The 72089-nt window shown below is 45.3% G+C and overlaps 1 protein-coding gene across 6 annotated transcripts; it reads left to right on the top strand.

Annotated features, from left to right (window-relative positions):
* Positions 1-19356: 19356 nt before the first annotated feature.
* LOC147011393 (ubiquitin carboxyl-terminal hydrolase 1-like) lies at positions 19357-47900 on the top strand. 6 transcript variants are annotated; one of them, XM_085857707.1, is made up of 16 exons: positions 19851-20075; positions 20246-20346; positions 21362-21476; positions 21577-21681; positions 21938-22347; positions 22554-22972; positions 23195-23305; positions 23447-23645; positions 33810-34234; positions 35188-35262; positions 35651-35719; positions 35919-36092; positions 36223-37538; positions 37671-37818; positions 45247-45357; positions 45488-47900. In XM_085857707.1, exons 1-9 carry the CDS (start codon positions 20055-20057, stop codon positions 34171-34173), a joined length of 1845 nt encoding a protein of 614 aa, XP_085713833.1. In that variant the 5' UTR covers positions 19851-20054; the 3' UTR covers positions 34174-34234; positions 35188-35262; positions 35651-35719; positions 35919-36092; positions 36223-37538; positions 37671-37818; positions 45247-45357; positions 45488-47900. The 6 variants fall into 6 exon arrangements, with proteins under 6 accessions (XP_085713836.1, XP_085713833.1, XP_085713831.1 ...); XM_085857705.1 differs by adding an exon at positions 44625-45065 and having other exon boundaries at positions 35919-37538; XM_085857710.1 differs by lacking the exon at positions 19851-20075 and adding an exon at positions 19357-19541 and having other exon boundaries at positions 35919-37538.
* Positions 47901-72089: the final 24189 nt, after the last annotated feature.

Raw genomic sequence — 72089 nt, 5'->3', positions numbered from 1 at the left:
ACCGGACGGGTTCTCCACGCGATCGTGTGTGTTAAGCTCCAACGGGCAAAGCACATGTGTTCGCGTGGGGAACCCCTCGAGACGTGGGGCTTGTGTTTTTTTTTATGCGCACGGTGACGTCATGGCTGCACGTGTGGTTGGAATCCGGCAGGAGGGGTATCCCTGCCGGATGGTACCGTCCAAGGAGGGACGAGGAACACGTGCAGCTGCATGACGTCACGGGCAGGTGCAAAGTGCGCGAGCTCTGAGTTGCCGCGCTGGTGCTGCGCATGTAAAGGAAAAAAAAGGAAAAAACAAGCCTCACTTTCGGGTGCACAGGGTTCCCGGGCAAGGGGTGGAAGACCCCCTTGACCTGGGCACAGGATGGAAACTAGTTAGGGGGAAGGGTTAGCTTAGCTAGACCGACTTCATGGGGCAGGGGTAAGTCCTCATGGAGTCCGTGGAATGGATTAGTTAGAGGGATTTAGTGAGCTTTAGGTTGGGAAAGTGATTTTTGGGACATATGAGGACATGGACAGACTTGTGAATGTGTAGAGGGGACGTAGTTTAGCTACGTAGTGTTAAAAGGAACGTGCTATAGTGTAAGGGACGACGTGGGAGCACGAGTTAGTTAGGGGATGTAGTTAGAAGGATGGCAGAGTTCAGCGGTGAGTGTGTTGAAGAGTTGTTGGTGAATTATGAGGTGAAGACATGTTGAGTGAGTGAGGCCAGCGGGTCTGTGTGTGTGGAGTGAATGGGGAATGCATGGTGCGATGAGTGATTGGGGGGAGGAGTGACTCCCGCCCAAGGGACCCCGGGGTCAGTGTAGAGTGAGTTAGGGGGTTAGTTAAATTGAAAAATGGAGGTCGTTTTGTTGTTGGTGGGGAAGTAGGCTCGAAACCCGTTTGGAGGGGTGCAGGAGCCCTGTTGACGGGCTGGGAGCGTGGCTGCGAAAGGTGAGTATCGCTGAGTGGGTACCCCGGGCACCAGGCTAGTCCGCCGCGGTAGGCCATGGGCCCATGGGGGGCCGGGATAGAGTAGTGGGCACGGGTGCGCCTGCTTGGTGCGGGGGCCCGGGGCGCCATTAGCCGCGTGGGCAGTGTTGTGGGCAAGGGTGACCCTCGGAAAGGGGCCTGGGAAGCCAGCCTGCCACGTGTGCGTTTCAGGGGAGGTGCCATGGGGGGCACTCCCCGGTGTTCGGGAGCTGGTAGGCTCGGAGGCAGTGTAGTGCCCGGGGGTGCCATCGTCGGAGAATCGGCAGAGGGTCGTCCCTCTATCGGCAGAGGGCTGGGACACGTGCCAAAGGGAGCCACGTGTCCCAGCCAGGAGACCGTGTGAGGGCACGGAGAGAAAATTGGGGGGGCGAGGCCCGAAATTGTGAGGACACCAACACAGGCGACGGGAATCTGGGTTGTTAGAACCAATAGCTTAAGCGTGAGGCGCTTGTTGAAAGCCCCGGGGTAGTTTAACAGTTAATGGATAGGGCAGAATAGGAAGTGTACCCCTCCGCACCATCCATCCCCTCGCTGTCGTTGTGGGCCGCTGGACCCACTTTGGTTATAGATCGCTGAACTCTGGGGAGGCCATCCTGAGGCTTCGTTGGGCCTCGACACAGGACGTTAGCTCTCCCTTATTCCCCTCCGGGAAGGGAACGTAGGGGTTGGGAGTAGGCTAGGTGACAAGATAGGTTAGCCGAACAAAGACGATAAAGGGGGTTAGGGGACGATTTATATTGGGGAAGTAAAAATAAATAAATAAATAAATAAATAAGTGGGGGCTAAACTGGTTTTTCACAAATTAAGGGGGTGGGTATGTACAGTGACAGGCAAAGGCGATAGGTGGGAGGGAGACAGGTAGGTAGGTCCGAGCCCGCCTTCCAAGTGGCCAGCACCACCGCACTCCCTCCACCAACCTCCACGGAACGGCAAAGGCTGGCCAACTTCATCGGCAGCTGTTGTTTTGCTGCGAGGCCTGTGCCGGCTGGATCGTCTGCAGCTGCTGTGCTGCAAGGCCTGTGCCGGCTGGATCGTCTGCAGCTGCTGTGCTGCAAGGCCTGTGCCGGCCAGTTCATCTGCCGGCTGTGTTTGCCTGCAGCGGCCTTCTTCTGCGGGCTGTGTTTGCCTGCTGCCTTTGCCATGCCATGCCCACTGCCCCTGTTCACCAGCCCCGTTCAATTTTGCTTTGCCCCCCCCCCCCTGTTCATTTCCATGTGCGCCAGGATCAAGGCAACAGTTTGCAAGCTGCAAGAACTGCCCTGTTGGCAGCTACAACACGGGCCTGCAGTGGCGGCCCGTGCACCGTGTTTGTGTTCATCCATCCATTCGTTGTGTTCATTGCGTGTGCCACTTGAGCTGGCACAGAGACTGCATTTGTGCAGCCCATGCACCGTTGTGGTTCACTGCGTTCAGTTCAAACCATTCATCCATCCATTCGTTGTGTTCATTGCGTGTGCCACTTGAGCTGGCACGGAGACTGCGTTTGTGCAGCCCATGCACCGTTGTGGTTCACTGCGTTCAGTTCAAAAAGGAAGGCCTTGGACTGCGTGTGAGCAGCCAGCCACGTTCCCTGTCACCTGCATTGTTTTGAGCCAGAGACTGCATGCGAGCAGCCTGGCTCCCTGCTAACTGCTTTTCTTTTGCAGAGTTCATTGATCCTGGGCCATGGTTTAGTGTAAAATTTGTAAGTTAAGGTTAAGATGTACTGTAAATATGAGTGCGCCCCCGGCATGTCTGTCTTAGCGCCGGCAATTTTATTTAAGTCGTCCGTGTGAGTGAGTTTGTTTAGGTAGTTACGCAGCCCTCAGGTTATTTATTTTGGGGACACGAATACCATGAATGTCGCACTCAGGGATCCGTAGGTAAAATGTACTAGGGGAAAACTACACATGCTGGCACACGAAAATTTGACGACTCGGGACGAGTCTGTAAAAAGGGGAGGGGGTAGTGTTGTGGTTGACCAAATTCGCAAACCACCATTCAGGTCCCTTAGGTGAGGTATCTCGGTAAGTATATGTGTAGCTTGGCCCAAGCCCGTTGTCTAGAGAGAATAAATGTCATTCATGCGTGCTGCGACTCTTCAGGATAGCCATTTTTCTTTTACTATCTTTATTTTGGACCAACCGCCATTATTACCACCACCAACCACGTCTCAACAGTCATCACAACATCAACCACCCACCACAACGCCGCTTCACCACAACAGCCACGACCTTTACCGTCACACCTCGCAACCGTCGCATCGCCACCGTTCTTGCGCCGCTTGTGGGTACCGGTATTGGACTCGTGCAGGGCGCGCACCGAACAGCGTGTACAAAACATCACGGACTTTCCGCAGAAAAACGGATCAAAAACGACTCACGCCCACTTTTGTTCCGTCCAATCGGTGAGCGAGGGGCGATTTGGCCCCGCCTCCAGGGCGTTGAAGGGCGGTCGCTATATGCAAATTCATGGATCAAAAAGCATTCACGCCCACTTTTTCTCGGGCCAATGGGGAGCGAGGTGAAAGGTCGAAGGCAGGGGGTCAAAGGCGAAACCACGGGGCTTATATAAGCGGCTGCGTTCGTCAGAAAAGTGTCGTGGTGTGCGTTGGAAAGAGTGAGTTCGGAGTTCAAGAGAGTCGTCGGAAGTTGCGCGTTGGAACGAGCTGTGCGTTGGAACGAGTTGTCGGCGGAGCTGTGGAGAGCTGGCGGCGGCTAAGACGGACGAGGGGGTGCTCGCGTCGGTGCCGGGAGCTGAAGGCGGGAGGCCGACGGCGCGACCTGGTCGAGGTGGAGACGCTCGTCGCGGGACCCGAGACAGAGTAAAAATCCTCCTTACCCCGAGCATCAGCAACCCCCTCCTGTTTCCCCCCGCGCTGAGATAGTGCGACCAAGGGGGCCCCTTTTCCCACCCCCTACCAGACACTGTCCGCGAGGCCCGCGGAGTTGGGGCACCATTGCCACTTCGCGCCTCATCATCAGACGGGTAGGCCCGACCCGGTCTCGGCCCCAGGCCCGCCTCATCCTGGAGGGTGGTTCTCTTTGGGAATATGTGTTGTCGGCGCCGTCTGTGAAGTAAAATTGTATAAGTATTGCCGTGTGCTCGCGTAGTCGGTATTAGATCTGCATTGTCGCATTTGATTTTTGTGTAAAATTGCATTGTTTCTTCTTCTTTTCTATGTGCTTTTGGTGGAATTGTATATGTGTGCTTTCCGTTCATCGCGAATAAATGTGCTTTATGTTGAACTGTTTCCCGCTTCGCTTCGTCATTTCTTTCATTGAATCCTCATCTTGCTTCACGTAAAGGGTTGGTAGTGGGCTGAATACGCCCGATAATTAATCGAACCGTCGAGGCCGACGATAACACCGCTCGGTTATCCCGATAGTACGGAACGGGTCGGTTAAGTGGCCCGTGTCCGAAGTCGACCTGCGGCGAGGTGCGATCGCCCGGTCTACCCTCCGTGTGGGTACTTAGGTAGGTCGAATTTGGCGAGCAACCCTATCCCACGCGGGGGCCGATTGGCTCGATCGCGGTGAGACCGAAAGGCCCACCCGTGACTGGTTCCCGGCGTTAGTCCGAGAGGGTCACGACTGGATTGTCCGTCCGGTGGGCGACGTGCCGCGATTCGAGTTACGTGGCCGTTCGCACGCCGGCGGGCGCGAATCCGCGACAATATTGTGATAAAGATCTGCCTGATCAATAACAGATCTTCTTGCTTGTGAAAAGATAAATGCTTTGTCAGGCCAGGAGAGAATATTTGCTGGGGTGTTGTTACTTTCAAAGAAACCAGATGAGCAGGAAAAGTATATATAAAGTAAACCAAACTGCTTGCAGGCCAGAGTTTGACTGAGCTGGTATACTGTAGGTATTCTGTGCCTTTCTACTCTCGTGTACACTTTTGATGCGCATTAAAAGCTCTTCTCTACGACGATTGGTGTAGTCATTGCTTGATTGCAGACCCTGATCTCGACATTTTGGCGTAGTTGGCAAGGGGGTAAAAACAGAGCAAAAGAGGGGAACTTCTTGCTTGGTGAGACAAAAAGAGGACAGCAGCCGGCCGGCTTAAAGATAAGGTAAGAACTGTCTCTTTTTCTCGCACCGGGACATACAGGTTCGCTGCTCTTTGTGATCTGTACTTATCTTAAAAGAACGAGAAAAGAGGGAGCTTTGTGCACATCAAAAAGAAAGGTACCCCCGGGGGGTTAAGTGTTCGCAGGGGGGGTTGCAGGTGATGCTTACAGGCTCATCTCAGAAATCCCTGGAGAACAGTGTCTAAAGGGTAGATTGCAAGGTTCAAACCCTGGGAGGGTAATCTGCGAAATCTCCAAGAGACAAGGTATTTCTGTGGGAGATTGAGGACGTGGAAGGTGTGCAAGGGAGTGTGAGGGTTCGTGGAAAGGTGTGAAAGACACTCAACCCAACCCGAGACCACCCCAGGCAAAACACTGACCAGTCCAAGAATACTCTAGAAATGATTCAGGGAAAGTGGGAAAATAAAGCTGTAATGGAAATTATGGACCAAGGTAATGTGATCAATTAGAATCATGGTATGAATGAATATAAAAGTACCCATATGCATTCCTTGAATAAGATTCGTTAAGATATGCATTTGTGAATAAGCCCGAACCAAACTTGAAGCTTGTAAGATGTGTAGGGAAGAAGCATGACAAATAAATAATGTTGGAAAAACAAAAAAGAAGGGGGGTTATAATTGCACGAACTATGAGCATTGGTATTACCCTAAGTACAGAACTATTAAGCTGTGGACAGGCTGTGGGACAGGGCCCGGCAAGAGCACTAAAAGTAACAAATTATGATGGATTGAAGAAGGGGGAGGGATTAGAAAAGTACCCCCCACATTTTCAGCTCATGCACAAACAAATTGGATTGATTTGTCTAGTTAGAGGACAAGGGGGGGGGGCCCATTTAGGAGAATCAACATGCCAGTACTATGCTAGACATGGGGATGAAATGGTGACCATAAAAGGGCGAATTAATGGAACAACCATACCTGTAAAAATCGAAGTAAATAACCTGCTTGAACCTCAGGCACCCCTAAATGGTACATATTTTGTGTGTGGGTATAAGGCATACTCATGGCTACCAGTGGGATGGAGGGGATCATGTTTTTTGGGATTTATACTACCCAGGATTTGGATCACTGACCAATCACCCTTTGTACCACAGGTCAGATCGAAAAGAGCCATTTCAGAAGTTGAGAGGTTTTTCATGATTGCATTCCCCTTTTATGGAGCAGGCAAAAGTGCAAGGGAAATTATCAATTTGGCAGCATCTTTGGAAAAGCTTGCTAATACCACCAGCGAAGGATTTCACAAAACGAGTGCCGAGCTGGTAGCTATACGGACAACCGTGATGCAAAACCGCATTGCTCTGGATATGCTTTTAGCAGAAAAAGGAGGGACGTGTGCGGTTATAGGTGTGGAATGCTGCACATACATTCCAGATAATTCAGAAGAAATTGATAATTTGGCTGAAAAAATTAAAGCTGAAGGTGCAAAATATCATGATTTTAACAAGGGATGGTCAATGGGATCTTGGTTGAAGGGAATATTGGGGAGTTGGGGAGCCTGGATAATCCATTGGTTGTTTATAGGGCTCATGATCTTCATAGCAGCGATTGTTGTCATCACTTGTATTAAAAATCTAATCAGGGAATGTGTGAGACATTGTTCTTCTACAGCAAAGAAAACAACAAAACCGGAGACGGTCCTGGGGAAGCCTGCTGTGGTCAAACCGCTGCCAACACCTCCGCCGTCTCTACCCTCCCCGATAATTCACTCTGGTTTTCCTCCCCAACCCATAGACCCTGAAAAGTACTGTGAACTTAATGGGACTGTTGACCCACTGCTTACACTCACATTGGATGAGTGTCTCGACTTGCTCACACCGATGACGAAGATGGAAAGAAATGTTATCTAAACATTGCCTTGTTGGAAAATGTTGGGACTTTTCTTTAAAATTTTTCTTTCACTCTGGCTTGCAGTTTGTAAAAAAAAATTTTTTTGTTGGTTCATAAAGAACACAATATATAGATTCTTACTTGTTGTTTATAAAAAAATTATATTCTTGTTTGCTGATATTCTTTTTGTTGGTTCATAAAGAACACAATATATAGATTCTTACTTGTTGTTTATAAAAATTATATTCTTGTTTGCTGATATTCTTTTTGTTGGTTCATAAAGAACACGATAAATAGCAAAAAATATATTCTTACTGGTTGTTTATAAAAATTATATTCTTGTTTGCTGATTCTTAATTGTTTATAAAAATTATATTCTTGTTCATAAAGAACCATAGTTAGTTGAAAATATATGTATCTTTTTGTGTGTGTAAAATAATTTTTGTGTAAGTTGTTTTTGAAAGGTAATTTTTGCTTCCTCATGACCTATATTCAAGTCATAAGTGTTGAAATGTATATTCAAGTTATAATTGTTGAAATGTATCCACTAGTCTATAGAGGATTGGGGTACTGATGGGCCGGTCGGGATGGTGGAGGGGGGGCTTTTCTATGAAGCAAGAAAGTGCGGGCGGAGCTTTCGTGACGTAATGACCCACTTGGAGCTACTCATAAGAGTGGGCCACTTCTGGACGAGACTCCCTTTTACCACCTTGCCGCTCCATCAAGATCCCATCTCTAAAAATTTTTATAATTGTGGTGTTCCTTTTCCACTATGTTTCTAAGTAACAGAGGGGCAAATGTGGAGCTGTTGAACAGCTCCCAAGATGAAAGCAGCCATTTTAATAGGATTACCTCTTCTTAAAATTGAATGTAGCATTTAATTGAGGAAGCCAAAGCATTTAAGATGCTCTCAGTAAGCTACCATTTTTGATTGTTGGTAATCAAAGCAAGTCGTCTCTCTCTCTCTCTCTCTCTCTCTCTCTCTCTCTCTCTCTCTCTCTCTCTCTCTCTCTCTCTCTCTCTCTCTCTCTCTCTCTCTGTCTCTGTCTCTGTCTCTGTCTCTGTCTCTGTCTCTGTCTCTGTCTCTGTCTCTGTCTCTTTGTCGTGCAGCTTAACATCTGGCTTTCTTGTTGGCCCTTGTAACAACATTCTTTGAGCCTTGGGCTCAGAGAAGCCAAATTATAAATCAGCACTGTTTTGGTATAGTTCAAAGGGGAACATCTTGTAGCAGAATGAGACAATAATATATATTGTGATAAAGATCTGCCTGATCAATAACAGATCTTCTTGCTTGTGAAAAGATAAATGCTTTGTCAGGCCAGGAGAGAATATTTGCTGGGGTGTTGTTACTTTCAAAGAAACCAGATGAGCAGGAAAAGTATATATAAAGTAAACCAAACTGCTTGCAGGCCAGAGTTTGACTGAGCTGGTATACTGTAGGTATTCTGTGCCTTTCTACTCTCGTGTACACTTTTGATGCGCATTAAAAGCTCTTCTCTACGACAATTGGTGTAGTCATTGCTTGATTGCAGACCCTGATCTCGACATATATATATATATATATATATATATATATATATATATATATATATATATATATATATATATATGTATATATATGAACTTTCACATCAATCTGTTAAGCAGTTTCAGAGAAGAAGATTTTTAAAGGATCTGTTTTGTCAAAGTAATATGGCTGCCTGACCATATGACCTATGATGTCATAAATTTAAAACCAGACTCTAATTCCAGAGTTCATCACATGTGTGAAGTTTGCTTTTGATCAGATAAGGTTTGTTTTGCTATCCAATATGGCTGCCAGACCACGTGAACACTGAGATTTTAGCGATCATGCATATATCCCCAAGGGTAGTCGATGACAAAGTTAAAGTTTCACATCATTGGGTTCAGCGGTTTGAGAGAAGTAGATTTTTAAAGGTTTTCGCTAAAATCCAACATTGCTGCCAAACCATGTTAATGATGACATCAGAGTTATCAAGCTTTGTTCCACATGGTTAGTCAATAACACTTCAAAAAAATATATCTACCAAACCATGTCACTGATGATGTTTCCATTAAATTCACTCGTCACATTTCCTTGTAGATCACCCTCAGAAAGTTTTGTCTTGATTCGATAAAGCATTTGATGCGTCCAATTATGATGTCATCATGAAGGTACAGATGACATCATTTTATCAAATGTTATTTCCCATAGTGCATTCTGTTGTGGAGTTTTGTTGTTAACCGACTCGGTGTAAATCCTACGACTCAATTTGTAAGAAACAATTAATTCACTGTCCACAACGGAAAGTACATTTGATCAGATAACCTTTATTCTTAACATGGTTCCACGGAGTCTAAACCACTGAGATGGTATACATCCACAATGATTTGCACTAAGCTAAGATTACATTTCCTGGCATTTATATGCTTTAGTGGGAGTGGAGGGGGTTGATAAGCATCAGGAAAAATAACTCCAACAACAATACGTGTCCACTAAGTGAAAGAGAATGACATAATCATGGCAAAAGTTGCAGTGTTATCAACCAGGTCACTTTGTTTCATAGCAAGACATTCCTTTTATCAACATTTAGGTCAAAAGACTCTTGGGTAAAGGGAAACATAACTGACAGCCAATTCGACTTATAGCATAAAAATGAAATTTATAAAGCACCACCAACAAGATCATAATTGAGAGTACATTAATATAATTACTTTTCTTCCACAATTCCCCCCCCTTTTTCCTTATCAGGAAAATTTGAATAATTATATTACACATGATCACCATACCCCGTTCCTGGAGGAGAAAATAAATCCGTTACAGGAGGAGAAAAGATATCCGTTACACAAGTTCAATCAACAATGGCAGCAAGTGCTCATATCAGAAGAATGCTGGATAACGACCATTTCAATAGTGTCCCAGCCAGGTAAGTGAGTGTGTTTCCATTTAATTCATGGCCTGTTCATCAGCATGTGTCACAAATCAAAAAGACATGTGACCCGAAGTCAGAAGATAAGCAAGTCAGGGTGCAGATAGAGCAGTACCCAACGGGAAACACAGTCAAGGCACTATTTGAGCTGCAGAGAAGGTAGATCTTAGCAGGTACGAGCTTGGGCATGACACTGGGTTGAAGGAGATGAAAAGGACTCGAGAGGTGACCCAGAGATCCAGCCCCAGCAGAGTTTGGGGCCTCATAGCAGCAGTTTGTGCAATCAGGATGGATTCACGAAGTGAGCTGTGCATGTTGGATGCAGTCGCGATGGCTGCACGAGCCCCACCCGCACCATTGAACACATGTTGCAGATGACTCGCTGTGTGGACCTTCAGGGCCTTCATTGTGCATTGAAGCAACCACGTTCATGATGGCTGCCACATTGTGCAAGTTCACAATGTATTTGCAACGGCGACGTTAAGACTTTGCCTTGCTGTCGTTTGACTTGTCCAACCTTTTCTTCAGTGGGTTTTTCTTTTCTTTTTTCAACATTACTCATCTTATCTCCTCAGGAAGGGGGTAGTTTCATGATCACGTGTTGAATGCCCAATCACCCAAATCTGGGTTCTCCCCATCGTCCAATCTTTTGGTGGAAGTTCTTCCAAAGCTTCATTAGGCGAAATTGTACATTGCATGGTTCAACTGCTCTCAACACTCCGAAACAAACAAAATCAAGGTTAAGCCTCGTTTAAACACCAAATAGTGAACGTCATGGGCTCATGTATTTCAATAAGACTGACAAAGGTTCTTACAGAAGCATTTAACTTGCATTATATGTTATATCAATATTATATCCCTTTCCTTGTTTTTTCGCACCTAAATTATATGCTAAAATATCCAGAAATCTCAGTTGAATGTACACTCAAAAACATTCATCTCATTTGCTATTTCCATGTGGAAAGGGCAACAGTCTTTATCAGGTTCCAATTTGCAATCAATAATTCTTTTCACCATCCTTCAAAAAGAAAATCCTTTCTCGTCAAGAAAAATATTCCATCATCTGTACAATAATTATGAAAGTTATCTACTTCTTTCAAGTACCGAATCCAAAACGATTCGATTTTGCACAGTTACCATTTTAACATTTGCAATCATTTTAACATTCATATCTGCTAAACAATTCACAGTTTCATTCACAAGCAGTTCTGGAGCAACTACTATTATTTATTTATTTATTTCCACCTAACTTAGCACTTCTGTACTGATGAAAGATGGTCAAGTCAGTGTTAGAAATGCATCAACTTACTTAAGTAAACCTACAAGAAGTACCACTTAATCAAAAATCACGCACCTGTCGAATTAATCAGAAGACAGATAAGACAAGTAATATTTAAATTGGCTTGTAGCATCATTGCACTCTTTTCAATAATATAATTCTTATATTCTGACCGATTTAACATTCATTTCACATGGTCATGCCTTCGTACTCCACATAATTCTGGTTTATTCTTTGTTTGTCTTTCTACAAATTGAAGACGCATTTTACTTAAATTACAGTCAGGTCAGTACCAGCTCCTAATCAGTGAGAGCAATACAGTTACTATACATGGTACAATTCCTCATTCCATTTAATTGATTTCATAATTGCTGTTGGTCTCGCCACTCTTCTCGTCATTCTGCATTATGGTTATGTAAATACCATGCTGCTTTCCCTCATAACTTGATTTTCCCTTGCAGTTAACTTGTGATTCCTAAAATGTAATGTTGACCAATCTGTCGATCAATTAAATTACGTAGACCCTCCTTCAATACTATGCAAGTACCTCAACTTAATATATTATCTTGATTAAATTATCAGTAACTTTTTCCTATCCTCAATTAACAGATCAACAACGTCCATAGCTACAGTGATTGACGATATATCAATCAATCACTACAAGTTATCAATAACCTCACTGTGATATAACCAATCATTACTCTGTCACTTGAAGGCCCCAATACAATTAAATTAGGATTATGAGACTTGTATGATAAAAGGTTTCTCAATTTGTAATCTCAAAACAAAAGTTGATATAACCAAAAGAAACATGATGGTTCGTTCTCAATGAGTTCCATTTTTTTAATGAGCTTAGTCTGAAAGTAATTAAAACAGTTACCATACAGAACCTCCACTAGTTACCAACTATTCCCCACGTTTATGTATTTGACAACCGACCCGGTAAAAAGGTGTGTGAAAATCACTTTTCGGATTAATATCACATGCAAACATTATCACGTGTATCACTCGTTCATCACGACAACACAGGTCAAAGCGCATTGGTGTGCTGTTGCAAGGTGTCTGCAAAACAGTGTGCAAAACACACTGGTGTGCTCGGTTCTTATAATTCACAAAATAGATTCCCAAAATAATTCAAAGCTGGGTTGCACATTCTTACATTAATTCACAGGAGTAATTAAACAAGAAAGTCCATCATTGTAGTCACAGGCCGGCCATCCAGGAGTCTTTCTCGGGACTGCCAGCTCTGTGCACTTCCCATGCCACTTGGTTTTTTTTGACATCCCAGAAGTGTGATTTGTCGAGCTGCCGAATTTGACATTGCTCCCGGACCACACTTTGGCTGCTGAGCGTTCATTTGGAAACAAGAACTTTGACAACATTGTGAAAAGACACGAAAATTTTCCAAACAGTTTAAACAGCAGCTTATACAATTGAACTTGATTCCTGACAAATATAGGGTCACATAAAAAAATACATGATGTATTTATAAAAAATTATAATATTTGGAATATTCCAAATTCCAAAAAATTTATAAAATATTATATAAAAATACATTATTCATAAAATAAAGATGCTTTTGGTTTCTGCGCGAGTAAGCCGACCTTGGCTTGGCTTGGATCAAAAGAAGCACCAGCCGAGTAGCACCAGACCCGCCCATAATTTCCCCCCCCAAAAGCATTTATATTTTGCCAAGTGCGTAGCTTGCTAAACGTCTTTGTCTTGGTTCTTGGATGTAATGTCTCATAGTGAATTAATTCATCAAATCTTGCAGGAATTCCATCAACATTTTAAATCTCTGACATTGTCCATCTTATCCATTTCTCTCATCACCAAAACAGCAACATGCTGCAATATAACCAACACACATACACTAGCCATCTGATCACATTCTCTGACCTTTTAAATACAAATCCATTCCTTTATCAAAACAAATAAATACAGTTTAAACCTCTGTTTTTAAACAGGTGAACAAAAATTGTCAAATCATTTGTCATGAATTAATCGGACAAATAGAGGCACATATAAAGCCACCAGAGATGTTTTTTTTTTTTTTGCTTTCTGCTATTCGTGCCGGCAGCTGACCTTGGCAGACAAATGCGCCAAGGAGTGTTCATGTGATAAGGCTTGCACGACTGTGTGTTCAAAGAGCAACAGATAGCCAGTCCGCACTTGTCTACGGAGGACAGACGGAGAGCCATCAACATAACATTCACAGACTAATGAAGACAGCACGCCTAGTTTAACGTCATTGAGTTGAAAGCGATTCAGGAGGTTCGTGGGAAAGTTTTGGGCAGTTTTAAAAAAAAAAAAGGAAAAAGTTTTGTTGTGCCAAGGTCTCAGTTTGGGGAGCAGAGTCCAATTCTCTCTGCATACAAGTAATACAAGTAATGGCACCTCTCCATGTGGGACAGGTTCTTCTTTTCTTTTTTTCATATATTCACAGCACCATCCATGTTACTGAGAACATTTTTCATGTTGGTTTAGAATTTCGACACCACGTGATTCTTGTCCAAATCCTTGTGACATCCATCGTTATCATCGTGTAACACAAGATGGTGATGACTGTAACCTCGTCATCAAAACGGTCATGAATTATGTCATTCCTTAAATGCAGTTCCAATCCTATAAATGGGAGAAGAATAAACAATGAACACGTGAAACTGATTCATGAATATGAACACACAAGTGTCATAATGAGGACTATGTAGAATGAGACGTGGGGAGTGGAGAGGGGGTGGTGCCCCTGGGAAGCGGAGATGGTGGGTGAGGCAAGTGTTTGCAGTCATTCAGGGATGGATAGAAGCAGATAATGGAAATCAGACTGGGAGGAAGGGTTTTTGGAAGCAAGTATGTGGAAAGATTTTTCATTTGTAAATTGCGAGGGTGAGATGAACAAGAGGAAACAAAGTTTGTTTGTTTTTGTCGTTTTTATCGCCCGCTGCGTGGCGGAAGGGGGATATTGTTGTCACCCAAGTCGTCCAGTTGTCCATCTGGGCGTCAATATTTATAGCTGTGAGTGCGATAACTCATAAACTGTTTGCCATATTGATTTGAAATTTGGGTCACACATGTACCACCTGAAAAGGAAGAACCCTATTGATTTTGGGCGTGGCTGGATCCAAGATGCCCGACTGGGGCGGCCATCTTGAAAAAAATGTTTTTTGTAATTAATGGAAAACCGCTTTTCTGATTTCAATTATTTTTGGTTACTACGTTCCTCACCCCTGGGTAACTTTTTCGAGATGATGACCAAATGGTGTCTTGTTTCCAATTCACCTCCCTCATTATCTGGAATATGTATGACCTTTTTCATTCAATGGCAGGGGATTCCCCCATCTCTGATGGTATATTATTAATTTTTACTTAACAGAAAGAAAAGGAAGGAATTAAAACAAGGGGAGTGAATCTTGGAACAAAGTGGGTATAGGAAGCAGTTGTGGAAAAAAACCAAAAACATAAAGGCCCAAAACTATCCGAGCCTGATTTGCAGGATCGAAGTAAATAAAATGCCCATCAAATGGCTCCCTGAAATTTGGTAAAATGTTACATGTTTTTGCATCTTAAATTTACTTGTTCTGTTTGAAAAAATGCTTTTTTATGTTTTCATCACGTGTATGATAAAGGTCCAACAAAACAGGATTGTTTCTGTCACTGAAAATAATTTCTCGATTTGATGGGTTTTTTTAATCAGTGAAGTTATTTTGTCTCAATGAAAAATGAACATAGGTGTGTGTTTCAAATGAAGAAAAAATAAAAAATTCCTTTGTACTTTACATTACTCGCTTGATAAAGAGAAAAATAATGAACCCAAAACATGCAGTCATTTTTCAGATGGACCTGTGTCAAGGGAACAACAGCACGTACTGTCGATGATTGACATATCCTTTGGTTATTTGAAAACATCAAAAGTGATGTTGGGAAAATGGTCCGGAATCCGTGAAATGTTCTCGGGTTGCCAGCGAGCCTCACCCTGGGACCGGGCACCGGGGTAGGGCAACACCCAGCGGGACAGGGCTACACCCCAAAACCGGGCGAGATCTGCAGAACGGGTCCTGGGGCGTCGTGACTGTAACCAAGCTGGTGTGCTGGAGAAGATGCACCAATTACTCTGAGACCGTAATGTCTCTCTTACTGTATTATTTATTTTAGATGCATCGTCGAGGCTTGTCGAACAGCTCGTACTAGTACACTGAACAGGGCAGGATGAAGCAGGACAAAAGTAACAGTGGAGAGACGGGTAAAAAATTTTTTAGGGTAAATTCAAGCTGGCCACCAAACCATGTGACCTATCAATAAGAAATTAACAAACTTGTAAAAGGATGTCATGGGATTGGGAATGTGGGTGTAAAGTTTCGCCTCAATCTGTTCAGCCGTTCTGGAGATGTTTTTAATTATTTTTTTCAAAACAAGATGGCTGCCGAACCAAGTCACCTATGACGTCATAATACATTTTTTCTACGGTGAATTGTTTAGATGACGCTCAAGAAATTTCAGATTTTTCCCATGCAGCGCTCTACTTGAATTTTCACCGGCATACCGCTTGACCGATGACGTCACGAAAAATCACCCGTGTTCCCCATGGGGAGCTCAGTAAAATGTATGAAGCAAATTTTTTTTCCATTGCACGGTTTCAGAGATACAGAGGTCCAAAGTTTATTGGTTTTTTCAAGATGGTGCCCGTACCATGTGACGTATGACGTAATAATTATCAATTAAGTATGCTATCAAAAAAGATACATACTATGGTGAAAATTTCGTGTCGATCGGACTTACCGTTCCTGAGAAAATGATCTTTAAAGCGAAAAACCCGCAAATTGCCGGCGGAAAAATAAAAATAAAAAATAACTCGAAATGCCACTTTATAACTGCTGGCAGTGAGGACCGGGTACCCAGTCCATCCGCCTTTGACAAAACGTGAGACTTAAATCATAGTCACAATTTTCGCATTTAAAGGATAAGCAGTGCCAGAGAAAACATTATTTAATAGTGATACAAACACAGGCTGATTCGAGAGGGCGCGGAACAGACGAGTTACGAACCGGGCAGCACAAAGCATTCAATTTCGTTATTACTGGCTTCCAGATTCAAATAATTAAATAATTCTGGCTCCCAAACCGCGTGACCGATCAGGTTGAAATTTTAAACTTTTGTTTCGCATGTCACCTGAATTATAAATCTAAAGTTTCGCATATATAGAGGCAGCGGTTCCAGAGTAAACATTAATTAATATTTATCCTTCAATCCAAGATGGCGGCCAAACCATGTGACTTGTGATGTCATAATTTGCACCACGTGTGCAAACACGATGGTGGATGATAACTGCAATTTTTCGCTTCTCCAGGTGAAGCAGTTCCAGAGAAAACATTATTTAATATTTTTTTTAAAACCAACATGGATGCCAAACCCTGGGCCCGATCCCGTTGAAATTTCAAACCCTCATTCCGCATGATTGTTCCACCATAAAGGTGATGTTTCGCATTTATTGATGCAGTAGTTCCAGAGTAAACATTAATTAATATTTTTCCTTCAATCCACTATGGCTGCCAAACGTTGCGTCGTACCTCAAAAGGGGGTGAGAACTTTTTATTTGTCATGGAGAGGCGGTCATAGTGGTGGAGTTTCGCCTGGATCTGTTCAGCCGTTTCAGAGAAAAAGACGTTTAAAGATATTGTTTTTCAATCCAAGATGGCTGATGAACCATGTGACCTATGACATCAGAAATTTAAATTCTGCTTCCAACTGGGTATTGGAACACGTATGTGAAGTTTCGTGTTAATCGGTAAAGGTGCGTTTTTCTATCCAAGATGGCCGCCAAACCATGTGACGTGTGACATCATAATTTATACCATGCGTGCATACACGATGGTAGATGATAATTGCAAATTTTCGTTTCGTTAGGTAAAGTGGTTCCAGAGAAAACATTATTTAATATTTTTCTTAAATCCAAGATCTTAAATCCAAATCCAAGATAAGCCAAACCATGTGACTTATCAATTCGAAATTAACAAACTTATATCGACTTCCTGTCCCGAATATAGTTCTGAAATCTCCCCGTCATTGGACCAGCGCTTCTGGAGAAGAAGATGTTTGAAGGTTTTAGGGTTTTTTCAAGATGGCCGCCAAACCATGTGACCAATCAAGAAGAAATTAACAAACTTGAGAAAGGACCTCATGGCGAATATATCTGTGAAGTTTCGTCTTAATCTGTCTTGCCCTTCTGGAGAAGAAGATTTTTAAAATTTATTCATTTTCAATCCAAGATGGCTGCCGAACCTTGTGACCTATGATATCATAAATTTAAATTCTGCTTTCCATCGTCAACCCGAACAAGTGTATGAAGTTTTGTGTAAATCGGATAAGGTCTATTTTTCTATCCAAGATGGCCACCAAACCATGTGACTTCTGAGGTAAAAAAATTTTTTACCATGTATGCAGACTTGAGGGAGGTAGGCACTTGCAAATTTTCGCTTCAATGGCTTATGAAATTCCAGAGAAAACATTATTTAATATTTTTCTTAAATCCAACATGGCGGCCAAACCATGTGACCTATCACTTCAAATCAACAAACTTGCATCGCATGCATGTCACGAATATAGTTCTGAAATCTCGCCTTCATTGGACCAGCGCTTCTGGAGAAGAAGATGTTTGAAGGTTTTAAGGTTTTTTCAAGATGGCCGACAAACCATGTGACCTGTCAACAAGAAATTAACAAACTTGAGAAAGGACCTCTTGGGGAATGTACCTGTAAAGTCTCAACTCAATCTGTCCAGCCCTTCTGGAGAAGAAGATTTTTTTTAAAAAACACTAAAAAACAAGATGGCGGCCGAATTACGTCATCGATGACGTCAAAAAAAACATTTTTGACGATGAATTTTGGCGTAGATGACGCTCAAAATTTTTCAGATTTTTCCTATACGGCGTTCTACTTGACGAATTTTCACTGGTATATCGTTTCACCTATGACGTCACGAAAAATCACACGTGTTCACCACAGTGAGCTTAGTAAAATGTATCAAACGAAAATTTTTTCCATTGCACGGTTTCTGAGATACAGATGTCCAAAATTTATCGCTTTTTTCAAGATGGCGACCGCACCACGTGACCAATGACGTCATAATTATAACGTGGTTGTGCTATCAAAAAAGATACAAACTATGGTGAAAATTTCCTGTCGATCGGCCTTAGTGTCCCAGAGAAAATGATTTTTAAAGCGAAAAAGGGTGCAAAATGCCGGCGGAAAAATAATAATAATGCGTAATAATAATAAACAGAAGAAAAACAATAGGGTACCCTGTACTCACAGGGTACCCTAATAAATAAACAGAAGAAAAACAAAAGGTTACCCATTCCATTTGACTGGGTACCCTAATTACCCAGTCCATGAGACTGGGTACCCTAATTACCCAGTCCATGAGACTGGGTACCCTAATTACCCAGTCCATTAGACTGGGTACCCTAATTACCAAGTCCATTTGACTGGGTACCCTAATTACCCAGTCCATTTGACTGGGTACTCTAAGTACCCAGCCCATTAGACTGGGTACCCTAATTACCCAGTCCATTAGACTGGGTACCCTAATTACTCAGTCCATTAGATTGGGTACCCTAATTACCCAGTCCATTAGATTGGGTACCCTAATTACCCAGTCCATTAGATTGGGTACCCTAATTACCCAGTCCATTAGACTGGGTAACCTAATTACCCAGTCCATTTGACTGGGTACCCTAATTACCCAGTCCATTTGACTGGGTACCCTAATTACCCAGTCTATTAAACTGGGTACCCTAATAACACAACCGTAGTTATCTATCCACCCACACAAGCCCGTTCAATACCAATCTTGTATATCGCAATAACTACGGTAATGGGAGGATCTCGATATACAATTGATGACGTTACTGTTGTAGTTGTTGTTGTTTAACTGTGGGAAAGGGAAAGATCTCTGCTCTTCAGTTTGCAGTGTCGAGGATTTGTAATGACAAGCTTTACACACGTGACGGCGATAATTAGATCAGTGATGATCGTTTATTTATTTTATTATGATGTACGGTACTTGTACTTGTACTGTTAGCATTACGTGATGATTTTACCGTTTTTTTTTTAAACAGAATTCATGTTTTTTGAAAAAATAAAAAATCCTCTTTTTGTACTGATGAGCACAATAACATTCATAAACTCGAGAACATGAAAGTTTCCAGGTAATTAATTTAACAAACGTTGATAATTAGCCGCTGCGCTTTGCGTCTTCACTCAAAACCATTGTGCTATTGTTGCCATGGTAGCGACAACAAAGTCATTGTTCGGTTCGAGGACAGGAGCCTTTGCAAACGGTCGTGTTTTGTGTTGCTCGTCCGTCTCGTGGATAAACATATTCAGTTTTCTCTTATTATAATCGTTTAAACGTGTGGGACAGATTTCACTCGTTCGAAGGAACACGACGTGAGCATCATGGTGAGTTTGGAGATATATTACCGGATTTACAATGTACGATACCTTCATGATCCGCGGGTGTGTGCTCGTCTTACCGTAATGTGAACCGATGGTGACGTTAATCCGGCTGTCCTGTTTGCTTGCACGAAACACGTGATTCTTTTAACCCTGCCCGACCAGATTCCCACAATAAAAAAATACGTCACTCTGTGAATGAGACCAATGGATCGCCATGTTTTACGTTCCGATTTGTTTCCACTTTACATTCTGTAAGTTTTTCATCATTGACATCCGACAGATGAGCCAATGATTTTGAGCGGCCCTTGATTGATACCTTGTCGAAGTTTCGAATTGATCATTTAAACAGGACCCTCTGACACGTTTGGACGAATTCAACCGACAACAAGGTCGTTCGAAATTGACGTGTTTTGTTGTGGTACAGTCTTCAGCTGTAGGTAAATTTTTGTTCGTCCGGTTCAAGCCCCAACATGCCTCAGATCTAACAGCTGTGGTGCGGTTGGAGGTAAATCCAAGATGGCTGCACACATGAAGAAGGTATCACGTGACCGTGGTTCGCCCATTCGCACATCCCCGTCCTCCACCTCCTCCCCCTCCACGTATTTTGTGTTCGGACCGTTGAAAACCTCTTCATCAAACGATGAACGGAATAAAATGATCCCTTTGTGATATTTGCTGTTAATTGTAATAATTATGATTCCTCTCAGGGAGCTCGGTGTTCCAAGGTTTGGAGAAGTGAAACATCTGATTTAACACGACCTAAAGCTGTAGATGCTGATGATGTGGAAAACGAGGAATCATCGACGAGGTTTGTGGGGACACGTGGGGAAAAGGGAAGGCACGCCGAATGGGGAAAGTGTGTGTCGGTACAAAACAAATAACGACGTAATAAATAGATAGAGAGGACATGCAATCCTTTTACTGGTCCTTTAAAAGTGTTTGGAATCCGTGACACTCACCACACCCACTCTCTATGTTACACATCTAATTGTAATGAGATGTATAGAACAACAAGGGAAATGTTGGAAATTGATAATTAAATGTTAATAAATCAATTAAATAATATATTCTTATTGATCTCCAAGTTTAGTACAAAGTGAGTCCTGAAAACGATTGATGGGACAATGATGGACAAATGGACAATTATTTTACACATCAACATAAATCTGATCAACTCAACGCGAACATGTCTTATAATTGTGTTTACATTGTGTGTGTGTGTGTGTGTGTGTGTGTGTGTGTGTGTGTGTGTGTGTGTGTGTGTGTGTGTGTGTGTGTGCGTGTACAAGATTTAAGTATGTGGAAGGTGTGTGTATGCTTGTGTATTGAATGTTTGTGTGTGTATGTGTGATTTTGATGAACTCCAATGAGTTTAAAGCCATTCAAGATGTTCGTGGGAAGGCTTTGGATGGTTAAAATTGAAGAGGTTTCTTGTGCCGAGGGCTCAGGGTGGGGAGCGGACCCCATTTCCCTCTGTGTACGTATGTAATGTATGGAGTAGCACCTCTTCCTGTGGAATGGGTTCTTCGTTTCTTTGTATAATATATTAACAGCACCATACCTGGTCCCATGAACACCATTTTTCATGTTTCAGAATTTTGATCCCACTTGATTCTTGTCCAAATCGTTGTGACATCCATCATTATCATCGTGCAACATAAGATTGTGATGATTGTAACCTCATCATCAAAACGGTCATGAATTGTCATTCCTTAAATGCAGTTCCAATCCTATAAATGGGAGAATAATAAAAAAATGAACACGTGAAACTGATTCATGAATATGAACACACAAGTGTCATAATGTGACGATGATGATTGCAGGCCGCGAGAAGTCTCAGATGGAGACGAGAGCGGGGAGAATTTGATGAACGATGGTCCACAGTTCACCGGCCTTGTGAACCTGGGGAACACCTGTTTCCTTAATAGCATCTTGCAGGTGAGACTTCACCCTTTACAGGTATCGGACTGTCTTTTTTTAATGGCAATGAGCAAGGAATCAATGAAAATGACCAAATTGTTATTGTTGTTTATTTTAGGTTGTGTTTCATTGCCCCTTTCTGGGTTCTGACCTCAGAGAGATTGCCGACCTCTCGAGGAAGAACAGAGATGTCATTCTGAATAGGGTACCCGTGCGTGACCAGGTATGTATTGGCCACCAATGTGTTTTTCTCTTTCTTCCTTCCTCGTGACAACATATCGTTTTTCATCGTCCTGGAAATTAATCACAATTCATATTTCCATTGGACTATTCTTCATTGAAAGGATGGTCCTGTGTGAAGCCCTTGTTGGTTTTACCCTATTTGAAGGGTAAAGTTTCTCCATGATCTACATTTCATGTCTGCACCATTAACACTGTAATAAACGTTGTTCTTTGTTGTATATTTCTTTATATTTCAGGAAACTGCAGCACACCAGCTCGAGTTCATTCAGAGTCTCAGTAATGTCCTGCAAGACATGGCCAATCCACGTATCTTGGAAAGGTCTCCTGAAACAGATGAGACCCGCAGCAAAGACGACGCCAATCCACCGATCCCTCAAAGGGATCACATTGTCGTTTCGTCATTCATGCAGGAAAAGCAAAATATTGAACAGGCTGCCCATCAGACATCCCATGAAGATGCTGTGAATGATAAAGTGTTTGCCAGGATGTACCAGCAAAAGGAGTTATTTCGATATTTCCACAATATCTCGCTCTCTATGGAAGAAAGAGAGAGTGAAGGAACCGATTGTTTGCACGACGGCCGGTGTTATTCGAAAACGACATTGGAGTCTCCGATCGTATTACGTAAACTTATCGCTGCACTCAGGTGAGATGGGACACAATAGTGTGTCCATTGAAATTAAAGTCAGATATTTGACATGGTTGCTCGGAGAGAGGACATTTCTTCAAGTTAAATGCACGTAATTATCTCAGCTTAGATGTCATAAAGTGTGGTTCAGAGTATGAAACCAATTTATCTGACTTATCCCTGTTTGACAACACTGGCGGCTGTTGCTTTTTGCACATTTGCAGGAACTTGGACCCAATGTACAAGGGAATGGGACAGCAGGACCCCCAGGAGGTACTCCAGTTCATGTTTCACCAAGTAAAAGAGGTGTGCCACCTTATTCAAGCTGCTGATGTCATTATAGCAGCTCAGAAGAAGCAACCTGAACCATTGCCTCAAAATTCACAAGAAGACGTTCATGTTGGATGTGATACGCTTGAGGAAGGCCCGACTAACAAGCGTACAAAAAGCCGGTTTAAGAAATGGACATCGAAGGTCGCTCGAAGATTCCGGAAGTTGTGCTGCTCGTCATCGCATAGTGCAACGAAGGAATGTGAGCCCAAAAAGGAGGAAATCGAAGGAGGAACTGGTAACTCTGCACCCCACAGAGAAGAAAAGAAAAATATGGAAGAATCAAATGATGACCAGACCTTCAGGAAAAACGGTGAGGAAACCAGGAAAACTGAAAAGAAGGGAAATACCGGATGTAACGGATGATAAATGAATACACGAAACGATGATGAAAAGTGAGCCTCACTGATGGGCCTTATTTACATTAATCGTGATGTAACACAAGAAAAAAATTATGTACTTTTTTCATTTTGTTTTTTTTTTTGTTCCTCTTGTGATATTGATTGTGATTTCTCCTTTTCATCACCGTCTGCAGGTCATAATATGTTTTTGGGACAAACGGAGACAACCACCAATTGCTTGAGATGTGGGAATGTCACATCAAGGAACGAAGACTTTTTCAACCTCGGACTTAGTTTTCATCCCGGTTAGTTATGTTTTTCTCCCTCAAAAACTTTGTGTTTTTTCTTGAAATCCTTCCTTTGCTGATGTTGATTTTCTCAATGGTAATCAAATTCGAAACTCTTCCCGATGTCATCATCTCTCATCTCCCTCTGAACTCTTGCAGATATGTGGAGAAATAACAAGACCGAACCAGTTCCACTTGAGTATTTGTTTAACGTTTGGGCTCGAATGGAACACCTTGATGGGGATAACATGTATATGTGTTCTTCATGCAAGTTGAAGGTCATGGCAAGTTCCTCCACCTCAATCTCCACGCTCCCTTCAATGTTAGGGTTACACCTCAAGCAATTCAAAATGGACAGGTAATCCAGCAATCGCTTCACTCACCATCAAACTCCCATCATATTCAGTCTGTTCGTGCTCATCCTTGGTTAATGATGAGATCAGAGATGCTAATAAGTGATTAAATTAGGACATGGAGTACGTATATTGTATATCAGTTTCATTTTGTGTGTTAGCTGAAACCTTCGCATATCAACAAACAATTGTCAGTGACTTCCATTGGCCATTGATTGTTCTGATGGAAGGGATGTATGGGGACTCGGCAACATTATAGACTTGTGAGAGAGAGGTCTTTGATCGTGTATGTGCAGGCCGTCTTGTATCAAGCAATATACGTTACAACTTGTCACTCATGTCCCCTTTACAAGGAACTTTAACACAGGAGGAGGACATTCAGCCCATCAAGCCTGCACAACGGTTACCGACCTGTGGTGATTGTCCGTTCTCTATCCTTTCTCCATGTTCAGCATCAAGCAAGGAAGCAGCACGTACCATTTTCATAGTCTTTGGGATGATTCGGCCAGGGTTTGAACCACCGAGTTCCCAGACACAGAGCGAGTGCCCGAATCGTTTTGACCCAGAATCTGGTTGACGTAAAGTCACAACTCTTACCGATTTTGACAAAATACCTGACTTGCATTTCAATGGCCACATCATCAAGTTCCATCTCACCTGAGTGCACCAATAACTTTGGGTCATATGAGGGAACAATCTCAGGTCATTTTGGAATAACAGCACACCCATCATTTTGCAAACTTTCATGTCCTGCACATATTCCCTTTCATTCGGAGAGTCCGAGACATGGGCGGAATATTTCACAAATTCCAATTTCTGGTACAACCTTGCAGGCTCTTCATCATGCTCGATGACGCTCAGAATGAATAAGAATGGTGTTGAGAATGTCCTTGTTGTTGTTTGTTTTCCATCAAATTCTCTGAGCTCATCAGACAAGAAGTGAAACGAGAAAGTCCCTGAGTGGAGAAACTCAAGATGCAAAACGAATGAAAGTAATCATGAAAACATTGATAATACGGACATGAAGAAACGTTGCTGCAGTGGTGACAATATCAGAGAATCGAGCACGGTTTTTAAAAAATCCATTGATATTTAAATATCTATTAATAATGGTGGTGTAAGTAAGCTTCGTATCACAAGATTGGCCTCTATTAAAATATACTTTCCATGGTGTATTTCAATATATTCACAACATGGGAGAATGTGCTTTGGTAAAATGTCATCCTTCATTTAATCCACCAATATCTGTGAGTTGTACCTGTTTGTCCGAACAATCCGTCTTTCATGTATTTATCCAGGCACGGAAAAGCATCCAAGTTGAAAGTCTCCACATCCATTCCCGAGCACCTCTCGCTCAGAAGATGGTGTTCCCCCGAGTGCATCGCTGATGATGTAGACCCCCAGTACACACTCTTTGCTATCATTGCACATGCGGGTCATGGCCTCAACTGTGGACATTACACCACCTATATCAACACTGAGAAAACTACAGAGGCTGCCCATCGGGAAGAATGTCATGCATTTGACAGTCAGGACAAATGGGTCCATTTCAGTGATGAACATGTCACAGTCATGAAAAATGATGACATGCAGAAGATCCTTAGTTCATCAGGTGTGCATGATAAGACGCCATACCTGGTATTCTACAAGCGCACCAACTGATTCAAAGTGTTTTCCATGGGTCGATTGCCAATGGACAAGTTAATGGAGACAAGCCAAGAAGGTAACCTTTTTCTCTTTTTTTTGGATACTTTACATGATCGAGGCTCATGGAAGAGTGAAAGCAAAATGGAAGGGAACGAAATGGAAATGGGGAACATCAACAACAAAGTAAAAATGAGAGTGAGATCAAAGGGAGAAGGACACATGGGGGTGAATGAGCGGCACACAAGTTGAAACGCAGCAAGAAAAGGAAGGGGAAATGGGGGGGATGAAAGAGAAAAGGAACGAGAAGGGCACTCGGTAGATCCAGGCTGAACGGTTTGTGTTTTGTATTCCAATGATAGGCCGGCTCTGTCTCCGGACCTGCACCAAAATTGAATCTGCTTGTTCTTGTCACCGACCCGATCATCCACTTAGTTTTTTCTTAATCCATCCACAAGTTTTTTGAGATATTGTGCTCCAAATAGTTTTGGTCCCATCTCTCAATGGTGAAGAAGCACTGACATTCTCGAATCCGGATCTTCACCAATATCGAATCAATTCGTCCATGTCACACACCCAACCTGTCCACCAAGATTCGTCCGAATACATCCGTAACTTTTTAAGATGTCCTGCTCATTGACAAAAAAAGAGGGGGTGAAAACTTAACCGCCATCCACCTTCGGCGGCGGACATAACAAAACAACCGACAAAACAAAGGAAAAGGGGTGAGGGAGAGGGTGGGGGGATAGGAATCACAATACCTGGAAAAAGCAAGTGCTGGGGAATGGGGTAATTTGGGATGGAAGAGATCATGAGTATAGATGGTGGATGATCTGAGCGAGAGGGGAATAGCTGTCTTGAAGCCATGGAGGGAAGAATGGGACTGAACACAACGTATCTTTCTGGACGACCCCTGTCATGACTTTCTGTTATATTTTTGTCCCTGTGCTGCTGCTTGTGTTTTTGTTCAGTTTTCATTGTGAAACCGTACCATGTTGTTCTGTCTTGTCAAATTTCTCTCTCTGAGGGTTTGAATGATGGTGCACAGTTCATCGACCGAGTGAACCTGGGTAACAACTCCTTTCTCAACAGTATCGTGCAGGTGAAACTCTTCCCTTTAAAGGTACCGGATGTTTTTTAATGGCCATGAACAAGGAATCGATCAGAATGACCAAGTTGATATTTTGTATTTCACATTCTGTTTCGTTGCCCCTTTAGAAGTACTGACCTGAGAGAGGTCATTTCATTCTTGAGGAAGAACAGAGAAGTCATTCTGAACATAGTACCCTTGCACACCCAGGTATGTAGCCTGGTGTTAGCTTCATGGTTGAGGTGACTGGCTTAAGATCTTAAAGTCTTAAGTTTGAGCCTGTCAGCTCAGGTGGATTAACATCAGGTGGAGTTCACTCAGCTTGTCATCATTCTGAGATTGATGAAATGAGTACCAGTGTACTGGTGCAATCTCTTAAATATTTGTGCAATCTCTTCGCAGGATGACCGTGTCATTCCAAATACGACATTGGATTGGTGTCTCGTATTACGCAAACTTCTTTGCACTCAGGTGAGATGGCACATGATAGTGTGTCCATTGAAATTCAAGTCAGGTATTTGACATGATTGGTTGGAGAGAGGACTTTGCTTCAATCCAAATGCATGTAATTACCTTAGATGTCACAAAGTGTGGTTCATAGTATGAAACCAATTTATCTGACTTATCCCCTTTTGTCGATACTGACGGCTGTTGCATTGTGCACATTTGCAGAAAATTTTATCCGATGTACAAGGCAATGGTACAGTAAGACCCCCAGGATGTGCTCCAGCTTGAACTGTACCCAGGTGAAAGAGGTGCGCCACCGTGTTCAAGCTGCTGATTCTATCTTAGCAGTGGAGAAGTAAATTGAATCGATACTGAGAGATGGACAAGAAGACGAAAAAGGTGGGTGCGATATGCTTGAGGAAGGCCCGGCTAAAAAAAGCGTATAAAAAGTCGGTTTAAGAATTGGAATTCAAATGTCGCTCGAGGATTCCGGAAGTTGTGCTGCTTATCATCGCGTTATGCAACAATCTCAGGTCATTTTGGAATAACAGCACACCAATCATTTTGCAAACTTTCATGTCCTGAACATATTCCCTTTCATTCGGAGAGTCCGAGACATGGGCGGAATATTTCACAAATTCCTATTTCTGGTCCAACCTTGCAGGCTCTTCATCATGCTCGATGACGCTGAGAATGAAAAAGAATGGTGTTGAGAATGTTCTTGTTGTTTGTTTTCCATCAAATACTCTGAGCTCATCAGACAAGAAGTGAAACGAGAAAGTCCCTGAGTGGAGAAACTCAAGATGCAAAACGAATGAAAGTAATCATGAAAACATTGATAATACGGACATGAAGAAACGTTGGTGCAGTGGTAACAATATTCGAGAATCGAGCACGGTTTTTAAAAAACCATTGATATTTAAATATCAATTAATAATGGTGGTGTAAGTAAGCTTCGTATCACAAGATTGGCCTCTATTAAAATATACTTGCCAGGGTGTATTTCAATATATTGTGACGTCCACGGGACTTGAACAGTCCCGCCAACGTAGAATGAGCCGAAACGATGGAGGCGATTTATTTGTTTATAACCCAAACATGGCGGTTCTAATCGCTCTACCGCAAACGGGACGAGGAACGTGGCACGAGTCACTTTTCACTGAGTTGATGATGTTTATTCCTTTTTTTATTATTACTAGAAATAACAAGACTCGGCAAGAAGAGGGATCCGGGGCGATTCGACGGGATGGTGTGGGATCGGGCGTGGGGAAAAACACAGACAATTCCAATGAATATAGAGATCTCAAACCTCTAAGGCGCCAAGTTCACACACACACACACACACACACACACACACACACACACACACACACACACACACACACACACACACACACACACACACACACACACACACACACACACACACACACACACACAGTAGCTATTTCTGGTGGTCAGGCTGGACCGTGGTGTGGACGCAACTGTCCCTGGATCGGCGTCGGACGAGCCGGCCTTGCTCTCGTCAGGGGGGGCAGGAGAAACCGCGGTGCTGTCGACCTCCTGGTCCTGGCCCAAGTCCGCCCACAGCCGCCAGGGAACCAGCTCCGGTGCCAAGCCGCGAGCAGGAGAGGGAGGCAGGTCCACCCGCCGCCCGACCCCGCACTCCGAGTCAGCAGAACCCCAGAGCCAACCGAGGTGAGGCACGAGGCTCGGCAAGGCTCCTAGGCACGATCAAGAACACGATCGACTCAGCACAGCAACCAGGACGCTCTCTGCCGCCACAGCTTCCACACCAAAAAAACACGAGCGTTCTGGTTGTAATCTTCTTCTTCTTCCTTTTCAACCCCGAACAGAACCTTTTTATCCTTCATCCTCGTCACTCCCAATCGAGCCGTTTATTGGCCCACCGCCATCGCCTTCCGCCAATCGTGATCACGGGGCGGAGCCATCCGCTGCACTGTCCTGTGACGTCACGGCCAGTCTTCAGAGAATACCAAAAGTGGTTTACGCAGACACACTTACCCTATCCCGTGTCCCTATCTAATTACGTGACATTTATCATTTCCCCCTTGAAGAAATGAACATTTACTAGACAACTTATCACCACTGAATCACTACTTATTACATCGAGATCCTGGTAAACTCGAACAGCATGGCATACCTAATTAAACATCCTGATTACCCTTTGAATGCATACCCCTCCTCAAACGTAACACTGCCCCCTCCTCTGGTACCGCGGCTCCTGCAAGGTATATCACAGGCGCTACCGTACCAGCCTTAACACTTACTGACTCACACCTAATTAACCTAACGAAATAAAGTAGGAGGGGCAATGGGCAGCGAGTCGCAGCTAACTTACCTATCCTGCTTAATGTACTACCCCCTTATGGCCTTATCCTCGCCTAAACAATCATTCGTTTTTTGTTTTTTTATTTTTTATTTCATGAGAGCACTGAGCGAAGTTGCACTCCATCTTCTAGATCATCGCTCTTGCCCAGCACTCTTCCAGTGATCTGGGGAGGGGAAACAAAAGGTTCCACAAAAACACAACACTTATACTTTACATTCCTACTCTAAGCCTTAACGACACTATTCACAGGATATTTACACTTGACCGCCTCCCCCAGTGGATGCTAATAGACCCAGCGTCACCTGGGGAGCCAATTTTCAAATTTGCTTGCCCCAAAATTATGCGGACATCATGCCCTTGCTGCACCTGTCAAGTTGTGTGGGATCGGGTGGGACTCACACATCTTCACAACACTCACACTATGGTCATCATCACATTTCTAGGTCATGGTCTTCATTTTAATCATGCAGGCTGAATCCCTTCATGGCCGTGGGGTGGGTTACCACAAGATGATGGGGGCATCTCAGGTGCAACCATGCCCAGAGGTAAGCTTTAGTCCAACCCGGACGCTTCTCCGCCCCGCTCCCTTTGATTCCCTCCCCCCTAGTAGCCATCAGCTCTAATCCCGTACAACACTCTGGAAGGGGTCTCACTGGCTCCTCTGGCCTTCCTGGGTCGCCAAGGTCCTACCCGCCTTGGTCGCCCAACCAGACCCTCTCCCAGTTGCCTCCAGACACTGTCACCATTAGCCACCAGGTGGTGAATCTCCTTGAAGGGGGTCGCAATTCACGCTCACCGTGAGCTTCAGCAATCCCTGTGGACAAGCACATCATCCCCACCCACAAAACCCACATGACTCCCCCACCCCATCGGCCTTACATGTGACACCTGCATTTCTAACACTTTGCCGACCATGACCTTCCCTGTTACCACACCATGTCCAATAAAAAAAATCAATGTGTGCACCATACATTTTACTTCTTAACTTAAAACAACTCACACAGCACTTCTCACCCGATCCACGCACCAGCCATTGGACAGCCACTTGTGCCCGCTTTGTTACCAATTACCCACTGTCCCGATTGTCACTCTAAAACCCAGCAGAACTTACAAACCCATGCCAATTTTCCCACAATTCATTTTTTTCCACTAAAGGAGGCACTTCGCCACAATCTCACCTACCGTGCATGGCCCTATATGCTCAGCCCGATCTAGTCTCCCGGACCCCCGACAGTGATCTCCGGACCCGACCTATGAAAGGGCATCTCGGATAGACCTGGCGGTTCAGCAGGAGGATTCACCCTCTCCGAGTCTAAAAGTCTATTGGAGGGTCCCTCTATCGCCGGGTACCGGCAATATCGTTGCATGTGTCCTCTTCGCCCGCACCGGAAACAACTCCCCATAAAAGGCCCCCGTGAGTATCGGTGAAATGTCTCTTCCGGTTCCGGACCCCCTCGGCCATAATCAAATTGCTCTATTGGCTGGGCTGGACCCCGCCGCTTTGGCGCACTAACTGCCGGATTATCCTTTATCAAACTCGACAGTTTCTGGCAAATTTCCTGAAACATTTGGGTAATGCCAATTTCTCCCAGCCCCCCTCCCTGATCCTGGATCTCCGCCTGTCGGACCGTCACCGATGGCCTCTCGGGCACCCGACCCGGCCGCCTCCACGAGGCCAGCCTGGCTGCGCACTCAGCCGCTCGGTGAACAGTGGGTGGATCCTGTAGCTCCACTAGCGCTCGGACCTCAGGGTCCGGAAGAGCAGCTAAAAATTTCTCTTGTGCCAGTCTGTCTCATGCCTCCACTGTAAGGTCCCGATACGCGATCCTGACTGAATGTCCTGTGCCAGCTCCTGCACTGTCTCACCCGGCTTTAATCTGCGGTGCTGGAGCTGGGCCCGCACCAGATCACAGTTTGCCGCGAACCCAAACCGACGGCTCAACGCCTCGCAAATGTGGGAGCTGGTCAACATCCCCTCCACGATCACGTTTAACACATCTGCGGCTGGTCCCCGCAACATTGCCACCAAATTCCCTGTACGTTCCCGCTCATTCCACCCGTTTAGTCGGGAAATGCACTCAAATTGCGTCAGAAAAGCTTCAACGCTCCCTGACCCGTCGAAATTTACCAGGGGGATCACTTTTACGGTGGCCCGCTTCTCAGTTTCTCCCTTGTCCGAATCCAGCCCAGGGATCAAACACCCTTGTGGCTGCGTATCCAATTTCGGAGCCCACTGTGGCCAAAGATGTTTTGTGGTGAGGGTCTCATGGGTCAATTTTGCCTCCTGTTCCAAACGTTGAATGGACCGATTCACCTCTTCCCGTAGGATCTTCTGGGCCTGCACAACCTCCTCCAAGGCTCCATCGCGAGTTTGTAGCTGCTCCTCAACCAACCCGGACACTCTACTTACAAAAGACAGCTCTACCAGGCCTTTGTCCAAGACTTCATCTTGGCTCATAATTTTATCTTGTTCGTCCAAACGAGCCTCCAATCATTTTACCTCCTCCGCCAAATTCATCCCTTGCTTCCTCAGCTCTCCCCACTCTTCAACTTGCAGCTGCATACGAGCATCCACACAGGCACGATGACGTTCCAGGCTTTCATCCACTTTATCAACCCGAATGTTCGTTGCATCAATTTTATCTACCAATTTTTTCCGCATATTTTCCCCCTCCAATGTAATTTCTACCTTTGTTTCCTCCAATCTATCCTCGAATTTACTTTGTATTTCGCCCAATTTAACATCCACACACTCCTGCATCTCAGTTTTCATTTTCTCCATCTTTTCCCCCAATTCATCCCTCATTAAATCAATCCGTGCACCCAACTGTACCCCCATTACCCTCAATTGATCTGTCATTTCTGCCCTCCGTGCCGTCATTTCTGCCCTCTGTGTCACGAATTGATTTTCCATTTGTGCTGTCATTTCTGCCCTCTGTGTCACAAATTGATTTGCCATTTGTACCGTCATGTCCCCTATTAAACGTTCCAACAGTGTCTGGATCGTCATCGCACCGGTTTCCGGCACTGCTGGCCCCGTTACGGGCAATGAAGCACGGTCCACGCTCGGAATGGGGGAGGTTCCAACCCTACTCCTGTCTCTCCCCTCTTCCCCCGACTCGCTGCCAGACACGTGGCCTTCCTCCTCAAACATCTGCACATCCGCCATGGTGCAGAAGTCCCGTTTGCCGCCAATTAATTTAAATTTGAAAAATCCCGCCAAAATTTTCCCGCGCTCGCGCGCTTTTCTATAATAATTTTATATTTCAATTCGTGGCGAGATTTTAATCCTGGTATATAATTTAGAGGGGTTCGAACATCCAACACCCTGACACCAATGTGACGTCCACGGGACTTGAACAGTCCCGCCAACGTAGAATGAGCCGAAACGATGGAGGAGATTTATTTGTTTATAACCCAAACATGGCGGTTCTAATCGCTCTACCGCAAACGGGACGAGGAAGGTGGCACGAGTCACTTTTCACTGAGTTGATGATGTTTATTCCTTTTTTATTATTACTAGAAATAACAAGACTCGGCAAGAAGAGGGATCCGGGGCGATTCGACGGGATGGTGTGGGATCGGGCGTGGGGAAAAACACAGACAATTCCAATGAATATAGAGATCTCAAACCTCTAAGGCGCCAAGTACACACACACACACACACACACACACACACACACACACACACACACACACACACACACACACACACACACACACACACACAAAACGTAGCTATTTCTGGTGGTCAGGCTGGACCGTGGTGTGGACGCAACTGTCCCTGGATCGGCGGCGGACGAGCCGGCCTTGCTCTCGTCGGGGGGGGGGGGGGCAGGAGAAACCGCGGTGCTGTCGACCTCCTGGTCCTGGCCCAAGTCCGCCCACAGCCGCCAGGGAACCAGCTCCGGCGCCAAGCCGCGAGCAGGAGAGGGAGGCAGGTCCACCCGCCGCCCGACCCACACTCCGAGTCAGCAGAACCCCAGAGCCAACCGAGGTGAGGCACGAGGCTCGGCAAGGCTCCTAGGCACGATCAAGAACACGATCGACTCAGCACAGCAACCAGGACGCTCTCTGCCGCCACAGCTTCCACACCAAAAAAACACGAGCGTTCTGGTTGTAATCTTCTTCTTCTTCCTTTTCAACCCCGAACAGAACCCTTTTATCCTTTTTCCTCGTCACTCCCAATCGAGCCGTTTATTGGCCCACCGCCATCGCCTTCCGCCAATCGTGATCACGGGGCGGAGCCATCCGCTGCACTGTCCTGTGACGTCACGGCCAGTCTTCAGAGAATACCAAAAGGGGTTTACGCAGACACACTTACCCTATCCCGTGTCCCTATCTAATTACGTGACATTTATCATTTCCCCCTTGAAGAAATGAACATTTACTAGACAACTTATCACCACTGAATCGCTACTTATTACATCGAGATCCTGGTAAACTCGAACAGCATGGCATACCTAATTAAACATCCTAATTAACCTTTGAATGCATACCCCCCCACTCAAACGTAACAATATTCACAACATGGGAGAATGTGATTTGGTAAAATGTCATCCTTCATTTAATCCACCGATATCTGTGAGTTGTACCTGTTTGTCCGAACAATCCGTCTTTCATGTATTTATACAGGAACGGAAAAGCATCCAAGTTGAAAGTCTCCACATCCATTCCCGTGCACCTCTCAGTCAGAAGATGGTGTTCCTCCGAGTGCATCGCTGATGATGTAGACCCCCAGTGCACACTCTTTGCTATCATTGAACATGCGGGTCATGGCCTCAACTGTGGACATTACACCACCTTTTTCAACACTGAGAAAACTACAGAGGCTGCCCATCGGGAAGAATGTCATGCATTTCACAGTCAGGACAAATGGGTCCATTTCAGTGATGAACATGTCACAGTCATGAAAGATGATGACATGCAGAAGATCCTTAGTTCATCAGGTGTGCATGATAAGACGCCATACCTGGTATTCTACAAGCGCACCAAATGATTCAAAGTGTTTTCCATGAGTCGATTGCCAATGGACAAGTTAATGGAGACAAGCCAAGAAGGTAACCTTTTTCTCTTTTTTTTGTATACTTTACATGATCGAGGCTCATGGAAGAGCGAGAGCAAAAATGGAAGGGAACGAAATGGAAATGGGGAACATCAACAACAAAGTAAAAATGAGAGTGAGATCAAAGGGAGGAGGACACATGGGGGTGAATGAGCGGCACACAAGTTGAAACGCAGCAAGAAAAGAAAGGGGAAATGGGGGGGGGGGGAATGAAAGAGAAAAGGAACGAGAAGGGCACTCGGTAGATCCAGGCTGAACGGTTTGTGTTTTGTATTCCAATGATAGGCCGGTTCTGTCTCCGGATCTGCACCAAAATTGAATCTGCTTGTTCTTGTCACCGACCCGATCATCCACTTAGTTTTGTCATAATGCATCCACAAGTTTTTTGGGATATTGTGCTCCAAATAGTTTTGGTCCCATCTCTCAATGGTGAAGAAGCACTAAAATTCTCGAATCCCGATCTTCACCAATATCGATTCAATTCGTCCGTGTCACACACCCAACCTGTCCACCAAGATTCGTCCGAATACATCCGTAACTTTGTAAGATGTCCTGCTCATTGATAAACAAAGAGGGGGTGAAAACTTAACCGCCATCCACCTTCGGCGGCGGACATAACAAAACAACCGACAAAACAAAGCAAAAGGGGTGAGGGATATGGTGGGGGGATGGGAATCGCAATACCTGGAAAAAGCAAGTGCTGGGGAATGGGGTAATTTGGGATGGAAGAGATCATGAGTATAGATGGTGGATGATCTGAGCGAGAGGGGAATAGCTGTCTTGAACCCATGGAGGGAAGAATGGGACTGAACACAACGTATCTTTCTGGACGACGTCTGTCATGACTTTCTGTTATATTTTTGTCCCTGTGTTGCTGCTTGTTTTTGTTCAGTTTTCATTGTGAAACCGTACGTCGTTGTTCCGTCTTGTCAAATTTGTCTCTCTGAGGGTTTGAACGATGGTGCACAGTTCATCGACCGAGTGAAGCTTGGAAAAACCTCCTTGCTCAACAGTATCCTGCAGGTGAGACTCTTCCCTTTAAAGGTATCGGATGTTTTTTAATGGCCATGAACAAGGAATCGATCAGAATGACCAAGTTGATATTTTGTATTTCAAGTTCTGTTTCGTTGCCCCTATATAAGTTCTGACCTGAGAGAGGTTATTGAACTCTTGAGGAAGAACAGATAAGTCATTCTGAACATAGTACCCTTGCACACCCAGGTATGTAGCCTGGTGTTAGCTTCATGGTTGAGGTGACTGGCTTAAGATCTTAAAGTCTTAAGTTTGAGCCTGTCAGCCATTGAATTAACATCAGGTGGAGTTCACTCAGCTTGTCATCGTTCTGAGATTGATGAAATGAGTACCAGTGTACTGGTGCAATGTCTTAAATATTTGTGCAATCTCTTCGCAGGATGACCGTGTCATTCCAAATACGACATTGGATTGGTGCCTCGTATTACGCAAACTTCTTTGCACTCAGGTGAGATGGCACATGATAGTGTCCATTGAAATTCAAGTCAGGTATTTGACATGATTGGTTGGAGAGAGGACTTTGCTTCAAGCCAAATGCATGTAATTACCTTAGATGTCACAAAGTGTGGTTCATAGTATGAAACCAATTTATCTGACTTATCCCCTTTTGTCGATACTGACGGCTGTTGCATTGTGCACATTTGCAGAAAATTTCATCCGATGTACAAGGCAATGGTACAGCAAGACCCCCAGGATGTTCTCCAGCTTGAACTGCACCCAGGTGAAAGAGGTGCGCCACCTTGTTCAAGCTGCTGATTCTATCTTAGCAGTGGAGAAGTAACTTGAATCGATACCGAGAGATGGACAAGAAGATGTAAAAGGTGGGTGCGATATGCTTGAGGAAGGCCTGGCTAAAAAAAGCATATAAAAAGTCGGTTTAAGAATTGGAATTCAAATGTCGCTCGAGGATTCCGGAAGTTGTGCTGCTTCTCATCGCGTTATGCAACACAGGAATGCGAGTCCAAAAAGGAAGGAGTCAAAAGGGGAACTGATGACTAAAAATCCCACAGACAAAATAAAAATACTGAAGGATCAAATGATGACCAAACCTGCAGAAAAACGGTGAGCCAACAAGGAAAACTGAAAAGAAGCGAAACAACGGATGATAAATACGAGGTGTGTTCAAAACGTATCCAACCTTAATTTTTCGTGCGTAAACAAATAAGCTAGGGAGGCGTGGTTTGGTGCACGTATGTGGGCGATCCTAATCCATATGCGTGAATATTTTCCCGCCTGCAGAAGCTCTCAGTCGCCGACAGACCACCGATGAGTGAGGAAGTGTAAGTGAGCGCCGTCGGATTTTCGTTTTTGACAAAATGACGGAAAAACGTGAACAACGCTACTGCATCAAATTTTGTGCAAAGCTTGGCGATTCCCAAGTGAAAACTATCCGCAAGATTCAACAGGCCTTCGGGAACGAAGCAATGGGCACCCCACAGATAAAAGAGTGGTACAACCGCTTCAAAGATGTTCGCACATCAGTGGAAAGTAAAGCATGTTCTGGTAGGCCCTCAACATCCCGAAATGAGATCGTCATTGACCAAGTGAGGACCCTGCTGATGCAGGATCGTCGAATCACGATCAGCGAACTTGCAGACGAGGCGGCGTCAGCATTGGATCCGTTCATTCCTTTGTGACAGGATTTGGGCTTCAGGAGAATCTCAGCGAAGTTCGTGCCAAAGCTGCAAACGATCGAGCATAAACAACTCCGTTTGGAGATCGCACAAGACATGCTGGAGACTGTGAACAGTGATCCCAACTTCTTCAACACAGTGATCACTGGCGATGAGACCACAGTGAGCCATCATTTTGTCAAAAATGAAAATCCTACGGCGCTCACTTACACTTCCTCACTTATCGGCGGTCTGTCGGCGACTGACAGCTTCTGCAGGCGGGAAAATATTCACGCATATGAATTTGGATCGCCTACATCTGTGCACCAAACCACGCCTCCCTAGCTTCATTTGTTTACGCACGAAAAATTAAGGTTGGATACTTTTTGCACACCTCATATATACCTGAAATGATTGTGAAAATTGTGCCTCACTGATAGGCCTTATTTACATTTATAGTGATGTACTACTCTCAAACAATATGCACTTTTGTCCTTTGTTTGTTCCTGTTGTGATATTGATTGCGATTTCTCATTTTCACCACCATATGTACGTCATCAAACTGAGACAAACCACCTGTTGCTTGAGATGTGGGTGTGATGCATCATGGAAAGAAGACCCTTTCAACATTGGACTTCGTTTTCATCCCATTTGGTGATGTTTCTCTCGCTGAAAACCTTTGTGTTGTTTCCAGAGATTGCTGTTTTGCTGATGTTGATACATTTCTCAATGGTTTTTGAATGAGGAACTCTTCGTGATGATATCACCTCTCTTCTCCCTCTCAAGGATCGTCCACGAACAGTGAGAAATGGAATTCTTGACATAAACTTCAACTCCGCCACCGGAACCGGAAAAACATCAGCAGGGTTCAGTCCTGTCGAACTGGAAAAGGCAACACGCAGCGAGAGGCACCGAGGAATCGGGATGTCCTGAGGTATGATTATGTTCCCCAGATAATGTCAGTTACACCAGTGGCAGATTGGATTGAGAGATCTATCAAATTGCAGCAAACATGTAGTATGTTGGAGGTCCATATAATTTGGGATGGGGGAGAGGCACTGTGAGAAAGGACGGAGAAAGAGGGTCAGAGGTTAGGAGGCGTGTCGAGGGGGAGGGAGGCAGGACTATGTAGAATGAGACGTGGGGAGTGGAGAGGGGGCGGTGCCCCTGGGAAGCAGGGAGGTGGTGATGCACCGTGGGGGTGGTGCCCCTGGAAAGCGGAGATGGTGGGTGAGGCAAGTGTTTGCAGTCATTCAGGGAGATAGAGAAGCAGATAATGGAAAGCAGACTGGGAGGAAGGTTTTTGGAAGCAAGTACGTGGAAATATTTTTCATTTGTAAATTGCGAGGGTGGGATGAACAAGAGGAAACAAAGTTTGTTTGTTTTTGTCGTTTGTAAATTTTACTTAACAGAAAGAAAAGGAAGGAATTAAAACAAGGGTAGTACCACGTGTTAATACACTCCGTTTTACCAGTATTCATGCCGTGAACCAACATTAAGATCTCGCAGTTTCCGAACGTGCAATTAAGCCATTTGCAGTGTCAAACAAGCGCGCAGATCTGTGAACCTTTTGTCGTGTGTAGGTTTGCCGTGTTGATGAAACAAATATGAACACGAATGGTCATGCAGAAACAAACCTTGCAGATGAACAGTCAGCTTTGGGTGTAGAGCGTGTGAGCCCCGCAGGAATGCTCATGCAGTATGGATCTCACCCCGTCTCGAGCTGAACCGCAAGAAGGCGCGAGGTGGAGGGGACGGACAACCTTGGCGCATGTTGTGTGTTCCAAAGCTCTGTACGCTGCGAGAGCTGGCATACTAATCGAATCTCGCGAGAACTAATCCGTAACAGTCTCCAAACTGTCTTCCTGAGTTGGTATTAAACATTTTATTTTATGAATGTCTATTTCTCTTCATGCTTTAGTTGTTGCAGTATAATTTCTAACAAGACATTCATGTTAACAGATGTAGGATTATGACATCGTGCAGTAATCTTCAGTTCCTTATCCAGCACACAATCGCTTCTAATTCTGATGTTCACCAAGATCAAATTCACATACACCACCTTTCTATCTGGTATTAAAACACCCTTAATGACATTTGTTTTGCACTTTAAAGAGATCGTATTATAACGCCAAGGCTCTGTCATTCAATACAAGCCACAAACCCATTTATTTTGTTTACATGTCAAAAAAGCAATGGCGTGTGAGGAATCTGACGTGACTGTACATCCTCTGATAAATCAGTGATGTGAACTTTGCCTCATTCAGAGTCTTCACAGTGTACGGTGATGACCAATCCTTATCTCTACTTTCCGTGCTTCATAGTTCACAATACACAACAGAGCATGTTATATTCCAGTGAAATCTACTGGACCCGCACATGTTCCATTTTAACACTCACTTAATGTAAATAACTCAAATAATTAATACAACACTTGGTGTGACATACAAATCAGATATAAATACAAATATACAAGAGTTCTATCCTTTCAACTTATGACGAAAACAAATGAAGTTCTTTCAACTTGTGCTTTAAAAAAAACAATAAATTTCACGCTGAAGCTATTCAGCTCAATTTATCCCTCCAGGTTGGAACACCCAAATTATGTCCCAACCATAAAACTTACTATTTCCAATCATATCGGATATATATCGGATTTACAAATCCGTAACACCACCACACAATAACAATGCAACAGTTTCACAGCAAGCAAACTACCAAAGAGCACAATGAACAAACAGAAAAATCAAAAGAGGTAACTCGACAAACATTCGAAACACTTATTCATTCTCCCCCTTGGGGACTTGAACCTCTTAACGAGGGCATCCAACCCTCTCGCCGGGGACTTATAGCCCCCCTTCAAGGGCCTCCAACCCCTTTTCCAAAACCAGCAGGACCTCCAATCCTGTCCTGGAGGGATCCAACTTGTAGAATTTTTAAAGTGATTCTTCATCATTGAGAGATCGGGCCAAAAACGACATGTCGCATGACATCTCAAAAACGTTGTGAATGGATTAGGATGAAACTTGGTGGATATGTTGGGTGTGTGACAAGGATGAATTGATTCAATTTTATTGAAGATCCGGATCCGGATCCAATAATTTTTGGAGTGATTCTTCAAAATTGAGAGATCGGGCCAAAAATGATATAGGACTGTATAGTATGATATCAACAAATGCATTGGGTACAATATGTTCTTGTGGATCAGGCATTACGTGGTTGAGGTATGCGCTCTACCGAGTGCCCTACCAGTTCCGCATTGTATTCATAGACAGATAAATTATATAATTTGAAGAGGTTGTGTGAATGTCATGTTTATGCATGACAGGCATGATGGGCCACCACCATCATGACACAAGATTGGTAGTGTGGTACAAATAGATTTACGTAGATCTGTGGAAGCAATTAACGACTAAAATGACATCACATCAGAGTAGGTTTTTCAGTGATGAAATGGGAAAAAGTGATGACGTAATCTGAACGCAGCAGAAGTCACCTTTCAAATATGTTGGGGCGGAGTCGACGTACCTGTTAACGGAATCAACACGTTTTATGAAGACATCGTCCCGTATGTTCCAAGAAAAGATTGTTAGCCGTAATACAGGGAACATTGCCTCGTTTCCTTTCACAACATCGAATAATGAGCCGATCAAGATGAGGTCAGCATCGTGTGTGTGTGTGTGTGTGTGTGTGTGTGTGTGTGTGTGTGTGTGTGTGTGTGTGTGTGTGTGTGTGTGTGCGTGCGTGCGTGTACGTGTGTCCGTGGGCCCGTCTAATAAGTAGGAACTGCTGTTAAGTGTAAATGACTGTACATAACAAGTAGATGGTTGTAGTTCTTTTGTCGTGCTTTTGATGCTTGTATAATTGCATATGTGTTTCATTATAATAAATGTCCTTTTGTGAATGTAAACCTGCTCGTTGCGTCCATTCCCTCATTGACTGAACATTTCGTGTGTTGGGAGTTCGAAAGCCGTTGGTTTGCCGTAATAGGGGGACATTTGGACCGACGGTTCTCGGCGATTACGCCGCTCGGAATCGCGCACGGACAAGCTCGCCTCGGCGGTTTGTTCCGTACGAGTTCCGTCGAGGGTGGAATACCCTGGTAGTTGGATCACGTGGGTATTTAGGTAAATTGAAGATTGGCAATCGACCCTACCCCACGTGATCTTCCGATTGGCGTATTTCGGTTCTTGTACAACGACCCGTCGCTCGGAGTTATCCGGGCGGCGATCTATATTCCGGGCGATCGGTCGGGCTGACTCGACTTGTGGCTCCGATCAGAGCGGTCGGTTGGCGGCTGACGCCCGGCCCGTAACAGTATGATATTGTTACGGCTGTGGAAATTCGCAATACACCATAAAGGGTCCTCAGGTTAGATATATCGATAAGTTCATGTTTAGTTAGTCCACACCTGTTGTTTAGGGTAATGTGTGTGATTCATCTGGGCTGCGACACTTTGAGTTAGCCATTTTTCTCTCTCGTTATTTTGGACTATTAAGCCACCAACAACTCAAACACCACCACCTTCGACTCTTAACCTCCACAACTCCATCCCGAAAACATCGCTTCACCGCCATTCCCAAACGACGCCCGTTAACCACCAAAGCAAACCCCCCACCACCTTCGCCTTTCTCCTTCCACAACCATCAACCACACCACCAGTCAACACCGAATGTCTTGCTGTCCAGGGCCCGTTCGGTAATTGTTGCCGAACGCGTCAAGCCCCGCTGTGAATATCAAGCCCCCCTTTTAGGAGAGGAAAACGGATCAGGAAGGCTTCACGCCCCTTTTCTTCCACCCAATGACTGAGCATCGGGTGGCATGGCCCCACCTACGAACCCGCTACAAATGCATTCCTTTTAGGAGAGGAAAACGGATCAGGAGAGGCTCACGCCCCTTTTTCTCCGTCCAATGGGCGAGCGTCGGGCGGTGTGGCCCTGTCTCCAAGCGCGTTTTGATCCGCGAATCTGCATACAGGCTCCTCTCCCGGTCGATAAAGATGCGAGAACAACGCAGCTCCTGAGTGGAGAAAGGGGTGCAGAAAGTGGCGCAGAAAGTGGCGCTAGTCGGAAGTCGCGGAGTCTGAGAGGTTGTCGTTGCGGGGATCGGACGGCGAAGGGGACGGAACTCAGAGTGGAGGTCAAGGGACGAGTCGTGGAGTGGAGCAGGGACGCAGAAGAGGGCTCAGGGGCGAGAGTTCGCCGGAGTCGGTGCGGTCCTGGGACCCTGCTAGCGGAACGGGGCGTCCGCCATTCCCCTCTTCCGACCCGGAGCATCAACAATTCCCCCCCGCCCCCCATCCACGCTGAGATAGCGCCGGTAACCCCGTCCGTTCCCCAACCCAACCGTGGTGTCGACCGACCAACACGTGCCTGCGCAACGCACGCCTGGAGGAGCTCACCGACCATACCAGAGGCGCGGAGTCAGGCGCGTTACGCGGACATTGCGGCTAGACCGCCATCGCGCCACGAGGGCGCGGGTAAGACCCCTTCGGTCTCGTGGACCTGGCCGATCACCCAGGTCCCACGTTCATTTGGTCCACGGACCTGTCTGCCTCCTTGCCTGTGAAGGTGGCTTGTGGTTTCTTTGCTTTTTGTGTAAATGTATGTGTGGCGCCAGTCTTGTAAGTAAACTTGTATAAGTGTGCTGAAAATAATTGCCTTTTTTATTCGGTAGTAACTGCGTATTGTTCTTGCTTTGACTGTTATATGTACATTACTGTATGGCTGTGAATACGTGCTTCTCTGAGTGTGAATAAAAGTGCTTGTCAAATTGTTTCCCGTTTCGTTGCGTCCTTTCCTTCGGTTGAAAGTTCCATCTTGCATCACGTAAGGGATTGGGAGTGGGTGTAGACACCCAATAAATAATCTGAACCATCGAGGTCGACGATAACTCCGCTCGGTTATCCCTGCAGCACGGAACGAGCCGCTTAAGCGGTTCGTGTCCGGAGTCGACCTGCGGCGTGGTACAACTCCTCGGTACGCTACCAGCGCGGGTACTTAGGTATATCGACATTCGGCGATTGACACTATTTCGCGCGGGTAGAATGCGGACTGGGTTGTGGTGAGGTTAAACCCCCACCCGTGACTTGCTCCTGGCGGTAGTTCAAGGAGGGCACGACTGAATTGTCCTTTCCGGTGGGCGACGCGTTGCGATTTGAGTTATGTGGCCGATCGCACGCCGGGCGGGTGAAATTCCTAACAATATCAACAAATGCATTGAGTACAATGTGTTCTTGTGAATCAGGCATTACGTGGTTGAGGTATGCGCTCTACCGAGTGCCCTACCAGTTCCGCATTGTATTCGTAGACGGATAAATTATATAATTTAAAGAGGTTGTGTGAATGTCATGTTTATGCATGACAGGCATGATGGGCCACCAACATCATGACACAAGATGGGTCGTGTGGCACATATAGATTTACGTAGATCTGTGGAAGCAATTAACGACTAAAATGACATCACATCAGAGTAGGTTTTTCAGTGATGAAATGGGAAAAAGTGATGATGTAATTTGAACGCAGCAGAAGTCACCTTTCAAATTTGTTGGGGCGGAGTCAACGTACCTGTTAACGGAATCAACACGTTTTATGAAGACATCATCCCATATGTTCCAAGAAAATATTGTTCGCCGTAATACAGGGAACATTGCCTCGTTTCCTTTCACAACATCGAATAGAGCCGATCAAGATGAGGTCAGCATCGTTTGCGTGTGTGTGTGTGTGTGTGTGTGTGTGTGTGTGTGTGTGTGTGTGTGTGTGTGTGTGTGTGTGTGTGTGTGTGTGTGTGTGTGTGTGTGTGTGTGTGAGTGAGATTTTGATGGACTCCATTGTGTTTAAAGAGATTCAGGAGGTTCGTGGGAAAGTTTTGGGCAGTTGAAAAAAAAAGAATAAGTTTTGTTGTGCCAAGGGCTCAGTTTGGGGAGCGGAGACCAATTCTCTCTGCATACATGGAATACAAGGAATGGCACCTCTCCATGTGGGACGGGTTCTTCTTTGCTGTTTCATATATTCACAGCACCATCCATGTTCCTGAGAACATTTTTCATGTTGGTTTAGAATTTTGACACCACGAGATTCTTGTCCAAATCATTGTGACATCCATCGTTATCATCGTGTAACACAAGATGGTGATGATTGTAACCTCGTCATCAAAACGGTCATTAATTGTCATTCCTTAAATTCAGTTCCAATCCTATAAATCGGAGAATAATAAAAAATATTATTATTCAGAACGGAACTGTCTCCGAGAAAGGACAAGACTCGCAGCAATGGTGCAACCCCTCCAGGGGATCAAATTATCCTTCCATCATTCAGTCTGAAAAAGAAAAATGCTGAACAGGCTGCCCATACGACATCCCATGCAGAAACTGTGAATGACAAAGCGTTTGCCAGGAAAAGTAGTTATTTAGATATTTGTACAATCTCTCCGTCTCTGGAAGAAAGCGAGAGTGAAGAAATTGATTATTTGCAGGACGACCGATGTTATTCCAAAACGATTTTGGATTGTCCTCTCTTATAACATAAGCGTCTCGGTGGACTCACTTGAGATGGCATATGATCGTGTGTCCATTGAAATTCAACTCATACAGATTACATGGTTTGTCTGATAGAGGATTTTGCATGTAATTATCTTTGCTGAGATGTCAAAGTGTGTTTCAGATTATGAAACCAACATATCTCACGTATCCCCTTTTGTCGAAACTGACGGCTGTTACTGGTGCATTCTGCACATTCGCAGGAACGTGGATCCAATGTACAAGGGAATGATACAGCAGGACCCTCAGGAGGAGCTCCAATTTGTGTTGCACCAGGTAAAAGTGGTGTGCCACCTTGTTCATGTTACCGATGCCATCGTAGCAGCTGAGAATGAACATGAATCGTTGCCGAGTGATGCACAAGAAGTCGTGCAAACTGACCGTCATACGCTTGAGGAAGGCCCGACAAAAAAAGCGGACAAAAAGCCGGTTTAAGAATTGCTCATCGAAGGTAGCTCAAGGATTCCGGAAGTTGCACTGCTTGTCATCGCTTAGTGCAACATAGGAACGAGTCCAAAAATGAGGAAGTCAAAGGGAAAACTGATGTTTCCGATTGCCACAGAGAAAAGGAAAAGACGGAATGATCAAATGATGACCAGACCTGCAGGAGAAATGGTTAGCCAAGTAGGAAAACTGAAAAGAAGGTAAATACCGGATGTAACAGAAGATAAATGAATACACAGAATGATGAAGAAAATTGTGCCTCACTGAAATTATTTACATTTGGAGTGATGGACCACAAAAAAAAAAATTCTGCACTTTTCTCTTTTGCTTGTTCCTGTTGTGATATTCATTGTGATTTCTCCTTTTCATCACCGTCTGTAGGAAATCATATGTTTTTGGGACAGACGGAGACAACCACCTGTTGCTCGAGATGTGGGAATGTCGCATCACGAAAAGAAGACCTTTTCAACCTCGGACATAGTTTTCATCACGGTTGGTTCTGCTTTTCTCACTGAAAACCTCTGTGGTGTTTCTAGAAATTCCTCTTTCGCTTAGACGTCAAAGTGTGGTTCCTCCTGCACTTGTTAAGCTTCTTCTGCACTCTGCACTTCTTGTTTAACAGGACCAGGAGAAACAAGCATATTAACCAAGGGCGTGAAGATGTATCCAAACTGCAGGAAGAGGCTGAAGCGGTGATCCCTCTTCCTGAGCTGTCCCAGTATGTGGTCCAAGTGCTGGACCTGAGCACACAGTATGGAAGGGACAATTCCATCTCGTACATAATGCAAAACCTGGCGGGTTCACCAAACATATATCCCCTCGCTGGGGATTTCACGCACGCAGCCATGCTGTGGACATATGGGATGTGGTGTGACCACTCGGCCCGTTGGACACCCGGGCATTCTCCAAAGAATCCCCTTTGGATTCAAAACCGGGATTTCATGGAGTTTATTTTCGATGAGCCCATCTTCCCAACCAGGGTCTCGGTCTTGGAGACTTACCAACCTGGATACGGGGTGCGCATCCTGGCCAGGTGTTGTGATGATTGAGGAGGGCCTGGTGTGGACAGGTACCAATGACCCTTTTGGTGAAATATCCAATGAGTTTTGAAGTCATTGTGCTCATGAGTCCAAAAGGGATGAAATGATCAATTATTGTTTGCTTTAGGAGTGTTTCGCCTCCCACTGATCCTATATGAAAATAAGGGGATTTGTAATGCTCTGTTGTCATCTTTGTTATCCTCGCCAGAGGACAGGGTATGTTGCATTTGGGCTGTTTTGACCTCCGCCACCGAAGGTGGTCTATCTCTCTGTGTGCATGATATCTCAAAAAGTTGTGGATGTCTTTGAACGAAACTTGGTGGACACATTGGGTGTGTGCGGCAAGGACGAATTGATTCGATTTTGGTGAAGATCCGAATCAGGATCTGGAAACGAGAATTATTGAATTTTTAAAGTGTTTCTTCACCATTGAGAAATTGGGCCAAAAACGATATACAGCATGATATCACAAAAATGAATTGGGCCCGACATGTTCTCGTGGATCAGGTATTATGTGGTGGAGATATTACAGTTAGCAAGGAGTGAGAAAGAGTGAAGCCTGGGGAAAAGACGCTGGGGAAGCAGAGAGAGCCCGGGACGCTGGGGAAGCAGAGAGAGGTCCTGGGACGCTGGGGAAGCAGAGAGAGGGCACGCTGGGGAAGCAGAGAGAGGGCCCGGGATGCTGGGGAAGCAGAGAGAGGGCCCGGCACGCTGGGGAAGCACAGAGAGGGCCCGGGACGCTGGGGAAGCAGAGAGAGGGCCCGGGATGCTGGGGAAGTAGAGAGAGGACCCGGAACGCTGGGGAAGCAGAGAGACGGCCCGCGACGCTGGGGAAGCAGAGAGAGGGCCCGGGACGCTGGGGAAGCAGAGAGAGGGCCCGGGATGCAGGGGACGCAGAGAGAGGGCCCAGGACGCTGGGGAAGCAGAGAGAGGACCCGGGACGCTGGGGAAGCAGTGAGAGGGCCCGGGACGCTGGGGAAGCAGAGAGAGGGCCCGGGACGCTGGGAAAGCAGAGAGAGGGCCCGAGACGCTGGGGAAGCAGAGAGAGGGCTCAGGACGCAGGGGAAGCAGAGAGAGGGCCCGGGACGTTGGGGAAGCAGAGAGAGGGCCCGGGACGCTGGGGAAGCAGAGAGGGGGCCCGGGATGCTGGGGAAGCAGAGAGGGGGCCCGGGACGCTGGGGAAGCAGAGAGAGGGCCTGGGACGCTGGGGAAGTAGAGAGAGGACCCGGGACGCTGGGGAAGCAGAGAGACGGCCCGCGAAGCTGGGGAAGCAGAGAGAGGGCCCGGGATGCAGGGGACGCAGAGAGAGGGCCCGGGATGCAGGGGACGCAGAGAGAGGGCCCGGGACGCTGGGGAAGCAGAGAGAGGGCCCGGGATGCTGGGGAAGCAGAGAGAGGGCCCGGGACGCTGGGAAAGCAGAGAGAGGGCCCGGGACGCTGGGGAAGCAGAGAGAGGGCTCAGGACGCAGGGGAAGCAGAGAGAGGGCCCGGGACGTTGGGGAAACAGAGAGAGAGGGCCCGGGACGCTGGGGAAGCAGAGAGGGGGCCCGGGACGCTAGGGAAGCAGAGAGGGGGCCCGGGACGCTGGGGAAGCAGAGAGAGCCTGGAGTATGTGTAGGGAAACCCAGGTGTGAAGACGACGTGGGTGGAGGGTGCTGCCATGAGAAAATATATTATGGTCGTCGCACATAAAGCAAAAATGGGTTCGATTAAAGGATTCCAATGGCAGGGAGATGAAGACAGACATCAGAATTGGGATGGGAACGATGATTAAAGGCACAAAGAAAAACAGTGCGATTTCAACACGATAGTGGGTGAGGCACGTGTTTTGTCATCCAGGGATGGAGACAAGCAGATAATGGAAAACAGACTGGGAGAAAGGTTTTTGGAAGGAACTTTGTGGTAAGATTGAAGATTTAAAAATTGCTTGGGTGGGATGAAGAAGAAGAATGAAGAGAAGGAAATAAAGTTGTTGGTTTTTTTTGTCGTTTTTAATTTTTAATAATCAAAAGGAAGACGATGGAATTAAAACGATGATCGTGAATAATGGGACAAAGAGGATGGAGATACAGCAAGTGGGTCTCAGAAACAGTTCTGTAAAAACACAAACAAAAAAAAAAAAACACATGGGGCCGAAAACTATCCGAGCCTGAGATGCAGGATCAGATGAAATAGAATGACTAGGAAACGACTCCCTGTAATTTGGCAAAATGTTATTTTTTTTGTATCTTTTAAATTTTACTTGTTCTGTGTGATGAAATGTTTTTAATGTTTTCATCATCTGAATGATAAAGGTTCAACAAAATATGCTTATTGATGTCACTTATAATAGTTTCTATAATTTGATGGGATTTTAATATTTTTAATTTTTAAATCAGCGAAGTTATTTTGTCCCAATGAAAATTGTGCATAAGTGTGTTTCAAATAAAGCATATGTATATATCTCCTTCTTTTGTACTTTGCATCACTTGTCTTGATAAAGAAAAAAAAATGAACCCAAAACATGCAGTCATTTTACAGGTGAAACTATGTGAAAGCAACAAAAGTAAGTACTGTAGATGATTGATCTGGAAGGAGGGGTGGGGGGATCCAGGATTTCTGTGGAGTGGGTTGTGGGGGGGGGGGATCCAGGATTTCTGTGGAGTGGGTTGTGGGGGGGGGGGTGGGTGGGAACAGAATATCTGGGAATGCACCTTGTCACAAAAAGTGCACCTTTATGCATGCCACAGCTCCGATATATGTATACAGCTAATTTGACAATTGAAGCAACTCACTGTGCACAGTAATCTTGATAACTAAACTTAGGAACTGGCAAAAAAAGGTTTAAAGTGTCGATGGTTTATTATTGAGCATAATCTATGGGAAATCTCTGGGGAAGAGAATTTCAGACCTTGCACTTGATTCATTGAAACCAGTTTCAGTGTAATGCAGGTTCATTACATTGAGACACTGGTATTTAAATACTCATGTTCGTGAAACTTGAAGTACTCGGTGTCAACATTGTGCACACACCACCTGCTCAATGAGACACGTTACTTGGGCTCATTCTTCTTGGATGTTTTGCGGAAAACATATTCACAATTTCCTCTTTGTTGATTCAAAGTCATAGTGGAAATTTAAGAGAGCCAGCACGTTCATGTGGTCTTCACCAATAGTCGAACGGAGATACATCTTCAACAGACGTAACTCGCTGTTTGCTCTTTCGACCTCACACCAATTGTGCACAGAATCTTGAGCATCTTGTGTATGTTATCGTAGCCAGCAGCTCTGCTCATTGTTCTGAATGAGGATTTCGGACAACCTGGCACTCAGGTGCTCCTCCACTTCGCAACCCATATCTCAACCTCAGTCTGAACTTCCACCTCTCCTTCCAGATTCTTTTTATACATTCTGGAGAAATCTTTTATGCTCTCCTTCCAAATATTGACTGAGGATACCGCATCTGCTATGTGCGATGGAACATGGAGAGCGTTCATGGCAATGCTGATCAGACCTTCAAAGTGGTCGTGCAGTTATACGAGAAGATGATCCAGGAATGGTGTCACCTTGATGCCCTCAGAGTAAAACATTTTGCCGGCCACAGAACAGTACACACTTTGAGCGGTCTCAAAAGTTTATTTTTTATTTTTTCGAGTCTGCACCCGAAAAGTTTTGCTCACATTTTTCCGAACATCCTAAAGTATTCTGGTCAATCACGTTGATGAAGGATAGTGCAAGTTCCCGAGAGTTCATGTGACTGCTTTTTGTCAGAACTTTCCCTTTCCCAAAATAATCATCGAGTCGGTTTGCAGCAGGTACCACGACAGTGAGGGGACATGACACGAGGACACCAATTTCTTCCATGCTAAACAGAGTACAGTAGAGGCAAAATGCTCGAGAACAATCAGGTAAATAAGCCAACCCCTTGTATATGGTTAACCATTCTGTGAGGCATGTGCATGATCGTCACGTAGCATCTTTTTCTCTGTTCACCTGAGCAGGGAGCTTGAAACTGGCGCTTGGAATGAAATGTTGCTTTCGGAGAGCGAGTTTGATGTCATCCATGAGGTGATGAGTTTTTATAGGCCCAATGTCATTGGTCAAGGCAGCACTGGAGTGCTCACCCGTGCGGGCTGACAAAACGATCTCGGAATGGCCTATCGAATTGTGATCGGGAACATCAGAAATCATCGGACGTTTGTCGACGAAGGCCGTGCTTGGGGACTCACCAGTTAAACTCGGATCAAGTATAACGCTTGTCGGACTTTAGTCAGCCACAACGCTGGACAACTCACTACTCAAACCTGGGTCGTTAACAAGGCTTGCTGCATCACCACTTGTCCTTGGCATCAATTATCCTCCCATGCACTTCAAAACTTTGCCTGCAAACCGACATGTGGAAATGACCTCTGTAAAATGGCACTTATAACTTTACCGTGAAAAAAACAAGTCCACATCTGCAGTACAACAAAAAGTAAACGTCCAAATGTGTCCCATGAATGTCATCTCTGCTGTCACCGTGGTTTCTACCAAGTCCCTTGAACGAAGCAAACACAGGAGAGATGAAGGCAACTTTTTTTTTTCGATTTGCCAGAAATGGAGATTTCGGCACAATTTTACTGTTCCCAGCTCAGCGAGTGAAAGCATAAAAGGATATTCACCCCTTCAACCTCGTTATAAAAAAAATAAAATTGTACGTGATCGGAGGAAGTTGGAAAATTTTTTCCTTCCAAGTTCAGCGTCGTCAAAGTGAACATGAATTTACTGGAAGCTGAGTTAGTTGGTGTTATAAAACTTCTAGAAGGTGAAAGATATATATTTTTCATCATCTCTGTAGAATCTGGTGATAATTGAATTGTTCGAATTTATTTTTTTAATGATCCGCAAAATGGGAGGTTGGAGCTGGTGATGGAAATCAATCACATCCGGTAAAGGGGCATCTGATGAACAGCCCGTATTACGTGGTACAATCTGCCTTCTTGAAACACCACAAGAATTACTTTTATTTTCTCGTAAATACGGCATTAGAATGGAAGTTTAGAAAATTTGAATTGTTATTCATTGGTGTTTTATTAAAATTAAACATTTATAACGTGGATGAAGGTCTAAAGGGTCAGACGGTACATTCCAATAGAATGTCATGAATCGACGAATGTAATTAAATCAACACAAAAAGCACGACACACACTTCAACTTTTAATTACTGAAACAACATGACATGTTATTTCAATGGCTTACCTGTTGGCAACGTAGATAAAGGCTTAAACATGTGGTACTGACTGGATGACGACCATTATTTAAAGTTATGAAAGTTGTGATGACGTGGGATTTAACAGCTTCATTTTGAGTCCCCTCCTGATGGGTTCAATCTGTGATGAAAAATACCTTTTGTCCTGAAAGAATTAATGATTTACAAGCTCTGACATAATCAAATACTAATAAAACATTATTTAATTAGTCTCGATGGGATCCTTCCTTCAGTACTATTGTTACAGATATGGAAACCTTGTGCACACAAACAGCCAGAGTGCCCGTAGTTCAGTTATTTCAATAAGTATGTGTGCAGTTAGAATCCATCCCCTATGTCTAATGGGAATTTTGTGTGTGCGCTGTGAGTTATTTTGTAGTAAGGTTATTTAAATCTCCCGATCCCTCCACTTGCGGCCACAGTGTCTTTCAGCGCTTGCGCCCTCACCTCGCGGCTGTAGCATACGAGGCGAGGTCCTCGCATACTTGATTCAACTTCCTCAAATTGGTCTGCATTCCAACACCACGAGGCAAAATCGTTGTTTCTCTCGCAAGAGGGGTACAGACACGCATAGAGGGGGTGGGGTTTTCCCGGCTTGGCCATAACCCTGCCCAGAAAGGGCGGACCCATGGAGGTCCCTGAGCAATCAGGGCGATCAGCGCGTTAGCTCCACCAAGGCCCCGCCCCACCCAGAGCGGTCGATAAAGGACGACGCGACCCTCAGTGTGTGCGTGTGTGAAGAGTTCTTGTGCTGTTTGAGTTCGGAGAGTTCAGAGCTCAGCAAGTTATTGCGTGTCCTTGGGAGTTCTTTGAAGTTCTATGGAGGGAGCAGTTCTTGGAAGGCAGTTTGGGTGCGCTGTCGTCATTGCTGGCGCTCTCAAGCCTGGAGTCTCCACTGACCTTCTACAAGGAGCAACCCTGGATCCGCTATCCACCATCCAAGCTCCCACGGACCATGGGCCCCACACGTGCAGGTCGCGGGCCAAGCCGCACGAATGCGGTCAGGTACCCCGACAGAACTCTGACCCCCAGCTCGACTATCCCCTTGGCGACGAGGCTCAAATAAAGACCAATGGGGTACTTTTTATTTTGGGCGTGTGTCTGTATGTGGCGCCATCCTATAAGTAAAACTGTTTAAGTGTTTATGATCATTGTAAATACTTGCTTGCATATAGTCGTGAATAAGTCTACACTTCATCCCTTTCTTTTATTCCTGTAAATAAAATAATTGTTTCAATGTTCCAGTTCGTTTCTGTCATTTCTTTGATTGACCCAGCATGGTTCGGACTTGAGAATTAGTGAGGCCGTTCGGGCCGGTAAATTGTTCATTTGGACCGACGGATCTTGGTAATCCCTGCTCGGTTTACACCCGGATCGGCCTCGGTCGACGGCCCGTTCTGCCCGAGGTCCGTCGAGGGTGTGGTTTTCCCCGCTAGTTGGACGACGTGGGTATTTAGGTGTATTGAAATTAGGCAATTAACCCCACCCCACGCCATCGAAATATTGGCGACCACGGTCCGCTAAGGGACCCGTGACCTTTCGGACTTATCTGAGAGTCACGACCTAAATTCCGGGTGTTCGGTGGGAGACGGCTCTACTGCTCCGCCTGGTGGTCGTTTATCGCCACCGAACCCCGGTCCACAACACTATATCTGTGAACGAAGTTCTCCAGAGATGTTTTTTCTTGAAAAGTTAATGCAGTTGTTCTATTAACGAAAGTAATTAATATCGGTAATTGAAGTTATTAACATCACAAATTAATATTCTAATTGCATGATTATGAAGTATAAATCAAGTAATTAAAAGTATACACAATGGGCTTTGTTCACTGTAAGTTATGTTGAAATATGTCAGTATTAAGGAAGTTATTACACTTTGAAACACGAAACACCTGAATTTAGATCACAAGCCTTCCCATCGAACTCTGTGTTCAACACAAAGGCCCCAAAATCGACCGCTTTCTCACACTTAAAATACTGATAACTCCCTTCATATTAACAATAGAACAAGCATTAACACGTCATTTTAATGTTTTTTTCAATGATAAGATTACAGTTATAATGATCTCTGAAAAATTACTTCACGTTCCAACACCCATCCATCGACGAATCGCAAACAAACCTCGTATTTACCTCGACATATCTCATATTTACCTCAACATATCTCATGTTTACCTCAACATATCTCGTGTTTGCCTCAACATATCTCGTGTTTACCTCAACATATCTCGTGTTTACCTCAACATATCTCATATTTACCTCAACATATCTCATGTTTACCTCAACATATCTCGTGTTTGCCTCAACATATCTCGTATTTACCTCATTATATCTCGTATTTACCTCAACATATCTCATGTTTACCTCAATATATCTCATGTTTACCTCAACATACCTCATGTTTACCTCAACATATCTCATGTTTAGCTCATATCTCGTGTTTACCTCAACATATCTCGTATTTACCTCAACATATCTCGTATTTACCTCAACATATCTCGTATTTCCCTCAACATTTCTCGTGTTTACTTCAACATATCTCGTGTTTACCTCATTATATCTCGTGTTTACCTCATTATATCTCGTGTTTATCTCATTATATCTCGTATTTACCTCAACATATCTCGCATTTATCTCATTATATCTCGTATTTACCTGAACATATCTCGCATTTACCTCAACATATCTCGTGTTTAATTCAACATATCTCGTGTTTACCTCAACATATCTTGTATTTACGTCAGCATATCTCATGTTTACCTCAACATATCTCGTGTTTACCTCATTATATCTCGCATTTACCTCAACATATCTCATATTTACCTCAACATATCTCATGTTTACCTCAACATATCTCATGTTTACCTCAACATATCTCATGCTTACCTCAACATATCTCATGCTTACCTCATTATATCTCGTGCTTACCTCATTATATCTCGTATTTACCTCAACCTATCTCATGTTTACCTCAACATATCATGTTTACCTCAACATTTCTCATGTTTACCTCAACATATCTCGTATTTACCTCAACATATCTCGTATTTACCTCAACACATCTCGTATTTACCTCAACATATCTCGTATTTACCTCAACATATCTCGTATTTACCTCAACACATCTCGTATTTACCTCAAGATATCTCGTATTTACCTCAACATATCTCGCATTTACCTCAACATATCTCGTATTTACCTCAACATATCTCGTATTTACCTCAACATATCTCGTATTTACCTCAACACATCTCGTATTTACCTCAAGATATCTCGTATTTACCTCAACATATCTCGCATTTACCTCAACATATCTCATATTTACCTCAACATATCTCGTGTTTACTTCAACATATCTCGTATTTACGTCAGCATATCTCATGTTTACCTCAACATATCTCGTGTTTACCTCATTATATCTCGTATTTACCTCAACATATCTCATATTTACCTCAACATATCTCATGTTTACCTCAACATATCTCATATTTACCTCAATATATCTCATGTTTACCTCAACATATCTCATGTTTACCTCAACATATCTCGTGCTTACCTCAACATATCTCGTGCTTACCTCATTATATCTCGTGCTTACCTCATTATATCTCGTATTTACCTCAACCTATCTCATGTTTACCTCAACATATCATGTTTACCTCAACATATCATGTTTACCTCAACATTTCTCATGTTTACCTCAACATATCTCGTATTTACCTCAACACATCTCATATTTACCTCAACACATCTCGTATTTACCTCAACATATCTCGTGTTAACTTCAACATATCTCGTGTTAACTTCAACATATCTCGTGTTTACCTCAACATATCTCGTATTTACCTCAGCATATCTCATATTTACCTCAACATACCTCTTATTTACCTCAACGTATCTCGTATTTACCTCCACATATTGTTTACTTCAACATATATTGTTTACTTCAACATATCTCGTATTTACTTCAACGTATCTCGTATTTACCTCCACATATTGTTTACTTCAACATATATTGTTTACTTCAACATATCTCGTATTTACTTCAACATATCTGGTATTTACCTCAGCATCTCATATTTTACGGCAATTCGCTGTTTCAACCTGCAGCCCCAACTCTCTTCTTCTTCTTCTTCTTCTTTAAGCATTGATGTGGTGTGATTTATGATAAAAAAAAAAAATGGCGATGAGATGGTCTTGCTGACACTGATTAACAAGGACAAATATGTCCAAGAGCCGCGTCAGAAAGGTTTTGTCTTCACAAGAAGAACAACGCGGAGCTCTCTTGGAGCCAGCGTTCGCAATGCGACGAGGTTAAAAAGGAGCATTCTGATTGATCGTAAGGAACACGTGACGCGAGGTTAGCCGACCAATCACATCGCTCGTTGCAGCCGCTGATCTTCTGTGGTGACTGGAACGTCCAATCACACATTTAATTTCATGGAGTCTCCCGCCACGGCACCTCAAGGCTGTATTTTTCACATTTGATCCATCTTTAACCGAGTTTTCTGCAACCGTGGATTCTATTAACCTCTCGGTTACGGAAAATCTGGCGAGTTTTGAGTAAACAAGTTCGAATTGTGAACATACCCCGTGGAAGTTCATTCGTACAACTCTCAGGCGAACGACAACACACCGACCACAGGTAGTTTTGATATTTGTTAAGATTTTCATCGCATCAGAAAAAGAAACCAGAACTCCTCACAAGAGTGAGCCGAGTTTCATATCATCATTTGTGATTTAATTTTGCGTTGGGCATCGCCGAGCACATTTAATTACTTTTTTTCTAATAACAATTTTAAGAAAATGGGCCGAAAGGGACATTTCTCGGTCCAAAGGGCCAGAATCGCACTTTGGCTCAGTTTATGCCTGGAGAATGGTCTCCAGAATATACCTGAAATGAAAACGAGAGATGAACCTTCACAGTGTAGGCTTTATTCCATTTGATTGAAGCCGCTTCTACGGGCACATCAGTGAATACAGGTGCAGCTCGGAGTACACAAGCAGCAATGTATACATGTGCAATTAATCACCGCAAAATAAATCAGCATAAGCACGGAGTCCGATATACTCTCAATTCTAACCATTCAACGAGCACCAAGTGGACCGCCGCCATAAATGACAATTCCCCTGGGACAATCACCCCGTCCGTGCGGAGACTTGGCTTTATCTATCCCGTGCTCGAGCCGCGCGACATGTGATCACACGTCACGACCTTCAATTCACCACATTCTCCCCGTCTTTAAAATATAACTAGAGGTCCAACTAACACACCATGATTGCTTCAGCGCTACAGGAGTATACATTTCAAGCAACGCGAACTATTTAAACTACAGAAGCATACATGCCAAGCAGTGAGGATTATTTTGAGTTGTAGGAGCATGGTAATGAGCATCGATATATGATATAATGAGCATATAGGAGCATGAGCATCGAGGATGCCGATAATCCCCTTTACAGATCGAGTCGGCGAGGGGGTTTTATCCGTCGACCTCTCCGGGAGTAAATGGCGGTTTCACTTGAGGGAGGCTTCCGATCCTCTTGGTGAGCCTCGACTCGTGCCGGGGATGACTCCTCGATCGCTCTCGGATGGAACGCGGCAGCTCCGTCGCCACCGTTCCCGGGTGTAGTTCCTGGGGGGGAACACCTGGGGAGGGGATGTCAGAGGGAGGAGTGCCAGATGGTGGTGTACCTGCGGGAGGAGTACCTGAGGGAGCCAAATGGCGAACCGACACAGTGGTCTCCCTGCCATCCGGGAGTCTGACATGAGCATACTCTGGATTAGTATCGATGAGTTCGACCCCCTCCACCATGGGTTCATACTTGCTTTGTCGTACCGGGCGTTTCATGAACACTGTTCCGGGATGGGTTAGCCAGTTCGGCACCGATTGGCCGTCAACATAACGTCGCTGGTGAGTAAACATTCGTTCGTGAAGAGTTGCATTGGTGGACGTGCAGAGCAAAGAGCGTATGGAATTCAGAGCGTCGAGAAGGTAACCTCCCATTGCCCGGGGCCCAGTCCTCTTGATTTCAACGCCAGAGTTACGGCTTTCCAAATGACTCCGTTATACCGTTCCACCTGCCCATTACCCTGTGGGTTGTAACCCGTCGTTCGACTAGTTGCTATGCCGTGCTCTAATAGGAACTGTTTTAGCCCGGCCGACATGAAACACGGCCCTCTGTCTGAATGTATGTACGAAGGTTTCCCAAACATAGCGAAGAGGTCAGAGAGACATTTCACGACAGTGCCCGAGGTCATATCCGAGCACGGAAATGCGAAAGGGAACCTTGAATATTCATCAACAACAGTGAATATGTATCTGTTGTATGTCTCGGTCGGCAGGGGCCCTTTGAAGTCGATATTTAGTCTCTCGAAGGGAGAAGTGGCCTTGATCAATCTGCCAGATGCCGTGCCATAGAATCTGGGTTTTAGTTCAGCACAAACAGGGCATGAAGCATTCATTTGTTTAATATCTTCGATAGAATAGGGAAGGTTTTGTCTGCGCACGAAATGTGCCATTCTGGTTACCCCTGGGTGGCAAAGAGACACATGGAGGTCTTGCAAAGCCTGACTGATTGTCGCCGAACAGTAGACCCGAGAGAAGGTATCTGCAGCAGGGTTTTCCCTCCCGGGCCGGTAAACAATGTCGTAACTATAGCAAGCTAGGTCTATCCGCCATCTCATAATTTTTTCATTCTTAATTTTCCCGTTCTTTTTCCCATCAAACATGAATGCAACGAAACGCTGGTCCGTGACGAGCGTGAAGTGGTTTCCCAGTAAATAGTGTCTCCATTTACGTAGGGCTTCGACAATAGCGTACGCTTCCTTCTCTATTGCTGAGTGTCTCTGCTCGCTTCCAGAGAGAGTTCTCGAGAAGAACGCGACGGGTCGCCCAGACTGATTGAGCGTCGCAGCTATCGCGTGATCAGAAGCATCCGTTTCCACCACGAAGGGCACCGAGCTGTCGATCGATAATACCACGGAATTACTGATATCATCTTTGAGGCTGTGGAAAGCTTTTACAACAGCGGCATCTGGTGGGAAGTTTTTGCAATGCACTAGGGCAGGGGTCGGGAACGTTTTTGACTCAGAGAGCCATTAAAGCAAAATATTTGGAAATCTATTTCAGTGAGAGCCATATAATATATTTTAAGACTGAATTCAACTAAATGTGAGTATAATAAGCCTCTGAATTTATTCTTTTAAATAATGTTGTTATAATACTCACCATTAATGGGACTTATGGTGCTGCATGGATTTGCTGATGGCTTTGTAGTCTGGTTGGTACTTGGTGAGGTTAAGCTTCATGCAAGCGTTGAGGCTTTCATACGTTAGACGTGATCGTAGGTTGGACTTGATGTTTTTAAGATGTGAGAATGACTGCTCACATGCATACGTAGATCCAAACAAGGTCAATACAGCAATACTCACATGCTGCAGTGTGAGGTATGTGACAGGAAGCGCGTTCCAAGTTTTGATAATCAGCTCGTCTTCGGGTTGAAGTTTTTTCATTTCTGTCCACATGTGTTTGCTCGCCAACTCTGCTTTCTGTCGTGCGATTCTTTCCAAATCTTCATTCAGTGACTTGAACTTATTCACCCACATGTCTGAGGCCTTCAGGTCAGCCACTTCTGCTTCAAAATCTCTGACGGAGACACCAGGAATGTAACTCAGGTCGGCTGTGTTCAGTGAACACTCGTTTGGATGGGTGATGAACTTAAAAAGACGAGTGTGCTCACGAAATTCTCCAAAGCGTGCTTTGAATGACTGTAGGAGACTGGATGTGAAGCCAGCTAACTGGTGGAGATCAAAGTTTTGAGTGGGCTCACTTGCTGTGCATGCATCTTTAAATTGTCTCAGTTTTTCAAAATGTAGTAAACGACCTGTTTCAAGATCCATGATAACGAGCTCCAGCTTGTTTTCAAAAGCAAACGCGGCTTGTTGAAGGGATAACACTGTATTTCCAATGCCTTGCATTTTCACGTTGAGCTGGTTCAGATGTTCAGTCATATCCACGAGATAGTAAAACTTGAGGAGCCACTCAGTTTCGGCTAGCTCAGGATGCTCAATCCCTTTCATTTCAAGGAAAGTCCAGATTTCGTTCAGGCAAGCCGCAAAACGGCTAAGCACCTTCCCTCTTGACAACCAACGCACATTGCTGTGCAAAAGCAGACCGTGATAGTTATTTCCAACTTCATCCAGCAGTGTTTTAAACTGGCGAGCATTTAAGGCTTGGGCAACAATAAAGTTGATCACACGAATGACCAGCGACATCACTTCGCCAAGCTGCCCATCACACATCTGAGCACAAAGTGCCTCCTGGTGTAGAATGCAATGGAAACATAGGATGGGTCTATTTTCATGTTCACGGAGAAGCGCCACAAATCCTTTGTTTTTCCCCACCATACACGGAGCACCATCAGTACACACCGAGATAAGTTTATCCATTCGTAGATTTTTTTCTTGAGCGAACTCCATGAAAGACTTGAATAAATACTCACCTCTTGTGGACCCTTTTATTGGCAGAACAGCAAGACTTTCTTCGCGCAGTGTATCACCAGCAGCATATCTTGCAATCACACTGAACTGCGACAAATGGCTTACGTCTGTTGACTCATCCAAAGCCAGGGAAAAGAACGGCGCTGTATTTATGTCCTTCACTTGCGTTTCCTCCACTTGGTTTGCCATCATGATGGTACGATCATGAACAGTTCTTGCCTACAGAGGCATGTCTTGTATCCGTTTGATTATCTTGTCTTTGTTCGGAAGATCATCAAAAAGTTCATTGGCGACATCCAGCATGAACGTTTTTGCATACTCGCCATCTGTGAATGGTTTTCCGTTCCTCACAATTGCTAAAGATCCAGCAAAGCTGGCGGAATTATAGTCACCTTGCCGGGTCCACACGCGGAGTTGCTGCTGGCTGGCTTGCACCCTGCTCAGTAGCTCTTGGCACGCTTTCTTTCTGCGGTGTCCCACAGGGTATTTTGATGCAAAGGTAGCATGGCGCGTGTCGAAGTGCCGCTTTATATTCGACCGTTTCATCGATGCAATTTTGTCATTGCAAATTAGACACACCACAGAACCTGCTCTCTCCACAAAGGCGAATTCTTCGGCCCATTCGTCCTGAAATGTACGATACTCCTCATCTTTTTTTCTTTTCGCCATCTTCTTCGTCGAAGGGTTAGCTTTGAGCAAATGAGAGAGAGGGAGATGTTGACCCAAGTGAGTCTGGCTGGCCTGCGCACGGGCTGACATACTCGAGAGGTGCGGCGCGGCCGGCCGACTCTGGGATGCTGTCGCCTCAGCGGTGGCGCGTGATTGGTCGAGATTAATTCCGTGACGCATCTCGGCGGCGGCACGTCATTGGAGGAACCGAAATCACGAGTTGCCACAGCGGTGGCGCGTGATTGGTCGAGATGAATTCCGTGATGCGTCTCGGCGGCGGCACGTCATTGGAGGAACCGAAATCACGAGTCGCCTCAGCGGTGGCGCGTGATTGGTCGAGATGAATTCCGTGACGCGTCTCGGCGGCGGCACGTCATTGGAGGAACCGAAATCACTACTCGCGTCGGCCGCATGACTGGACGAAACAAAAACCGCTTCAGACAATTCGGAGGTGTTTTTTTTCTCTCCTTCTGCCAAGTTCAGCCCTGCACTTGAATGAAGCACGACACCATTCAAACTATAGGTAAAGCTTCTGCGAGAAATATTGGGCTTTCCAAGTTTCAAACTCCAATTTTATCTGCGAGCCAGATGCAATCATCAAAAGAGCCATACCTGGCTCGCGAGCCACACGTTCCCGACCCCTGCACTAGGGGATGTATTTTCTCGGAGTATTGGGAGATCCATCTCGCGTAGTAAGCGAACATGCCTATCACCCGGCGCATTGTCTGCAGGTCCTGAGGTGGGGGTAGCTCACGAAGTGGGCGCAATCGTTCAGGATCGGGCTTAATCGTGCCGTCGGCTATTGTGTAGCCGAGAAGATCAATTGACCTTGCCGAGAATACGCATTTCTCGTAGTTGAGGGTCAGATTATATTTTCTAGCAATGCTCAAGAATCTGTCCAGATTCATATCATGTTCCCCCCGATCCTTACCGCACACCGTGACATTGTCCACGTAAACAAAAGTGTCTTTGAGGTTTTCATCTGAGATGATGTCGTCCATAACTCGTTGGAAGCAAGCTACTCCATTCGTGACACCGAACGGAATCCTCCTGAATTGGTAGAGGCGTCTACCTGCCTGGAACGCGGTGTAATATAAGGTTTGTCTTCCTCTCGGATGGGAATTTGATGATAGGCGCTTCGCAAATCGATGGTGCTGAATATTTTATAATTGGCCACGCGTTCGACCATCTCGTCTATGCGCGGCAAAGGGTAGGCGTCGAGTTGGGTGAATCGATTGACCGTTTGAGAGTAATCGACAACCATTCGTTTCTTATGGTTCTGGTTGGCGGTGACCAACACCTGTGCGCGCCATGGCGAATCGCTCGGTTCTATAATTCCTTCTTCCAGTAATCGCTTGGTCTCTGAAGTGATGAAGTTCATATCAGCAGTGGTATATCGTCGCGATTTGATCGCTATCGGTTTACAGACCGACGACAAGTTAGCAAACAGCAGGGGGGCCGTTACCTCTGCGGTGGTCAGAGCATTTAAAATTAGACGAGGTTTGCTTCCTCCAAAGGGTATTTCGACGCTCGTGTGCTGCTTGAGGACATTATGACACAGAATTACGTCTGCGCATAAATCACGAAGCACCAGTACCCTTACATCCCGATGCGTGTACCCTTTTACGTCCAATTCAACATTGCAGTACCCTTGTACGCGGGACTGTAGTGATGTGGCGGCCATGCATACCATATTGTCTGTCGGGTGGATCTTCCATTTCCTGCCCTTCGCTAGTGAGCTGTTGACGAAACACTCAGAGCTACCGGTATCAATCAGAGCTTCAGCCATATGCCCGTTAATTCGTACGTTGATGATAGCCTTGGATAGATTCCCCGGTGAGGCTGCAGTTAGTTTCTTTTGTGAGTAGAGGGCCGCAGAAGTGGGTTTATTTCTCCTTAGAGTAGATTTACATACCCTGGCATAATGCCCTTTCTTGTCACAATTCATGCATGTGGCATCTCTGGCGGCGCATTTGTGGCAGGGGTGTCTTTTGTACCCACAAAAGAAGCATTTACCAACCGAAGTAGTTGCTGAGGAGTTTGACGAGGTCTGGGTATCCGATTCCTCGGGTTTTTCTCCATCCTCTGTGTCAGGGGTGCCCTGTGGGGTTCCTTGAGTTTCCACCGTAGCGGCGTTCATTAGCAGCATCGGTGTCCCAAATGACTCAGATTGCTGCTGAGCCGTATCCATCGCTCGAGCCTGGTCGGCTACCTTTTCAAGAGTGGGTTGCGCTTTCTCCAGTAAGCGTTGCCGTATGTGGGCTGACCTGAGCCCTTGGATGAATGCTTCTCTGGTCGCTTCATCTCGGTGTTCCTCGGCGGTTACGGCCCGGAAACTGCAGTCTTTTCCCAACTGCCTCAGTGCTTGCAGGAACTGATCGATGGTCTCCCCGGCTGCTTGCTTGCGTGTGTTGAGAAGATGTCGTATGTACACCTCGTTCTTGCGCTTCACGTAGAGCGCCCTCAGCTCGTCGATTGCTGCATCGTAGGTGTCACACTCCGAGAAGAGCCTGAATACACTGGGCGAGACATGATTCACAAGGGCGGCCAATTTGTCGGCTCCCTCTTTGATGATGGTCAGATAGTGTGAGAAGGAACGGAACCAATGCGACCATTTCATTTCCGAGTCAGTCGCGTTTGGGTCAGCGTCGAACCTCTCTGGTTTGTAGATCTTGTCCATCGTTGGTTGAGAGAGCCGAGAAAACCAAATAGAATAAATTGAAATGAAAGCGAGAGAAGAACCTTCAGAGTGTAGGCTTTATTCCATTTGATTGAAGCCGCTTCTACGGGCACATCAGGGAATACAGGTGCAGCTAGGAGTACACAAGCAGCAATGTATACATAAGCAATTAATCACCGCAAAATAAATCAGCATAAGCACGGAGTCCGATATACTTTCAATTCTCACCATTCAACGAGCACCAAGTGAACCGCCGCCGTAAATGACAATGCCCCTGGGACAATCACCCCGTCCGTGCGGAGACTTGGCTTTATCTATCTCGTGCTCGAGCCGCGCGACATGTGATCACACGTCACGACCTTCAATTCACCACAATACCTGTCAATTTTCATCGAATTCTGTTCACGAATAATGGAGAAATAGACGTTAAAATGGACTGTACACAAGAAAAGAGAGAACGCAAGCGGTGCTGAGACCCCGTGGGGTGGAAGATCCCATGGGATGGAAGATCCCGTGGGGTGGAAGACCCTGTGGGGTGGAAGATCCCGTGGGGTGGAAGATCCCATGGTGTGGAAGACCCCGTGGGTTGGAAGACCCCGTGGGGTGGAAGATCCCGTGGAGTGGAAGACCCCGTGGGGTGGAAGACCCACGGGGTAAAAACAAAACAACAAAGTTCTTGCGTTCTGAGAGGGTCGAGCCGTGACACCAGTCGCTTCTCCCTGGATCGGCGCATTAATATATATATTTTGGTTCTTTGAAAATATCAAAAGTGATGTTGGGAAAACGGTCTGGAGTCCGCTAAATGTTCTTGGGTTCCCAGAGAGCCTCACCCTGGGACCGGGACGGGGCTGTACCCCAAACCCTGGCGGGATCTGCGGAACGGGTCCTGGAGCATCGTGACTGTAGCCAGGTTGGTGTGCTGGGGAAGATACACCAATTACGTTGAAACTGTCGTGTCTCGATCACTGAAATTTTTTAATTTTACATGTATCGTAGAGGCTTGTTGAACAGCTTGTACTAATACACTGAACGGAGCAGGATGAAGCAGGACAAAAGGAACAGTACAGAGACGGAGGGGGGGGGGACATCAGCAGAGTTGAAGGCCAACGTGGAGTCAGACTTGGACAAACCACAAGTGAGGAAAAAGAGGAACAGATGAAGATGAGCAGTGAATCTGGATTTTGGGAGTTTCACAAGAAGGTGCTGATGGTGAATCATGTGTGCAGAAACCTGGGGAGGGGAGAGGGGGGGAAGCAGGGAAAGAGCAGAGGGTGTAAGACCAGAAAGGAGGCAGCAGAAGACAGAGACCACAAACCTTTCGACGATGGGAAACTAATGGCACCATCGACTCGGTTTCATCGTGGGAAATTCTAATAATCTTGAAAGCCTTGGTTTCCATGGCATCAATGTGAATAAGATGTGAAGAAGGGGAGCCAGCACAGTGGGTAAAGCAGTTCTCTTTCAAGCTGAAGATAAAGGCCTTGTAGGTGGACAAGAGTTCAGGTGTGCTAAGGAAGGAATTTGTATGATGCATAATGCCCAGTTGGTGGCTGGCTTTGGAGGTCAACTTTGAAAGATCATGGTTCATAATGAGACTCAGGAGTTTGAATAACCTTCTCAAGAGGATTGTTAAGAAAGTACATGGGGAGATTTACCAGATGGTCCTTTCCGAGAGAGATAGTGAGATTGTGATATTTGTGGGCGAGGGTTTGAGTGTGTGGGATGCGGGGAGTGGGGGGGGGGGGTCATGTGTGAGCTGATATCAATGAAAATCGTCAAGGAGCGATTCAAGTATAAATGAGAATCGTTAAGGAGTGATGCAAGTCGAAGTGAGGATTGCTACAAATAGGATAACGTTGTGATACCAGGGATAGAAACAAGACAGCAAGATGCACTTTCTATCCGAGGAATGGCTGCCAGGCTTTGAACAATAGGAAACAAACTCATTTCATCTGCAGTGTGAGGAGAGGGAATGGGAAGAAAGTGTGAATGGGAGGGAAGGCTGCAGAAGTGGAGGGAAGGTAGCGGAAGGGAAATGAAAGCAGTACACAGGCAAGGGAAGGAAGTGTGATGATGCTGCCTTCCCATCCCCTCACACTGCCTTCCCATTTCCTCCCATTTCCCTCATGCTGCATTCCTCCCCTCCTCTCATGCTGCCTTCTTCCCCTCCTCTGTTTTCCCTTGTGCCACCTTCCCCCCTCTTCCCTCCCCTCACATTACCTCCATCCCCTCCTCTCACACTGCCTTCTTCCCCTCCTCTCACACTGCTTTCCTTTCCCTTCCCTTCCCTCACGCTGCCTCCCCTCCCCTCACGCTGCCTTCCCACCCTCCACTCACGCTGCCTTCACTTCCCTTCACTCACGCTGCCTTCCCTTCCCTTCCGTCACACTGCCTTCCCTTCCCTTCCGTCACACTGCCTTCCCTCCCCTCTCGCAGCATTCCCTTCCCCCTCACAATATCCTCCTCCCAAACTACCTCTCCTCTCCACCCCCATGGACATCTACCAGTGATCTCCACGTGCTGTATTAATGTACTGTTTTTGTGTTTGTCAAAAGCCTGATATTAGTGTCTGGCTTGGGACCTTAAATTTATGAGTTCAAGCCCCTGTTCACTGTTGAATTAACACCAGGTGGTGTTGACTCTGCCTGTCATCTTTCTGAGTTGGGCTGATTGCATCAGACTTGCTATCGAGGATCAGAGTGACCCCAATTAGTGTGTAGGTGTGTTTTTATCTTTGCTGGTTGTTTTGGGGGGTGGGGGGGGGTGCAGTCTCCACTATTTACAGTCCTGTATTCCTGTCCACACATTTTCCAATGCTGTGAGGTGTTTTGAATGAAAAGCAGTATGTATGCTTTTGCTTCGTGCACATAAGCTGGGTTATTATTATTTTTGCCGATACGCTGCCCATAATTTGTCAGCACTCAAAAGATCATGTTGCATGATTGGAACAAGATCGCCTATCGAGCGGGTACACTGCTAATGAATTGAACATGTGGACTAATGATGGAATCCAATATTTATTTACAGCATTTGGTTTTCAGGAATTTTTAATTTTGAAGTGAAGTGTATTCAATGCTTTCAAAGTTAAAAATAGGTCCGTCTGTCCGAGAGCTCACCTGGAATCAGGAGCAACAGTCGCTCAAACACCCCCCCCCCAATCCCACCCCGCAGACCCCCTCAGACTGAATTTTTAGCTCATCTGGACTATAGTCAGCTCAGCTAATGCGTTCGAGCAGTGTCCGCAGGTGAGTCACTCAGTCAGTGACTGCATCAGTCAGTTAACACTTCAGTCATTATTGCTTGAGTATGCCCATGAAGAACCACGAACACGCCGACGAAAAACCACGAATATGCCAGGAAAAAATTGCAAAAACACTGGGAAAATTATGATAAACGAAGCACAGGCCGCAAATGTAAAAGCAGTTCAGAAAAACCGCATATACGCCCACAAAAAACTGCGAATACATCCATGAAAAACCATGAATACGCCGGTTAAAAACCGCGAATTGCATGTGAATACACCGGCGATAACATGTGAATAAAAATACCAGCCACCTGGGTTTAATTGATTGGGTTCTGAGTTGGAGTATTCCTTGGTGACCTTCCCGATGTCATCAGTGGAGCTGCCTGCCATGACCCCGATCTTCTTAATTGCCTGTCTACCACCTCTCGAACCATTTTCTCCAGGTTCGCCACAATCAGGGCAACCCCCTCCCTGGACCCAGCATTGTTTGCAGTGCCCACCTGCCTCACAGTCACTGGATGACGCTCACCCCCACACACCGGTGGCTTCTGTCTCCCAACGGGCTGCAGTGGCGGCCGTCTCGCTCATGCTGGCCGGGTGCCAAACACAGGTGTGCCCTGAGGTCAGGGTCTGGGTGGGCCTGGATAAAATGGTCCAGGGACAGGCTTTCCTTTGCAGACGCCCCCATGCCCGCATGCATGATACCTACCGCGTGCCGAATATCATATGCCAATTCCCCAATAGTCTCATTGAGCTTCTGTTTTCGTACCATGAGCTGAGCTTTAACAAGCTTGTGATGTTGTTCTACTCCATATCGGTATTTTAGAGCTACAATGAGGTTCGGCACTGACACCAAACCATCGGGTATGGTGCTTAGAATCTCTGCCACCGCACCGCACAATTCTGCCACCAGATGCACCCCACTTTCGTCTGTGTTCTACCCTTTGCCTTGAGCCATGCACTCAAACTGTGCCAAAAATGCCTCTTGCCATCATACAGGGCCAATGGCACCACTCGGTTTCCTGGAGTTTGGATGCCACACAGCAATCCTTATGGGGCCAATGCGTGGGAAAGCCCACCGAATCCCTACAGTGCTGCGAACATGGGGGGGCACACCCTCTGTCACTCAAGCTAATGGCTACCCCTGTCCGTGTCAGTGCAAGTCCATTGCTTTCGCACTCCATTCCACTTATTCCGAGCACGCACTCCATCAAACTCACTCTTGGCACACAATCCATGCCACTCATCACTCTAAGAAATCCCGGGTCCTCCTCCCCCCCCCCCCCAAGTTCAACACACACCTATTCGCACCATGCACCCGTGTCGGCTCCCACCTTCTTACCTTGACTGGACTCACCTCCTCCTGGTTTGCCTCGAGGTCTCATATACCCTCTCCACCTGTACCTGCAATGTGTTATCTTGATACTTAAGCCTTGTTTCAACATGTTCCATCAATTCTGCCTGAATTTGCTTTACTCCTTCCATCATCTCTACTTGTTCTTCCTTCACTTTATCTATCTCGCCTCTTATCTTTATGATCTCCCACTTGGCTCCCTCAAGTTCCTCTTCCAGATTTACCTTTGTGTCTTATATACTCTTTCATTCTCCGTTCCCTCATCACCATATGTTTCCTTTATCTGTCGTTCTTTTGTTTCTATCGTTTGTCCCATCTCCTCTGTTTTCTGGGTTACCTTGTCATGTCTCACCTTACATCCCTTCTTGATTGCTATCACTTCCCCCTTGGTTTCATTCTGGGCCTTTTTCAATTACTTTATCACCTCCGTATTACCTCCTATTTCGATTCTGTTGTTCCTGCCCTTCCTTAAGTCCTTTTATCTCCGTCTGTATTTTATCTGTCATTTTGATCTGACCCACCTTCATATCTTCCCAGACACCGTCCACACACCCCCTTGCTCCATTCACCTCATCCCATACAGCTTGGAATTTTAATGCCACATCATCACCCATTGCCTTCAACTTCGCCTGTCCTGCCACCATTTTTCTGCCCATCGCTTCCATGTCACATCTGAGGCCATCACCCATCGCCTTTGACTCCACCAGTCCGGAATCCATTTTTTTTTCCCATCGTTTCCAGCCCTAACTCCATCGGTACCATTATCTGTCTCATGAACAGCATCATCTCATCGTTGCCGGATTGCGATGGTGATGCTGATCCGATATCCTGCACCATGTTTTCCAGGGAATGGGGGTGGGTGTCTTCGAGTTATGTTGGTATTTCCATGGTGCCCCCTACTGCACCCTCTCCCTCAATGTTATTGTCATATACAATTCCCTGGACCATGGGTTCCTCCCCCATATCATCATCCTCATCAAAACCCATCTGGATGATCTGCTTGCCTTGGTCCGACATAGCTGCACAATTACTTTTTAACTAAAATTTGCACTCTAATCACGCTCTGTCACAATTTTGAATTTGCCCAATCCTGACGTCCGATGTTACTGAGTCAGGGGGTTAATAATATCCCACTCCTGACACCAAATTGTCATGGATCCGAGGTTTGAGGCTTACCATGAAGGGAAGCACTCGGGTCCCTGCCGAACTCCCGTTCCTGAGGCCGCCGGGCTCAGATAACTCTGCACCCCAGCAGATTGCTAGGTAACCATGAACACCGATTGGCACAGCCAATCCGGGCAGGGTTACACTGCTTTGCAGGACACCTTACCTGTGGACGGCCGGCTAGTTAGGGTCACGTGCCCTCAGCGCACACTCAGATTGCTGCCGAGCGTTACAATGAGTGTGTGCTGGCTAACAAAGCAAATTATTGGAGTACAACTATACTTGTATAGCAACTATACCCTAACTATACAACTCTACTCATCTAACTATACTTGTGCACTGACACTGTGTCGGAGCAATAAAGGAAAAGACAACCGAGACAGATTGGAAATGACAACACACAATTATTTATTACAAACACACAAGCAAGCAATCATTTAAAAGCAAGTATCGACGAGTTGAGCAAGAAAGCAAAAAGGCACATCAGAGCACATTTAACCACAACACATATTCTTCTTATTCAGTCTTACTTACACAAAAGACTTGGCCATCGTCCACTCAGGGGAGAAGAATAAAATAAGAACTTGAAAATAAAATAAATTTAAAGATTGGATAAAAGAAAAACAGTCTTTTCTTTTCTCCCTCACCTCACATAAATATACAAGAGAATGCAGATGGAAATGGATGGAGAAGATGGACAGTGGCCATGTGACATGATGGGGACATGCAGCCATGAGTTGCCCAGACCCAGTGGGCGAGTCCTCTCTGGCGTCCCAGATATGCAAGCTTGATGTGACGCACCCTCCTCTGCCTCAGCTTCTGGTGCCCAGAGTTCTCTCTGGCATCCCAGATATGCGAGTTATATCGGTGACTCGTCCTCTTCTGCCTCAGAGTCCTCCTCAGGCCCCCGTCGATGAGATGCTGCCGTTCACCCTCGTCGTCCTTCATGGCTGACAGGATTGAGAGGGCAGGATGACATTCGGGGAATAAGTGTTCTTTTCCACTCAGAAGCTTCACACCAACTACTCGCAAAACCTTTCTTTCTTTACCCTCACATGCTTTTGTTCCTTCCCTCACGAGCCTTCTCAGTCATTGAGTCTTCCACTCATGAGCTCTTTTCGTCCCAGCTCAAGCGAACCTGTCCTGTGCGCTTCTGCCTTTTGCTTCTCTCAGCCTTCTGCTCTCTGAGCCATCTGGTCAGGAACTATTTTCGTCCCTGCTCATGCGAGCTTGTCCCGTTTGCTTCTGCCTTTTGCTTCTTCTCTCAGACTTCCCCATCTGCTTTCTGCCTTCTCTTCTCCTTCACACCACTCTTTCTCTCCTCCTCCCACAAATCTCTTTCTCTCTCTCATTGGTCTGCAGCCGATGGGGGCTGGTCCACGGTGTCACCTGTGGAAAATGCCACGTCATTCTGAGGGAGCTTTCAATGCAGCCCCCCCTTCCGCCCCCCCATGTGCAAAACGCCCACTGTACAGAGTCATGAAAATGCATATGGGAATGGGCATAGTCCCATGCAGTGAAGATAATCTGATCGGCCGATGCGTTAACGACGACAGACGGGTTGAACACGCCCAATTAAGCAATGCGCCAATGGAGGGAACACAGTGAGGAATTTTGCTGGACCGAGGGACGACCGCACGGCCGCGGGGCCGAAGGCAAGACCATTGGGGTGAAGGAGGGAATCTTGAAATGATGTTGGGTGAAGGGGGATTATTGGTGGACTGTTGAAAAATAGCTGATAGTCGTTAAAAAAAAAACGATCGTTGAACAGAACAATGGTGTGAAAGAGGAAAGATTGAAAGTAACGGGGTGGGGGGGGGGGGGATGAACAGGAGATTGGGACCAGACTCTGCACAGAATGCTGTTGCTGCTTAAGCAGTCTCCTTGGCTATTGGGCCCAATCCTGAGACTAATCCTGTTGGTGCTTGAGACTATTGGGCCCGTCTCCTTGGCTATTGGTCGCCACTCCGACACAGTATACCAGGATGCTGGCACTCATTTTGCCGACCTCGGAGGGGGGGGGGAGACATTACACTGTAAAATGCAGCCTAGCCAATGCATGTCCACCATGAACAGCCCTTTTGACAAGGCACCAAGGACTATCGATACAAAGATTCATAAAATGTCTGATCCTCGGGTCACCTACATGTCCATATCATGTATCCTCCCTCTCCCCCTGAGGCAAGTTTTCCAAAACCATCACAGTATGTAAACAAATATACATAGATATGCATTCGCTCTATTATGTTAAATCAGTCTCCCATATTTATCGACTCTCGGGAGTCATCATCGGTACAAACAGCAAACATCGGTTGGACTTCCGGTTCCGGGTTTGGAGCGTCGAGAGGTCTCCTTAAGGGCTCTCTGCTGACGTTCTCAAAGTTAAGTTTCCGGTCGTTATTTGTCCCATTTTAACTGTTTAATCTTCTCACCTACATGAACTGTGTGTTCCTAGTTCGGTTTTGTTTCAAAAATCGTGCTATTTTGTGAGTTTTTGTTGACGTACTTACCGGGTGTTTGAGGCCTAGGCCTTGGCCTAGGCTTGAGGCCTACTGGTTCCCTTCGGTGTTCGATCGTTTTTTGTTTTTTTTTTCTCCCCATTACCTTCAATTTCTATCCTCCCCATTACCTTCAATTTCTATCCTCCCCATTACCTTCAATTTCTATCCTCCCCACTTTCCAACACCCCCCATTCTCCCAACTAATATCTCCATTTCTTATCTTAAAAGACAAACAAACAAAAAAAAAACAACAACAACAATACGCGAACCTTCTCCTTATTCTGCTTCTTCTTCTTCTTCCTCCTATTCTTCCTCATCCTCTTCTTCCTCGATTTTTTTCTACAACACTTCCATGACCAAATCTGTTTAAAACTCTCTCAAACATTAATAATAATAACAAAAACGATCTTATGCTTCATCTTCCTCTCTCACACATGTGGTCCTCTTTACTGTTTCATAATGCACTACTCTTCTGCTATTTTAACAGACTGCTCTCATTTCGACCTCTCTTTCATTCCTTGCCTAAAAAATCCAAATGTTACAGCGTTTCTTCTTTCCATTCTCTGAATTCGCCTTTATTGCATCCATCAAGAATTGTGTTAAATCGCATCTCTGACCTAAAACTTAAAAAAAAAACCCAGTTTGCGCTGAATGTTCGCTGTCCATCAACCATTCTTTTTTTCCAACTTCAGTGCCAACTCATCCCCCTCACCCCTCACTCTCACTCTCAAAGCAACCAACCCACTCTTCTCCCTCCAAGCCTCCCACTCACCTCTCTCTAAAATTCCCCCCTCACCTTTCTCCCACCTTTCATCCCCCTCACTCATCCTTCTCAAAGTTTCCCCCT

Source organism: Eptatretus burgeri, chromosome 15 (genome assembly GCF_056783735.1).
Source record: "Eptatretus burgeri isolate ZD-2024b chromosome 15, Ebu_testis_v1, whole genome shotgun sequence".
NCBI classification, from domain to species: domain Eukaryota; kingdom Metazoa; phylum Chordata; class Myxini; order Myxiniformes; family Myxinidae; genus Eptatretus; species Eptatretus burgeri.
This window is presented reverse-complemented; position numbering and strand designations above follow the sequence as displayed.

Excerpts from the sequence above, each read along its gene's own strand:
- LOC147011393 (XM_085857707.1), top strand. The coding sequence starts at position 20,055 with ATGGCTGCACACATGAAGAAG. Across the intron at positions 20,347-21,361 it reads AACGAGGAATCATCGACGAG|GCCGCGAGAAGTCTCAGATG; the intron begins GTTTGTGGGGAC and ends TGATGATTGCAG. Across the intron at positions 23,646-33,809 it reads AAGCAATTCAAAATGGACAG|GAACGGAAAAGCATCCAAGT; the intron begins GTAATCCAGCAA and ends GTATTTATACAG.